Consider the following 72,089-nt stretch of genomic DNA (forward strand, 5'->3'; position numbering starts at 1 on the left):
AATTGTTCCCTTCGTTGTGGTAGCACCGACGAACCGACGTGTCAGCTAGAACAAATAAATTCAAATTTATTGTCCGCGACGCCATGATGAAAAATAGCCAAACACTATCGCCACCTCTACAACGGCTCGCGATGATTTGATAGCTCGACACCGAACCCCCGTGTGTTCATATAGGAAACGGTTCGCGTCTGCGCTGATTTGACAGAAGCGATCGCTCGCTTCGGTGGTCGACCGTTAAATTTGGGGGGGACACTTTTGAATCACCACTGTCACGTCGGTTCGTCGGTGGTGGTAGTACCTAATGTTGCGGTAGTGGCAATTGAGCACTTTTTCGACTGAAATGTTACTAAAATGCATTTTTAATAGATGTATTATGCTTAAATTATGAGATTGTACCATTTGTGTGCTTAAGATTCGCCCAAAAACCTAATTTTAAAAAATATTGGACTTGGTACCGGCGGAATAATCAATCCAATTAAGTGTTTGAAAAGTGCGAAACATTCAGTTTTTGGAAGTGGAAGATCTAAAACAAATCACATGTGATGGTGAAGAATAAACCCCTGTCTAGTGATAAGCGATACGACCAACCGCCACGCTTTTTGGTCGTTACTCCCGGTGACAGGTATCGGTTCCCAGAAAACATGTGCGAAGACATGAAGCAGATATAACACTAACTCAAGCATGTTGACTGTGTGGACAACGCCTGGAATCCGGGAGGCCGAGTTGGTTGTGTGGAGGACCGATGGCATCAAACTGCTGCTATTTCCACTTTGCACCTTCCGACTGGTTGACGGGATGGACGGGATTGTGCTAATTATGTTGATGGAACTGGATACGTCTGAGAAGAGGAGTCTAACCTAGCGTCCAACATTTCCTGACAATTTGGTGAGATCTTTCCTTGGAGCATTGTTTCTGTATTTTTTTTATATTGAAGTTAATTCCTTAATCATACTCAATTACAGACCATTCCCATACCAAAACCCCAACTCCTTTCTATTTACGAGAGCGTCGGTGAGTCGCTGGCATCTCGATAAATAGATATCATCCTATCCCTACTATCCCTTCCAATCCACATAACGTGTTTCTTCTCGTTTCAGAGAGCGAGCAATGGCGCTTAAGCCTAGGCTTGTTAGCCAGGACACAGTGTAAATGCCTGTGCCCCATCCCTGATGCAAAAAGGCCCATGGAGTGACAAAACCTTTTAGCTACGTCACTCCCAACGTTGGTGTTTGAATATACCAAAACACCTACACTCACACCAATACATCTACATGATATACACAAACAAACTCACTCAATCTGAATCTTGTCGCATCACTTGCTTATAGTGAATCCCAAATCAACCCATTCCAAATATCCTATTCCTTGACACCTATGGGGGGTCGGTGAGTCGCTGACCTCTTGTAAAGTAGGTGTTATATCATCACATCCTTTCCTATCCTCGTAACGGAGAAGATGGGCGTGGCCGGCAATGGAAGTTCTCATGTCTTTTTTACTTCAACCTCTGATTGGATAGCTGTTCCTTCCCAAACAGCATTCCATAAGCAATTCGAATAGAAGTATTAAAGTTTCAACATGACAACTTTCAGTATGCAATCTACGAATTACTCCGTTACCACGCAACGCAACGCAACGCAACGCAAAAACCTAATTTTAAAAAATATTTTCCTTAAATTTTTTGCTGCTGTGTTCCTATTGTTGCGGTAGTGTTCCTAATGTTGCGGTATCCCATATGATTTCAATGGGATACCGCAACAATAGGAACCAAAATAAAATTTAACCTCCATAATAGGAACAGTGTGCCTAATGTTGTGGTAAGCGATTTATGATCGAAAACAGAGAGAAACGATAGTTTTTATATTTTTCCAAGCAAGTTTGGATAGAAAACTTCCACCTAACGTTTTGCAACCCTTCATTAGATGGTACGATCATTGTTTTTAAAATGAATATACCTTAATACCACAACGATGGGCACACTTACCCTAGTACTGAATCAACAATTTGCCGCCATAAGGTATGCACACAGCAAAATCTAGCCACCGCATTTTGGATAGAAATTTTACAATTTTCAACGAATCGTGGCAACCTATGGTGCAAATCGAAGCTTATTGTGTAAGGAATCGAAAAATATTTACTTCGGGAGATATTTTGACATTGTGTTAAAAATAGAATCAAGGGAACAAGAAGCCCTCGAAAAGTTTTTGCACAAACGTGCTGAAAACCTGACAATGTACATTAAAACGACCTGCCCCGCAGACTTCATTTAGCTTTCAAGTATTCGATTCTATACATCATTACAACGTGGAAAGGTTGCAGATTAACTTAAGACCAAGATATAATCCAAGTTTGGCAAGAAATACATATTTTGGTCAACATTATGAAATTGTGGATTGAAAAATCAAGCTTTCAAAAATACATGTACAACAAATCATACTTTTCACTACGGGGAATGTCGGGAAAAATGGCTGGCACCCCTTATTCAAAAGCTTAGATATTGTGTATTGATTTGGATTGATTTTTGTGCCTTGCTTATGGCGGAGAATCCTTGCGTTTGTATGCAGAAAACTATGTGAAAATTGTGCCTCATTTTTCCAAAAAACGTAGAATCTCATCCACCTTAAAACTCACAGCAATTGAAAAATATTGAGTAACCGTGAATTTCAACCTTCAAAAAATGTCAAGAAAGGCAGCTTTCATCTAAAAATAAGATTGGTTTTGACACACAGGTGGTAAAAATTTCTTGGAAAGCGATCGAAGGCACTGTGCAAAACTTTACGGTAGGACTCAAACGCAAAGCTCGAGATAACGGATATAATCAATCAAATCAACAATGTCTTGATGTTGATTTAAAGTAAATTAATGTTTTTTTTACGATGAATTGCTTTTGGTTTGGGAATAAATTAGAATGCATTATTACTGCTTGATTTTCTTTGGCTAGATTTTGCTGTGCGCATACCTTAATACTCGATTTGCAGCTGCAGCTCTCCATCCTCGGTCACGCCCAACACTCGCCAGATCACGCTCCACCTGGTCCGCCCATCGTGCTCTCTGCGCTTCACGCCTTCTTGTGTCAACCGGATGGTTAGCAAACACCAGCTTTGCAGGGTTGTTGTCCGGCATTCTTGCAACATGCCCTGCCCACCGTATCCTTCCGGCATTAGCCACTTTCTGGATGCTGGCTTCGCCGTAAAGTGCAGCGAGCTCGTGGTTCATCCTTCTCCGCCACACACCGTTCTCCTGCACACCGCTGAAGATCGTTCTTAGCACGCGTCGCTCGAAAACTCCGAGTGCTTGTAGGTCCTCCTCGAGCATGGTCCATGTCTCGTGCCCGTAGAGGGTTACCGGCAAGGATCGGTATATTCGCCTCACTCCATTCATATTCACTCCTCTTTGCTGAAGCGAAATGAGAAAGATGCAGCAAACGGATCGTCGTGATCAAACACGCAACCCCATCACCAGTGGGAAGCGATGAGCCATCTGCTTGACATGAATATTCGTTGCCATTCGTCGCAGTTTGGAACGCAAGCGAATGAATGAATGGCGAATGGTGAAGAATACTGGTGAGCGATCGAAGCGGCTATTATCATAAGTAGAAGAGAATTTCTGCATGTAATGCATACATTTTTACTGCATTGTCGCTGAAATGCTAGATTAGCAAAGAAAATAATTCGAAAACATCAATAATTCGTATGCACAATATCAATCGCACCACTCACGAATCGCATTCGCTTGCGATGCGAATGTGGACGAATGAATAATTTCCAAGTGTGGCTTCCCACCGTTCGCCGGAGTTTGCTGTCGTCGCTGACAAGCACACACACGAACTCAAGCGACAACCGTTCGCTGCTGACTGTCTTCGAATGGGGAAGAAGATGAAAAGTGGAAATCAGGAACCCTGGTTACCGGTCTTATTAGCGTTTTGTACATGGTGCATTTGGTGCGTGGGTGAATCTTTTTCGACCGCAGTTTCTTCTGGAGCCCGTAGTAGGCCGGCTTCCGCTGATGATGCGCCTCCGAATTTCACGGCTCACGTTGTTGTCAGCCGTCAGTAAGGATCCGAGGTAGACGAATTCTTCTATCACCTCGACAATATCCCCGTCTATCGAAACATTGTTGCCAAGGCTTGTCCTGTCTTGCTCAGTCCCACCTACCAGCATGTACTTTGTCTTAGCCGCATTCACCACCAGTCCGACCTTTGCTGCTTCGCGTTTCAGGCGGGTGTACACTGCCACCGTTCCAAATGTTCTAGCAATAATATCCATGTCATCCGCAAAACAGACAAATTGGCCGGATTTCGTGAAGATCGTACCCCGGCTGTTGAGCCCGGCTCGTCGCATAACACCTTCCAGGGCGATGTTGAATAGTAGGCAGGAAAGTCCATCACCTTGTCATAGTCCTCGTCGAGATTCGAATGAACTGGATAGTTCACCCGAAATCCTTACGCTGTTCTGCACACCGTCCATCGTTGCTCTTATCAGTCTGGTAAGCTTCCTGGGAAAGCTGTTCTCGTCCATAATCTTCCATAGCTCTGTGCGGTCGATACTGTCGTATGCCGCTTTGAAGTCGCATGAACAGGTGGTGCGTTGGGACCTGGTATTCACGGCATTTCTGGAGGATTTGCCGTACGGTGAAGATTTGGTCAGTTGTCGACCGGCCGTCGATGAAACCGGCTTGGTAACTTCCCACAGAACTCATTTACTTTAGGTGAAAGACGACGGAAGATGATCTGGGGAGAGTACTTTGTAGGCGGCATTTAAAATGGTGATCGCTCGAAAGTTCTCACACATTAACTTGTCGCTCTTTCTTGTGGATGGGACAGATTATCCTTTCTTTCCACCCCTCCGGTAGCTGTTCGGTTTCCCAGATTTTGACTACTAACTGGTGCAGACTAGGTGGCCAACTTTCCCGGGCCCATCTTGATGAGTTCTGCTGCGATACCGTCCTTACCAGCCGCTTTGTTGCTTTGAGCTGGTGGAATGTCATCCTTAACTTCCCTCAGCGTGGCAGTTGGTTCGTTCCCGTCCTCTGCTGCACCAACATAGTCATTTCCTCCGCTGCCTTGGTCCTCCGTGCCTACATTCTCTTCGCCATTCAGGTGCTCGTCGAAGTGCTGCTTCCACCTTTCGATCACCTCACGTTTGTCCGTCAGGAGGCTCCCGTCCTTATCCCTGCAGATTTCGGCTTGCGGCACGTAGCCTTTGCGGGATGCGTTGAGCTTCTGGTAGAACTTGCGTGTTTCCTGTGAACGGCACAGCAGTTCCATTTTCTCGCACTCCGCTTCTTCCAGGCGGCGCTTTTTCTCCCGGAAGAGACGGGTCTGCTGCTTCCGCTTCTGTCTGTATCGCTCCACATTCTGCAGAATTACCGCCCGCGCTTGCATCCTTCTCCTCCAGAACCGCTCTGCACTCCTCGTCGAACCAATCGTTTCGTCGACTCCGTTCTACGTACCCGATGGTGCTCTCGGCTGCGTTGTTGATGGCTGCTTTCACTGTACTCCAGCAGTCCTCTAGAGGGGCCACATCGAGCACACCCTCGTCCGGCAACGCTGCCTCGAGATTCTGCGCGTATGCGGTGGCGACATCCGGTTGCTTCAGTCGCTCTAGATCGTACCGGGGCGGCCGCCGGTAATGTACGTTGTTATTAACGGAGAGTTTTGGGCGCAGTTTAACCACACCAGTTTCTATCACAGGTTTAGCGCCACGATAGGTCCTGACGTCGATAATGTCAGAGAAGTGCCGTCCATCAATCAGAACGTGGTCGATTTGCGATTCCGTTTGTTGTGGTGATCTCCAGGTGTAACGATACGGGAGGCTGTGTTGGAAAAAGGTGCTACGAATGGCCATGTTCTTGGAGGCGGCGAAATCGATGAGGCGTAGGCCATTTTCGTTCGTTAGCTGGTGGGCGCTGAACTTTCCAATCGTCGGTCTAAATTCCTCCTCCTGGCCTACCTGAGCGTTTAGATCCCCTATGATGATCTTGACGTCGTGGTTTGGGCAGCGGTCGTACTCGCGTTCGAGCTGCGCGTAAAATGCATCTTTGCCATCATCAGTGCTTCCGGAGTGAGGGCTGTGCACGTTTATTATGCTAATGTTGAAGAATCGGCCCTTGATCCTTAACCTGCACATTCTTTCGTCGATCGGCCACCAACCGATCACGCGCCTCTGCATATCACCCATCACGATGAAAGCTGTTCCCAGCTCGCGTGTGTTGCCGCAGCTCTGATAGATGGTATGATTACCCCTAAACGTTCGCATCATGGATCCTATCCAACACACCTCCTGCAGCGCTACGATGTCGAACCTGCGGTCCTTCAGTAGATCGGCGAGTATGCGGGTGGTTCCGATGAAGTTGAGAGATCGGCAGTTCCACGTACCGAGTTTCCAATAGCAAGTTCTTTTTGTTCACTGGGGTCGTTGCCATTGGTCTTGGTTCGTATTATTCTGTTGCTGATTTTCCGTTACAATGGTTTTTTACGGCTGGCTCGTAGGGCCTGACACCAACCCCCTACTTTTCGAAGGACCTTAGTGCACAGTTGAGCTTAGAGTCCTTCCCTGGCACTCGGACGTAGATCAGCCGCCCCTAAAATGGGGATCAGACGCTGTTGTGAGCCGCTCCTCCTAGAGAACAGACGTTCAGGTTTGCCGAAGCAAACCCCCCCCCCTTTCCTGTCAGCCTACGACCAATGTTACCGGCAACACTGTTGACCGCGAAACGACGGTGAAACCACCGTCCGCTCCCCCGCAACTGAGCGGCTGTCGCTGAGTAGACTGACAGTTCGGACAGCAGCAGACAGAAAGGAGAAGAACTAATTCATTCAGAGTGTATCGTAATAGTGCACAGTCAGCACATTTTGATAGGTATAAGTGAAAATTAGCAGTGGAATATTTCGATTATCTAAAGTATTATACTTCACAAGAAAAATCAGAAAATGGCGATTATTTGCCTCTGGTTTCTGATATAAGCGCGACAGTAACTAATCATAACAGCGTCACCAGATTTAAAAGTATATAATTCCATTATATGGTGTTTGACAGCAACAACACTCATTCCACTGAGCCACTCTTGCCGTTCGTCACAAATACATTCAAAAACATCTGTCACTTCGCGAAACCCACGTGCTTTTGTTTTTGGTGGGAACACTTTTTCTTTTGTTTTGCCTTGCGACTGTCATGCGGCGGTATGCCTTGCGAGCGTACGACCACCGCAGGACTCTAATAAAAGATAAGCGCGACAATAAATTTGTGAACTGTAGTTAGTTGAAATCTATATTAAGTTTATTCTCGTTGAATTTAGTGAACAATTGTAACCGGTATTCGGCAGTAGTCAGCATCGCACAGATAGTGTAAATATCAGTCAGTTGAGGTACGTTTTGTAGTAAATTAAGAATTTGTTTCCATTATTTAGTCCGTGTAAAACAGTGCATAACCTGAAACCAATTGTGTAATTTCTACAGATTGTACGTTCCACGTTTTCTCCTCAATTACCGACCATCTAAAAGCGACAGAAAACTACTGAACTGTAAGACTGTTCTAAATACTGTTTACCGACTACTGACTAAATTAAATCTAATAAATTACAGCTTTCTTCTCGATCTTCCCTATGGTTGCTCATTGTTTCCGGCCGGTACCGCGTGGAGGTAGGGATAGGAGTTGCTGGGCAGAGGTTAGTGGATCACAATGGGATCTGAATTGCGCAGCATACCCAGCCTTTACCGTGCCAAGTAGGAGAGTCTGCATATCCGAATTTGTTCAGACCACCTAAAGCACCCATGGCCTGACAGAAATTGTGTCAACTGAAAATTCACCTAGCCATGGGGCCTGCTCGTCCACATGGACACGCTCGGTATGAGCCTATGTGTCCATCTACCCTTGTTGGAGGATGACCAATCCCTCTGCCATTTCAACATCGGCTATGTTCTGGCAATCCGTCTCGCGCCTCTTGTGCCGCGTCTCGCGATGCACTCCTCGTCCTCTGACACCATAAGTGCATCATATCTGCCAGCACGCATACCGCGTCCTTTGACACCGTACGGTATGCGCTGATGACCCTAAGGCCCATCAATCAGTGCGTGCTTTGGAGCCGCTCTACGTTTCGCTAGCCGGGTAGGTCAATAACTGTCCAGACGTGTCTTTCACGGGCATCGTAGCAGACGGATGACGCCGGTGTCGCCACGCGGCTTCCTCGCCTTTTTCGGCTAGGGAGTCTTCCCACGCTTATTTGTCATGTCTACTTGATCTTCTACGCTACGCTTCCACCTTCTGGAATATTCGCAGCACGGTTCTCTAGCTCCTCGACGAAGGACCTTTTCACCGCAGCGTCTTCTAGTCGGCGTGTGTTGAACCGGCGTCCGATTTCTCCTCCTGTCGCTGGATCCTGGCAATGCGCAGTCGGATCTCGCCGATTAGGAGATGATGGTCGGACGCAATGTCGGCGCTACGTTTGTTCCGCACATCAAGAAGGCTCCGTCTCCATTTTCGGCTGATGCAGATGTGGTCGATTTGGTTTTTCGTGACGCCATCACTTGTGCACTGGTCGATGAGGAAAGAGCGATCCTCCAATCATGTCATTGTTACCACAAAACTCTGCAAACAGCTCTCCGTTTTCGCTCATTTCTCCGAGACCATGGCGTCCCATAACGTGCTCATAATCCGAGTTGTCGGAACCAACCTTCTCGTTGAAGTCTCCCATGAGGATCTTGCTATCCCCTTTCGGAATCTTGTCCACAACAGCATTCAGTTGGCTGTAAAAGTTCTCTTTGTCTTACAATTCGGCAGCATCGGTTCGCGCGTAACATTGGGTCATGGTAAGGTTTCGAACCCGTGTTCTGAATCAGGCTACATTTATCCTCACATTAATAGGTTCCCACTTCATGAGCGCAGCGTGGGCGTGAGCGCTGAGCAGGAAACCAACGCAAGGAGAGTGTTCGCCCCGTAAGCCAGAGTATAGCAGAATTTGACCCGACGACAATCTGTAATCTTCAAAGTTTGGCCAGCGTCTACCCTGCTGGGCTAGGGTTAATACAATTCAAGTTCAAACTCTTGTCCGTTGTTTCGCGCTGAAAGTCGTTGCTGTTGAATCAGTTCGTGTCGTTTTCTGTAACGGTTAGGTGTCGGAAATAGTAGGTTTTTGGCCTAAGGTCCCCTATCCAACGTGATGGGGCTGCCACCTTAGGCTGGATGCCAGAACAGACGCTGTTCGAGCCGCACCTCCTTGGTGAACAGACGCTCGGGTCGTACCTCCTCAATCTAGCTGAAGTCAGAAGAACAACAGTGCCCAGGCTGTACAACTAGCTAAGCACGCAACTCTTAGCTGGCGGTCTTTGTCATCGCTTGACCCGTGGAAGCATGAGGTAGCAACTTGTGAGGACCAGAGCTATGTTGGACGCTCTCCTTTTCAGCCCTGGCAAGCTTTTTCAGCGATGGTGCAATGTTTGATAACTCGAAATTATTTCTTGAAAATTTCTAAACGCGATGAGTACGAATTTTATCATGTTGTGTTCCAGGTGGGTCAAACCCAAGGTCAAACCTATGCTGCATCGGGTGTATTGTAACGACACATGTAGATTGTGACAATGTGACATTGTAAATATTGTTGCGCGATAGTTGGAAGCTGATTCAGAGGTCTGATCAATCATTGAGTTGCAATCATTAATATGCGAAAACAGTCTAAGCTAAGCGTGAGATTAATGTTGCAAACAGTCAGTAACGTCAAACTAAAAAAAATAATAAACAAAACAATTGCAAACTATAGCCCATAATTGAAAAGAAGCTCTTAGTTGAGAATGAAATAATACATGTGGTCGTCAGAGGCTTGTCCGCACTGAAAGCATGAAAATTCTGCTCTTTTGATTTACACCACCAAATCCATCGTGTTTGGTTCTAATGGGTTTCTGAGCGCAGCTTATAAGAGCTGAAATTTTCCACTATCTATAGAATCATTCAAGCAGCAAATAGCATGTGTTACCGTTTGGAGGTATTTTTATATCGCGCTTGTCGGTTCATATCGATTATACTCCGTAATCATAACAAGTTGATCATTCATAATCATCAGCTTCGGTCAATTACCATTTCTCAATTGATCATTTCTCGGAAGTAATATTTATCTTCAACGACAGGCTTAACCCAACCGGTAAATTACCGTCCAGCTCGTCGTCGTCCTACTGCATTTACCATAATTTACCTGTGCACAAGCAGCTTATCAAACTGATTGACACAAATTCAACCCAACCAAACAAACCGTCCATCGATGGAGCCGTCTTTCCCCCCGTTGCTTATCAGAGTGCGATAAGGGCCAAAACAATCCGTCTGTTGAGTACCTACCGAGCGAGGTGCCATGTCAATCGCATCAAAGCTACCTTGCCGTTTGATTGCAAGGCTGGTTAAGGTGTGCGGTTCAAACACCCATTCAAAGTGCCTACCTAGGTATAAGGTTCTACATGCGGTAGCACGCGTACCGAGACCGACGCTATCGACGCCGGTCATGTTTGAATGTGTAATCACCATTAGACGCATGTTTCGGTCAGCCAGCCAGCCAGCAGTGTGCAGTAGATATAAAACTCGTTTCCTCCCCCCACCGACGAAGATCATGCCCATCGACCGCGAGCTTCGCGCCGGTCAGCGTCGTCATCATCGTAGGTGATGCTTTTACCCCACCGCCGCAACCAGCCTCCATCACTCCACCCGCAGATGCCGTGAATCATTCATCCGAAAACGAAACAAAAACCCACCGAAGAGAATTCCGGGGGGTTTTTACGTGTTAGAAGAAAGATCACCTGCCAACCAGTTTCAGATTCTGGTGTGTTGTGCTTCCCTCCCGATCATCGCCGCCGCGGCGCGGTCAGATTGTGTGAGTGTGATTGTGATTGAGCCGGCTCATCGGTTCGGATTGGACGGGTCGGGTGGTGGCGATGGCGATGCGATGATGGTCTGTCCCCACTCAGCTCAACAACACTGCTGTCTGTTCCCTCGGGGCACCTCTTTGGACCCTGCGCGACGCGTTTGAGCGTTAGAACAGTGGTTCTCAATTTTATTTCCAATTTCCTTAGAAGATGAATCCAGTAATACTTCTTATTTTTTATGTAATCCAACAATAGTTTTCTTAGAACGCGAATTTCAGTCATATAAATTTTGTATCAATATCTATAACTGAATACCCAACTAACATTTTCAGCGCTATAAGCTTCAGTTATTTGCTTTCTGTATCAATCGAATTGAAGCAGACAACGCTGAATAAAAGCGAAGCTAGTCAAATGTAAACCATAAGCTAATACACGGCTGCAAAACAAGCACCATACAACCACCAAACTCGGTTTTTTTAAATCAATGACTTGTCACTGGGGCTGCCTTTACTGCACTCTACCGGGAGATTTCCCGGAAGATGTGAAAACTTGAACAAATAGGATTCCCCATAAACAAAACAGTTGCTACTATACAGTACAATTCGTAATACTAACAAATCCACAAACCAGCAGCGCTTTGAAGGCCGTTATGCGATATCATTATAGCTAGAAGCTGCAATAAAGAAACTGTTGATATACCAACACGGCTTGTCGGATGTAAACATTTTTTTGTCAAAACAAACTATAAACAGGATATATAGCTACTACACAAATACTTTACAGCTATCCATCTCTGTGCTGTGAAATTATTTGTGTTGCTTTTATTGCACTTTTATCCAACTCCGGAAGATGTGCACTGCAGAGTCCCAACCATTAAAACAACTACTTTAATACAGTTGGTTTTGTAATGTTGCCAAATACACAACATAGCAGCGCATCGTAGCTGTTTAAAGAACATTCTTCCAGCTAGAAGCTGTGAAGAAGAACCTGTTGGCGCAACGACACAGCTTGTATAATGTAAACATTATTGAGTTTGACGTTTCACAAGCTTTTGCAGAAGATTGTAGTAGGCTGTGCAGAGGGTGACATGAGGTCAACAGAGAATAAACGTCACTTTGATACCAATAGTCAATCTACAAACAGTGTTTAATTGGAACGTTACATTGGCGACGAGAATAAAGGACCCCGGAATCTCGTGATTACTAATATTATTTTGGATTACATGAAAAGGGAAGTATTTTCTGCTTTTGTGTGTACGTTTTGGAGTGCAAACATATTTATTGCAGGTTTACATTCACAAATACTGTGCCATGCGAGGCCATGGAAAGACCATTCACAAAACAAACAAGGAATAAATTCGAGTCTACAAGTGGCGGTAGATGGATACTACCACGTTGCTACCACAAGCTGACGTCCCATCAAAATGAGTAACCCTAGCGCTGTGCCATGGTAGCGCCAGGACAAGGGAGAATATGTAAGTCTACGCGATTATGATCGGAAAACAGGTGAGAAAATGTTAAATTATTCATTGGAATATCCATACAAGTTTGGCAAAAGTCTTTCCTATACATGGAAAAAAGAAAAACATCGATCTGCCGGAAAACGGCGTTTGTCACAATCGGTTATCTAACTTATTGGGCAGATTATATAGCGGAAGTACTACATACTACGCAGAGTGGCTGGCAGTTTTTACAAAACGCTTTCCAAAAGGTAAAGCGCCTCGAGTATACATAATTTGCTTAACCGATATTTGGTTTGCTATTTTCTCAAGAGGTTGTCTATAAACTGAAATTCCAAGCTGTCAGAGAGAAAATGGTTGCTAAGTGATACAGAATAGAAAAAAAAAGCATAGAGTTTACTATGATATGCATAATGCCAAAAGTGGACAGCTCGTGATATGATCAAAGTCAGGTTCGAAGTAGCATAAACGTTTAGAGTACTGAGACCGATCACTACAGTGGTGTTAGTTTTTTTCGCTGTTGTTTAAAATTTACGTTGATAAGCATTGATGTACAATGCATGATTTAATTTTGTATGAATAAATATTTGCTTTCGTATTCTATTGACTCAGCGAAACATTTCATTATTGAATATCTCAATTAGACAAGACATTATTGAAATTTCTAGTATCCTGAGAAAAAAAAAAACTAATTTACTTGAATTATGTTTATGAACAATTGCTTATGAACGCATGTTAGTGACGTTCGACACTAATACTACAAAGCACACTCAGGGTTTGTTCACGATGTTTCATAAGATCGTTTGATTTCATTCAAGAAGCGTTTTTGTTTTTAGTAACCTCATAATGTCCAAGTATCTTTTGTTAAATTACGGAAATGGTTAACTATTCAGCATTTATAGTGATGTTGAAAAATATCTGCAAAGTCGCAATCATTAAAAAAAATGACAAAGATAAACTAGCTGTTAAAGAATATGCTGTTGTTTTGCAGTTTATAGATCTCGAAATGATTTATTACAAACTTCCTGAGTTTTGTTGTGTGTTTATAAATTTTGAATCCTAATTTGGTAAAGTTGCATTGAATTGAAATGATTGAGCGAACTACAAATCGTATGCATGAAATGAAATGAGAGGGGAATTTATTGGGAAAAGAAATTCGCCATACAATTAATATTAGGCAAGACTGAACTAGATACCTAATAACTTAGTGGGTTAAGACTACTAGTAAAATCGAACTAAACTTTATGCTACATATTTGTTTAAAAATTACTGCTAAGCAAAATGTTAATGCATAGTACACATAAATAGATGCAGATTGCATCACAACATAGTAAAAAGTGATTTAGCAATTTATAGTAAGAAACGAGAAATTGAATCCATTTGGCAGTCCAGTCTATCATGAGATGAAGGAAGTGAAACTTCAGTCCATCTATGATAAAGGGATACGCAAAGGAAACTCGATGTTTCAGTCTGCATTACAAAAGACCAGATGAAGGAGATTCGTCTCAGTCCATTTGGCAGTCCAGTCAATCATGAGATGAAGGAAGTGAAACTTCAGTCCATCTATGATAAAGGGATACGCAAAGGAAACTCAATGTTTCAGTCTGCATTACAAAAGACCAAATGAAGGAGATTCGTCTCATTCCATTTGGCAGTCCAATCTATCATGAGATGAAGGAAGTGAAACTTCAGTCCATCTATGATAAAGGGATACGCAAAGGAAACTACACACGTTTCAGTCTGCAATAAAGAAGACCATATGAAGGAGATTCGTCTCAATTCATTTGGCAATCTGGTGTACCACATGATGTGAGAAGATTATTGATCGTTAGATTATCACATTTAGTGGTGAAGGTATTTATGAAGTTTATAGACGGTATACATAAATAACAGTAGTTTAAGTTTCGTTTCAGGATATTGAAAAAAAAAAGAAGAAGTGAATATAGAATACACTACTTGTAGTGTAAATGATGATAAGTGAAGATCTTGTAAACATCGTAGACACGGAAATTTAATGGTATGTTATACTGTTTGTTGAAAAAGAGAAAAGTAAGGAACTTATATACAGCTAAGTATAAAAATAAGTTTATGTTTAATAATAAATAACTTTATATATATATTTCCAACACATTTAGACTGAAGTTAACGATTTCTCAAACATGATAGATGACGCTGTACAATTCCCATTTTGTTGCTGTTAACACCGAGGTCAAATTTCAAGGACTACTACTGGAGGATACATAAATCAAAAATCATGGATTACTATCTATTTGTAACGAACGGGAACGAGAATATCCTCGCACGATGGTTTAGTATTGAACAAAAAAATGAACTTTGCAACTTACTTAAACTTAGATGTGATGGCAAATGTATTCCACAATTATAAACTATTAGGTGTCATTAGAAATTAATGTTTGAATGATTTAGGCTCAGAGTATTGTTCAAATTTTAATAAAGTTGGGGAAAGATGTAGTAGGCTGTGCAGAGGGTGACATGAGGTCAACAGAGAATAAACGTCACTTTGATACCAATAGTCAATCTACAAACAGTGTTTAATTGGAACGCTACAAAGATGAAGTTGGGTAAGGTTTCTTGTGGCACAATTATAAAGCCTTGACTGGCTAAAATAAAACAGGTTATTTTCTGTGCTATCTATGTATAGCAGTGTGGCAGCGAGGACATCATCAGGACTAGTGAATACGGCGATCGGGAGTTCGATTCAAAGTAGCGGCAGGTTCTTTAATTATTCAATTTTAAAAGCGATTGTTCCAGTTCCACCTAATTATATTTAATAGAATTATTTGGGGATGCCGTATAATTATTATTCAACAACTGTAAAAAGGCTGAAAAAGCGCCTTCTCTAGATGTTGTTCAGTTAGTGATTAAATAGAAGTCGAGAAAAGAGCTATGACTTGGTGGCATAGAAGCTGCTCGCACAGCATGTAGATTAAGTTCGCCAGATTCATTGTTATAGGGCTTGCTTAGAAGCTTCCGTCCATATGTGTACAACATTGTAACTCAGCATCAAGACGCTTTGTTGACGTTTACATACACAATAAATGTTAGTTGGGTATTTACAGCAAACCATCACGTGAGCATGTCATTCTGTCTTTATATTCTGTCATTGTTGTACATTGTTTTTACAAATCTTTCTCACTATTTCCGATATTATTACCGCTCACGTATTAGACACTGACAACAAACACATTTGTTGCTGCAGATCATCGCCGCTAGGACATTCCTAATCCATTATCCGTATCTTTTTGTCTCATCCAACCCTAAGACCTATGCGCCGACAATACTTTGCTCGGCAGCGGCGTAAGGCCATTTTAAACAGGCGGCGGCGGCGGCGGCAGCGTGAGTCGGGGTGACCGAAATTTGACCATGAATTCAACATTGGTGAAGCAAAAAAGTTGTCTGTACGCTCTAGAATTTGTGGTCTGAGTATTTTTATGACCATTGATGACATAAATATTACGTTTTTAAATCCCAGTTCGGCTTCGCACTGTTCGGCACTGCGGTCAGATATATGACGTATTGTGCCATTACCCGTATCCTTACTGTAGCGCACGCACGTCACATTTTATTTTGATTTCTTGCGACCTTATGATCAAACTTGAAAATAAAGTCGCACTATCTAGACTAACGAATCCTTTAAGGATTTCCAGGAGGAATCTCCGATGCAATGCCAGGACAATTCCCTGAGGCCATTCCAGGAGGAACCTTGAAGGAACTGCAGCAGTCATGCTTAAGAAAAAATCCTAAAGAAATCTCTCAAAGAGCTCGTGGAAGAATCCCTGAAGAAACTGCTGTATGAAACCCTGGAGCATTCCTGGAGGATCAAGAATCTCTATAGATAAATTCCTGCTGAGACTTCTGCTGAAATTCCTGATTGGAGTATTAGAAGACTTACAGGAAGAATTCCCGAAGATAGTTCAAGATGAATCCTAAATGAATTCCAAAAGGAACTCCAGAAGGAATCCCAAGAGAAATTCCGGCAGAATTCGAAGAATTCCAAAGAAATTCGAAGAAAAATCTCTACAAAAATTCCCGGATTAATCATCGAAGGGTATCCATCCAAAAGGAATTCTAGAAGGAATTGTGAGAGGAATCCCCGAAGAAACTCTAAGGGAAATTCCTGAAAAAATGTCCAGAGGAATCCTACAATGAATTTCAGGAAAAATTTTCGAAGGAATTCCAGGATGAATCCTTGAAAGAATTTCAGTAGGGTTCCCCAAAGGATTTCCAGGTGGAATTTCCAATGGATTTTTAAGAGAAATCTTCGTAGGAATCCCAGAAGAAATCCCTGAAGAAACTCCTGGAGGAATCCCAGAAAGAATTACTGAAGGAATTTCCGAAAGAATTCCAGGAGGGATCCCTGATGTATTTACTAGAAGAATCTCCAAAGGATTTACAGGCGGAATCCTTGAAGGATTTTCAGAAGTACTCCTTGAAGGAATTCCAGGAGAAATCCTCTAGGAAATTCCAGGATGAATTCCCGAAGTATGTTCAGGAGTGTTACGGCGGCGGGCAAATTGGTGGTTCGGACACTGGGTTTCAACATCGGGCTTCGGTTGAGGACAGCTGTAAACTGAAAATTTTATTGCATTAGATTGGAGGTTAGGTTTATAAATAACAAGGACTTACACTATCAGTGTTTTCACCGTACAAATGCCAAAATCTTCTTAAACACTCATAACATACGATAGTGACTGTAATGAGACACATATTTAGTTATTTTAAGATCTCATTGCATGAATCAATCGTAATTACTACTAGAAATGAAGTATTCATAGTTGGCACGGTATTTCAGGTATAAGCTTAGTATCTTTTTACCAAGTAGAGCGCTCAAGTAGAATTCCACCTTTTTCCGCAACTAATTTTGACAACTGATCCAGTATGGGGAGAAACGTTACTTTTCCTTACGGAATAATAGCACGGAATAATAGCACGGACAATTTTTCCGCAAGGAAAAGTGACAACTCCATTTGATTCGCACGGGAGGCGTTACGATTGTTACAATTTTGTCCTTACTTGCCATCTGCGAACTGCACAGGTAATTTTGAAGCGGAATCATTACTTGTCCTATCCTTTTGCACAGTACGTACGAAGTGGAAACTAGCCAATATCCAACATTTTAGTTTAGGTTCTGTAAAATCATCAAATTCACATATTTAACTTTTAGGGATAAATTCAAACTTTCTCACTTAATTCACTTTCTTACCTATCCAGTAATAGTTGCTATTTTTAAGTAGAACGATATCATTTAAACAATTTAGGAATAATTTTAAGTAGATTATCAAGTAACGTGCTGTCTCATTGTTTTCGTTCTCTCCATTCCCTGTACTATTCCTAAATGTCATTCGTTACTGCATTCGCCTGTCATTATCAGAGAGGAAGCAGTGTTGCCAGCGGCAACAAGGAGCAATCCTTGAATAACTTACAATTCCTATCCATATAAAAATGTGTCTTTATACTTATTTGAATCTAAAAAGTCGATATAAACTTTTTCATGGATGACGATTTATAGTTCTAGCCAAAATTCTAGTTATTTTAAGGTTGCAGCCAAAATTCCATAACAATCGAATCGATCTCTAAACATGATTATTTTAGAGACATCTTTGAAGGAACTTCTGGAGAAATCGGTGTAGGAATTCCAGGAAGTATCTCTCAAGAAACACCTACACGAATCTCTGAAACTACTGAAGAAACCTTGGAGCAGAAATGCCAGATATAGAGATTTTTCTGTATTATACAGATTTTTGACCTTCCATACAGACATCCCAAGTAACAATCAGCATGCCTTGAAGGTTTATTCATGTTTTATCCTGGTTTTATACGAGCATGTCAAAAAGCTAGTTGTTCTAAATTAGTTTTATGTGGTAGTTTTTTACTTTGAACCTTTGGCGTTCCATAAAACTATCATATAACTTCTGCTATAAACATCTTCAATTAAAGACTTGCAAGTAGACATGAATTGGTTTTATCACTTATTATATACCATTTCAATAAAACTTGCATTTGCAATTGTTGCCGGAGAGATGTTTTGTTTGTAAACAAATATACAAAACTGTGAGGCAATGCATAAAACCAACAAAAGATTTCGTGGCCGTAACATAAACCAAAAAAATGCTGTGATAAAACCGCTAGTTCTACCATGAGCTCAGTTATGACTACCTCAGGAGGGTTAGCCCTATTGGAGGAATCATCAGGAACACAGAGTTTTATCAAAAAAATATGTCGCCTAGCCGGAATAATTCATGTGAATACCGAAAAATTATTACTCAATTTTATGATTTCACGTACAGCTTAAGATCAAATTAAACCATACAACACGTTTCCGTCATTTTATTTTGTCAGAAAAATTACATAATGTCTTTTGAACTCCGCTGTGTTGAAAAAACCTTTTTTGCACCCAATTCCACCGAGTAAATTAAATGCATTTTACTTCCACATTATGCATAGTTTGTGTGGCGCACTTAGTTTTTGTCATTATCACAGTCACATTCACCACAAAATTTCCGTCGCATGTCTCCTGACACGTATTAAATAGGAAAACAAATCTGAATTCCATATCTGCATCTTTCCAATTGATGGCTGGATAAACAACCAAGCATAATTTATTCTGACGATCGAACATTGAGAGTGAAAAATAATCAAAACAATTATTCGACAAGTCAGAAGATGGTTTTATTTAGGAGATTGATAAAACTATAATACAACCCGAAATCCTAAGCCGGTTTGCATACAAAGTCCTGTAGACCCTAATAAGACTGGGCCAACTAGCCAGAACGTGGGCTTATTGAGGCATACAAGAACTCGAGAGCATTTTCAAGTCGGCATCAATGGTTTTATGTTTAGGATTTTTGAATCGCTAAAAAACTTTGATAAAATTAAAATTGTTACTTGGGATGATACAGAGTACAGAAAAATACAGATTTTTAAAATAAGACACAGATTTCTCCAGAAAGCATTAAATATGTAATTATTTTCAATAAATTTAATGAAAACTTCATAAGCTGCTGCTTAAACTTTGAAGAATTTATGAAAATTTGTGCATTTTCACACATGTTTTAGAAAAGTAAATACCAGCATAAATTAAAAACCGTCAAAAAGTAGTACATTTTTCGCGTTAAGTACTGTTTCTTTGAATTCCACTAAGAATTTGCTTCCTTTGACAGATACGTATTCCGACCTCAACTGTAAGGTCGTCTTCAGTGTCTTGTACTTGACTCGACTTGACTCGAGTCAAGCACAAGACACTGAAGACGACCTTACAGTTGAGGTCGAAATACGTATCTGTCAAAGGATGCAAATTCTTAGTAGAATTCAAAGGAACAGTACTTAACGCAATTTTCTTTTTATTTACAGATATTCCCCTAACAAGCCCAGGTTAATCATTATTAGTACATTTTTATTAGTTTCTATTGAAATCTAGGGCTCTCGGTGTCTGCTATACCCTCAAATACGGCGATACAGAAAAACCTGTATTGATACAGGTTTTTGATAAAAATAAACTGGCATCTCTGCCTTGGAGGGTCTTTGGGGGTCCTGAAGGGTCCTTTAAGAAACTCCTTGACTAATCTTTAAAGGACCTCTTGTAGGAATTCCTGAAGGAACATGTGCAGGAATTCCTGATGGATCTCCTGGAGACATTCCTTAAGCCTCCTAGAACTACTGGGAATATCCCTGACGGATCTCTTGGAGAGATCCCTGAAAGAACTACTGGATCCATCTTTGAAAGAACTACTATGTTGTAGGAACCCTTGAAAGAATTTCTGGAAGAATCCCTGGTGGAACTTCTGTAGGAATATCTGAAGGAACCCATAGAGAAATCCCTTAAAAACTCCTAAAACAATCTCAGAAAAAGCTCCATGAGGCATCCCGAAGGAATTTCAAGAGGAATTCGGAAGGATTTTCAGGAGGGATCCTTATCCAAGCAACAATTTGATGCCTTATTTGCCTTCAAGAGGTTTTGTGAACCGCCACAAAAGCAAGATGATTTTATTTCGTCTTTCTGATGGTGTTTATAACTTCTTGGAATCTAGTGGACTTGAAACTGTAACTTGGGTGAAGAAGCTGGGGCCCGTGGCGTAGTGGCTACACGTTTGCTTCATAAGCAGATGGTCACGCAGTGCCCTAGTGGACAATAGAGCTGTAAATTAGGTTAAGTGATTGAAGAATAAAAAACTTGGTTGAGAAGTTCCAGGAGGGATCTCAGAAAGAAATCCTGTAGGAATTCCTGGACTGATCCCTGAAAGAACAAAAGGAGAAATCTCTGATAGGAATTCTAGAAGAATTACTGAAAAAACTCCTGGAGGAATCTCTGAAGAATCCTGGACTAATTCCTGAAAGAACTCTTATAGGAATTCATGAAAGAACTTAAGAAGGAATCCCTGAAAAAACTCCTAAACTAACGACTAATCTGTGAAGGAACTCCTATGAGAATCCCTGAAGGAACTTGTGGATGAATCACTGATGGATCTCCTGGAGGCCTCCCCGAATGCTCCTGAAAGAGAATATCTGAAGGAGCTTCTGGAGCAATCCCTGATGGAACTGCTGTTGAAATCAGTGCTGTTGTGGTAAAATCAGAGCTGATTACTTTAAGTTTCTAAATTTCAGAACCCCTGTTTTGGTACGCCATAAGGAGATTATTTCACGATTGCGCCTAATTGAGAGTTATTTCGGGAAAACTCCTCCATGCATTATTATTTAACGAAATTGTTCTGAAATTTTCGCGAAAACAACATTTTAAATGGAATAGTTTTTATGAGTTTTGCAAGAACTTTCCTTGAAATATCTAAGAAATTCTCATGGATTATCTCCACGGTCACCGCCAAATTCCCTTGAAGATTTATCTAAAAAATTCTGGAATGTTTACAGAAAGTTCCCTCTTAGTATCCCTTTAAAATGCATTTCTGTTCATGGATTTCTTTGAAAAAATCTCCATAGATTTTTTCACGGATTCCCCTAGGAATTTTCTTCGGCACTTCTTCTGGAGTTTTACAAGAAATTTATCAAAAGATTCATCTTGAAACTGATCCGCGGGTTTCTTCAGAAATTTCTTCTGGAATTCTTCCTGGGATTTTTTAAGGGACTCTGTAGGAAATTCCTTCAAGGATTGCTTCATGGATTATGTATTAGAGTATTTTTCTATTCAAGGAATTCTTTTAGAAATATTGCCAGAATTTTTGCAGGAGTTTTTCTTTAAGATTTCTCGAAATTTCTTTTACAAATTTCTCAAGAAATCCTTCTAGGGATTTCTCAAGAGGTTTTGCCAAGAATTCTTTCCAAACGTTTCTTTAAAAATGCAACTCTAGGAGAAATTTGTACACAAAGATTCGGAGATTCTTCCAGAAATTCCCGTTGGGAGTTTCCCTTAGAAATTCAGAAAATGTTCCAGAAACTTTTTCAGAAATTATTGCTTTAATTTCTCTAGAGGATTTTTTAAAGTTTTACTCTATTTATTAAGGGATTTTCTCGGATTTTTTTCGCAACTTCCTCCACTGGTTTCTTCCATAGTTTCTTCAGAAATTTCTCCAGGCATTGATTTTCATTTATTCAGAACTTCATTATTTTTTGCAGATATTTTTTCTCAACAAGCAGTGATTGAGATTCTCAATTCAGTGATTTTCTAAAGAATTTCTTCCAGATATTTCTCCTGGTAATAGTTTAAAGATGTTCGTGTACGCATTTTCAGGAAATTCTTTCAGAAATTCCTCTACAATGTTTTCCAGGAAGCGCTTTAGAAGTATCACAAGTATTTTATATAAGGTATTAAGGACAAACGTCTTAAAATCCCGCTTCAACCGTGCATCAAAACTTCAGACGCTCAAATCTCAAGGAGCAAGCTTCAAAGAACAGTGCATTTCAATATTCTGTTCTTGCTCACTTGTAATAAGCTTTAAATAAGAAGTTCAGATGCGCTGGTTCTGTTTACGAAGAGATTTGTGCCCTCGAAATCGTGAGTAGGTGCCAAAGCCGGCCATTGTGACGGCCATTTTGAGATTCTAACAAGTCTGTCCTTAATTGCATTGATCTTTCATTAGTCTTTCATGTTTTTTTTTTCGAAAATTTATTGGGTATCTTAAAGTGTTTCTTTAGATATTTTCCTAGAATTCATCCAAGGCATACATCCAAGAATTGCTCAAGAGGTAACTTCAGAAATTGCTTCAGGAATTTTTGTCTAAGAATTCGTAAAAAATAAAGAATTTCTTCAAGGAGTTTTCAAAGGTGTCTCTAAGAGTTTTTCATGGGATTTCTTAGAACTTTCTTTAGAGATTCTTTGAAGAATTTAACGGTATTTTTTGTGCAATTTCTGAAAAGAAAAACTTCTAAATAATCCCTGGTGGAATATCTCAACAAATTCTGGAAGGACCTCTAAAGATATCCCAGGAAACAGTTCTGATGATACCGCAAGTAGTTTTTTTTTTTAATTAAATACTCTACTGTGGGAGTTTGTACAGAAATCATTTAATGAATTTAGACCGGAACAAATCTCATTTTATTTTTTGTTTTGTCATAGTGTTCGTTGACTCGTCTAGGGGGGGATGACAAGTAATAAATGCATTTGATGAAAAAAATACCCAAATAATTTGGGCAAAATCATCAAAGGGACTGTCCATAAACCACGTGGTCATTTTTTGGGACTTTTCAACCCACCCACCTCCACCCCACCCCGCGTGGTCATTTGTCCATACAAAATTTTTAATTTGTCCATACAAAATGGTCATTGGGGGAGGGGATTACGTAAATCAAAATCGAAAATCGAATTATGTATCAGCCTTCTCAAAGAATTCTTTGAGGAACCTTAGGAAGAACTTCCGTAGCAATCCCTGTAGGATTTTTAAAAATTCCATGGCAGAACTTTTGAAGAAATCCCATGCTGAAATTCCATAAGTAATTTCTAAAAATCCCAAGAAGACCCTGGAAATCAAAATATCTCTTCAAAGAAATTTTATAAGGAATTTGTGAGAGAAACTCTGAAGGAATTTGTGCAGAATTTGTCAAAAAAAAAAATCCTGTAGAAATCGTAGGAAGTACTTTGGAATGAATTTTGGGGGAAATATCCGAGGAAATCGCAGGAAAATTCTTGAAGGCATCCCAGGAGCAATTTCTTAAGAAATTCCTGGAGAAATACCTGGAAAAAAATCTCAAGAATCTCTTGGTGGAATTCATAGAAAAAAATATGGGAAATTTTTTGGAGAAATCCTTCAATTCAAATTTCAAAAGATTTTCTAAAAGTATTCTTAGATAAATCTGTGGACAAATTTCTGAGAAAAAAATAACTGGAGGAATATCTGGAGGAAATCCTGAAGGAATCTTTTCATGAACTCCAGCTGGAATCTTTGGAAATTGCGAAGGAATGTCTGGAAAATTTTCAGAAAAAACCACTGGTAGAATTAATTAAGCCATCTTTGAAAACATTTCTATAGAAACCCCTCTAGAAAATTATAAAGGAGCCCCTGAAGAAATTTACGATGAATTTTTAAATGTATCCTTAGAATAATTTCTAAAGTAATTCCTGGTGAAGTTTCAGAAAGAACCCATAGAAATCCACCTAGAAGAATTTTTTTGGAAAATTCATGTGAAACAACTGAAGGAGCCTCTTTAGAAATTCCTTGAAGAATCCCTCGAAGAGTTTCTGAAAAAAAAAAATCGCCGGAGGAGTTAATGTAAGAAATCTTGCTAGATTTTAATATCAAATTGCTGGAATTATTTCGGAAGGAATCTATAAATTTATTTTGGATGGATTTATTTATGATGGGTTTTTGAAAAAATCTACATGGAAATTTCTAAAATATTTCTTGAAAGAGTCTCTCTAGGAATCTGCAAGATTTTCTGTAGTGTTTGTCTAAGATTTTCTACAGAAACCCTTGGAGAAATTTCTGGTGGAACTTTTGATTTTCTCAAGAATTTGCTGTAAGCCAATATGAAGATGGATGGTTTCCTGACAGAATTCTCGTACGGATTCGTGAAAAATCTATGAAGGATTTTTTAATGAATCCCATAGAAGCTTTTCTAAACGAATTTTTTGAAAAAAATCTGAAGGATTCTCTAGCAAAAATTTCAATAGATGTTGTTGAGGAAATTCTGAAGCGAATCAAGAAAGATGTTCTAGATATATGTTGAAGACTTTCTGGAAAAAAATTCAGAAGGATTTTCTAAGGGAATCAATGGAGTAAGAACAGAAAAAATCCAGGGAATTCTTGAGCAAAACTTTTATTAATTAATTAATGACTTAAAAATTCTCTGGAAAATTTCCTGAGGAAATCACTGGAGGAGTTACTAAAGAAATGCTTGGAGGATTTTTGAATGAATTTCTGAAGAACTAAAGAAATTCTTGGAGAAAAATTTTGAAAGAATTTTTGATAGATTTTTATTAAAGAAATCATAGAGGAATCTCAGATGAACTTTGTGGGGTAATTTGTGATTAAGTTTCTGAAGAAAATCCGTGACGATTTTTGAAAGAATCATCGAAATATTTCTAACATTTGTAGGGGTTTTAAAAAGTATTTTTTAAAGGAGTCGTAATATCACAAAGTTTTTATTGTGCACGTGTGAGGGTACACACAATTTGAAAACTCTCAAAGTCACGATTTTTTTCAGCAGATCTACAGACGCAATTTGTAGTTGAAAACACAATAATGTAGTCAATCTACACCCGCTTGGGCACCACTGCGTTAGACAAACGACGGCGGAACCGCGGAACATAAGAGATTCGTCGATACACGTTAGATACGTGTGTTTGGGGCATCGCACCAGACTGTTCGTTGCTTGCTGCTGGTGAAGTCAAAGTTTGAAATCAGTTCGCGGGGAGCCATCTTCGAGGCGTGTGGTTCTTAGAACACACACCGTTCGCGTAGCGTGTGATCGCGATCGTGTATCGGGTACAACAACACACAGAATAGCGTGCGTGAGTGCAACGATGACGAAACGAAGGAAACCGCCCTTGGCTGCGTCGTCGTCGTCGTCGTCTTCGTCGGTGGCAAAGGTGATGAAAGTGTTGCTGGTGGTGGTGTTGATAGTGGCCGTTTTGGCGCGCAATTGTGGGGCAAATTTTGTGTTCTACGATGACGACAGCGATAAGGATAACCACGGTTTGGAGGAGTACGTTAACGATGAAGAGCAGAAGCGGGCGGATTATCACGATGCGATCGATCGGTTGATTTCCCACGCATTGAATGAGACAAGTCACCAGGAAACCCCGCAGCAGGACAAGGCCGCCGATGTCGTCGCTGTGAACTCGACTGCAGCTAGAGAAACTGATCCAGATGAGAATCTGACGTGTGCGGGTGATCGTTCGGTAGGTGTGACAAACGAGATTCGAATCATTGCTGGGGTGGCTTTTGTGCTGCTGTTTGTCGTTGCGTGAATTCCGGGGCGATTGGGTTACATTGTTAGAACTGGTTCTCACTCTGGGGGCGAAGGGTTTTTGGGGCAGTTGTAAAAAATAAATGCAGTATTTAGGAACTTAACAGTTGAACTTGGATACACGTATTGTCCTTTTAGGAGGCAATATTTAATAAGGCGCTGTCCATACACTACGTAGATTAATTTTTGGCTATCTCAGATCCCCCCTCCCCCCTCGTAGACTTTCATCCATACAAAATTATCGAAATTTGTATGGAGCGTAGACTTTGGCCAGACCCCCCCGTCCCCTCTAGAGTCTACGTAGTTTATTCCCCTTAGAGTCTACGTAGTTTATGGACAGGCCCTAATTATGCTCTGGAAGTGAATGTTGCCGCTGTTGAAATTTTAATTGCATGATCTTCATGAACGTTGAAAATTTGTAAATAGTTTGCGATCCATAGTTGACCAGAGTAATAAATACTGCACGAACCAAAACAAAAAAAAATAATCAGGCATAGGCTGGCCTTGTCTTTATGTTCATCGGGGAAGAAGTGTTAGTCTGATCAACGTAGCTCGATCGAGATTCTCAAATAAATTTGTATAGGACTTTCGTGAAGAATACCTTGAGGATGCATTTAATGAATGTAAATTTTGCTTTCTGATGGAAGTTAAGTGAATATTCTAGAAACCTCAAATGAATTTCTGGTGGTATTCCAGTGATTACTAAACTCAAGAAGGTTTAGTAGAAGCTATTTTTTAAGTATGAATAAATAGCTGAAAATCAGTAAACAAAATGTTGATAAATTTTCGACTATTTGACTACGCCTTTTGCTACTCATGCTGTCGAAGTGATTTTCAAAACCCATCAAAGAACTAGAGTCTGGGTCACAATCAGGTAGTAAAGGGAAAGATTTCATCATAAAGCATCCTGCGAGTAAAAAAAATCCTACACATCGAAACATTATGGTCCCGAAAGCTTAGTGTGATTTTACTCGAACCGCGTTGTTCACGAGGAGCTAAAATAAGCTTTTGTAAGAAAGTCTGTCTCATGATGACAGTAAAAACAAGTCACTGAGTGTCCGGATGATCACACCCATACTTTTGTAACCAGTTCCCTAATGGTGAATTGGTGTATCATATGGTCTGACGTTAAAACTTCTACATTGATGTTTGTTGTATAATTGTTGTTCCATCAGAATCTGACCGAAGCACTAGGGTGCGATGACGTCACGTTTTCGATTCCCGCATCTTGTACCAATGTTTAGGGAAGTCAAATGCATTGTCAATGGGGGAACCCAATTGATGTTGGCTGCAAACAATCCTATTGGGTGGGAATAGGGATGTAATATATGTGGACCGAAGAGATGATGAGACATTATTGACGATTCAGGAAATAGATGATTTGATATTTGTAGAAGATGCTGCAGTTTAAGAATATTTATTGCATATGATACGCCCAGCCTGTGTCCCATCCCTGGAGCAAAAAGGCCCATGGAGTGACAAAATCTCTTAACTACGTCACTCCCAACGTTGGTGTTTAAATGTACTATACCAGTGGTGCCCAGGTTGAAACATACCGCGGGCCAAATTGTGATTTTGCGGCTCAGTCGCGGGCCGCAGAATAAAAATCATCATTTGAATAAAAAGAATACCTAAATTAACTCTTACATTTATTGAGAGTGTTAGGGGAATTCAGGTATTTTGGACAGACCGTTACGCGTATATATCAAATGTCTAAAATATATACGCGTAACGGTCTGTCCAAATTACCTGAAACACCCTATTATATAACTTATAATCTTTTCACAAATGCAATTTTAAACGAAAATCATAAATACACATATCTAAAGGTCCAGTGGACATTTTAACAATTTGTGATGTGTAGAACGGAAAAGGATTTCCGCGGCAAGAATTAAATTATTATTTATAAATACAAGCACGTTATAATGGAAAAAGAAGAGACTTAAAGAGAGCCTCTCATCTGCACTTAGGACCTATAGAAATATTTGGCCTGATTTGGAAATTCTACACTCTTGTCACTTAAATACTTTGGCCTCAAAAAACTTAATTTGGTCATTGAAAACATAACAGGCATCGATAATTCCATCTCTTTGTGAATTTTCATGAAGTTTAATTTGATTAATTTGAAATAGAGAAGCAGATGAAACTAATATTTTATGTTTTAGGTGCTAATTTTGTATTACAAACAAAATTGATCAAACTGTTTGTTTGTACTATTTACTTCCCACTAATTATAAGAATTAGCAAAATTGACTTAGCTGTGGACAGTATTAAAAACTCTTCAAAAAAGTATTTGAGCGCCGTTATAATAACACATTCAATCTCATCACAGTAAGACCAAAAGCTTCAATTGTTATATTGAAATAAACTAAGTTATCTACAGTCAATATTTGTAAAAATTTTGCTACTTTTTCAAAACATCTTCATTAAGCATAGAAAATTATTAAAAAAGAATTGATATTGTCATTTTTAATAAATCTTATCAAAAATGAACAACAAATGTTATGAAAGTTTTAGGCATTATAAAAATATTTTCCATTATTTTGAACAATTAGTTACTTTTTTCCAAAGTACTCTGCGGGCCGCATTCAAGAGCTTCGAGGGCCGCAGTTTGAGTACCACTGTACTACACTTATACTTACACCAACACATCTACACGATTTACTATAACGTAAGTGTGTTCAATCTGAATCTTGTCGCATCACTTGCTTATAGTGAATCTCCAACATGATTTACTATAACACGATTTACTATAACACACTTACACAATCTGAATCTTATCGCATCACTTGCTTATAGTGAATCTCCAATCAACCTATTCCAAATATCCAACTCCTTGACACCTATGGGGGCGTCGGTGAGTCGCTGACCTCACCTAAAGTAGGTGTCATATCATCACATCCTTTCCTATCCTCGTAACGGAGAAGATGGGCGTGGCCGACAATAAAAGTTTTCATGTCTTTTTACTTCGACCTCTGATTGGATAGCTGTTCCTTCCCAAATAGCATTCTATAAGCAATTGGCATAGGAGTATTTAAGTTTTAACATGACAACTTTCAGTATGCAATCTACGAATTACTCCGTTACGACGCAACGCAGGGGCCAGGACCAAAAAACCACACTTTCGTATTCAGCGCGAGCGCGGTGCAGTTTCAGCTGCTTCATGGCACGCGTGCTGAAAGGTTGAGAATAAATTTAATGGATATCAACATTTTTTTTAGCTCTGCTTATTGTTCTAGACATCAATTCTCTTACACCGACATTAATACCTATGGGAGTTTTTCGGCTTTCAGTCACGGAAAAAGCGTTGATACTTCTATATTATTGCCAACGTTTCGATCCTTGGGTTGGGATCTTCCTCAGGACTCGATCTTAATCAACTTGTGATAATCGTATTTTGCACACGATCGTTTGTCGGATTCTAAAAGACACTGCACTTTTCTCGTTCATCACCAGCACCCTAGTGGGATGTTGGGTGGGTGGTACGAATAGAAGTATCAACGCTTTTTCCGTGACTGAAAGCCGAAAAACTCCCATAGTTATCAAAAATCCCAGTCGAATCTTTCCGACATTAATACCTTCATTAACAAATTTGTTGATTTTTTCCATGTTATATGGGCAAAATTTAAAAATATATTCTAAAACTTTTTTCTTCAGTTTGGTCTCAGTTGCAGAATGTTCTTCAAGGGGTTCATCATGTAATTCCAAGAATTTTGAATATTGATCACCTTGACGTTGCGCTGATTTTTTTAAATGAAAATCTATATATATATATATTAGCGTGGGTCATCGGAACCGTTTTCTCAGATCAAAGCTTTTTTGGTTCCGTTTCGGGTCCTGAGTATCTGTGCAAAGTTTGAGCACAATCGGTTGCGTCTACACTTTGCGCATTGCAATTGAAATTTGTATGGGATTTTGTATGGGAAAACATACTTTTTTGCATTTTTGTCATAAGTTGAAAAAGTTTGTCTGAAACTTTTCAACCGATACTGTAAAATGATAGCCTGGGGTGTTCTGAAAAACTTTGTTGAAGACCGCGAAGCGATCCGATGCTTGTGAAAATAGTTATAACCAACGAACCGCATGCATGTGTTTATGTTTTAACATGTAAAGGAATAACAATAGCAACAAAATCATGCTGTTTCGCCAAGCAATGCCAACGCCATAACTTTTTTCATAAACATCAGAACACTTCGCGGTCTTCGACAAAGTTTTTCGGGACACCCTAGGCTATGTTTTCACTTAATCGGTTACATGGTTTTAGAAAAAATCGAGCTTGTTATGAGAAAAATGCAAAAAAGTGTGTTTTCCCATGTAAAACCCCATACAAACTTCAAACGCGATGCGCAAAACGTAGACATAACCGATCCTGCCCAAATTTTGCACACTTATTTGGGTCCTGAAATGGGATCAAAAATGCTTTGATCTGATGGGATACTATTGATTTTTTCATTTTTCCATATAAACGATGACCCACTCTAATATATATATATATAAACTTATATAAATATATATATATATATATATATATATATATATATGTAGTGGCATACGTGGGTCGAACGGAGGATCCGATTTGGGTCGTCTTAGATTTGTTCTGTTTTTTTTTATCTGTATTAACGAGATTTTTAGCCCTTGGCTAGTTCATCTCGGGACCCACGCTTTACTTCCCTTCCGAAGGCAGAACTCACATTTTGTGAGTTTGTTGGGAGTGGGATTCGATCCCAGGTCCTCGGCGTGATAGTCAAGTGTTCTAACCATCACACCAGGTCCGCTCCACTTGTTCTGTTAGTTTTCACCCAAGGAAGGTTTATGAGGCATAAACATGTACAAATCGAGCGTTTTTGAAAACCGATTCTTCATACATTTTGAACGGAGACTTGGACTTGGCTAAATTCTTGAAACGTCAAAAAACGCAGTAGGCAAGACAAAGTTTGCCGGGTACAGCTAGTTTAAAATAAATTCAATCATTAATTAGCCTTATTTTCTTCCAAATTTATCCTTAGAAAAAAAAAAACTATGAAATTGATTCATGCGAAGCACTCTGAAATTCTGTAGAAATTGTCTTTTTTTTATTAACGACATTTTACACCAAGCGGTGCATTCATGTCTCTTAAAACTACATACAATTCAATCACTTAGTATTTAAAAGTTCAGCAATGCGCTTCTCTTGCTTTCTAGATCGCTTACTCAATTTCAAAACCCCAATCGTCGATGTCAGCTTCAGCCGGATATGGGCCGGAGTCCGAATCGCTATCGACATGCGATACAATAGCGTCAATCTTACCGTTGGTAGTTCGATGATAAAACTTGTTTAGAAAATGACTTCACTAATTTTAGAGATATGTTTGTCAATGTCACTTGGAATTTCTCCAGCCTTAATACTCTTTAGAAATTCCATGATAGACTCAATTTTGTGCATAAATTAAGTCAGGTCTTCAAATGAGGAATTCAGTTCTTTGAAATAGGCCTTCTCTTGGACATTTGAGATGGAGCCGAGGGTGTTTACATGAAGTTCCCAGAGAGCGCAGAAAAAGGGGGCCTAAAGGGCTTCAGGGGAGTTTCAGGGGGTTGTTTCAGGGGATTTCAGGAGCCTTTTAAGGGATTTCCATCGGGTTTCTTTGGCGTTTTAATGGGCTTACGGGGAGACGTTTAATGTGTTTTCAGGGTGATTCAGGGGGGGGGGGGGATTGTGGCGTTCTCAGGACCCTTTGAAGGCTGCTAAAAAGGGTTTGAAGTGCGTTTCAAGGCATTTCAAAAAGTTATTGAGTATTTCAGGAACGTTTTTAGAGCGTTTGGTAACATTTCAGGGGCGTTTCAAGGGGTTGTCAGCACTGTTGCGTTTTAAAAGGTTTCGGGCCTTTTCAAATGAATATGATGAGGTTTCAGAGGCGTTTTGAGGCATTTCAGGTCAGGGAATCAGGGAAGTTTTATGAACACTCTTAAATCAAATGGGTTTCAGGGGCATTTAAAATTGATCACGGGGACTTTGAGGGCATTTCATTGGGATTATGGAGGTATCAGGGGCGTTTGAAGTGTTTCAGGGGATTTTCAAGGGTTTTTGTGTTTCCTAGGATGCCTCCGATATCCCTCTGAAACCACAACGGGCCCCATGTAATACATCTGAAACATTCAAATTCACCCGAAAACGCCTCCGTAATGCCTTCGTAACGCCCAGCCAACACATGATCGCATATGATGTAGAATAGGATGCTAAAGTGGAGGCGATATGCGTACACTTTACACGCGGTTAAATGGAAGCATCAATGTGATTTGGTCCCACAGTTCCATTCGTGCAGATATTATCTTATTTCAACGGAATATGGGTTCTAATAGGATGACCCATATAGAACATTTTAAGAAAATGGCATTTCTATAGAACTTCGGGATATTTCGGGTTTCCCGCCAAATTATAAGGCCTTTCAGACTATAAAAGCCTACAAGGTGCCCCAGTAGGAGACAATTAGTTCGTAAATTAGCTAGTAACTTGATCGAAATATACTGTTTGTTAATATAAAGTGTTCAGTACATACCGCTTGACAATAAAATATGTGTTTCGTATTAAAGTGACCTCGTTTTCTGTCCGCGTATCCGTGAAGACGTTACCCTGTGTACTTTGACCAACCTGTCCAGCATTCATAGCAAGGAACCACCAGATTCACGGCATCGACCCTACAGACGTTGGAATGTGCGTCAACAGCCTCCAAGTTCATCCCAAAATCCTCTCAGACCCCGTGTAATGCACCTCAGACCCTCCAATATTCCCGAAAGCACTTGCGTAACGCCTCTGAAACCCGCCAAAAATCTGGAACTCTGGAACTTCCTGACATGCCTCTGAGGTCTCCCTTCTGATCCCCTGAGACGCCATTAAGACCTTCTGAAACTCCCTGAAATGCATTGATACATTTCTGAAACCGCCTCTTATAAACTCATTTGAAAACCCTTTGAAACCGCACGTAACCCTGTCCCTTAAAATCTCCTAGCCACTCGCCCTTGCAACTTTGCAATCCATTTAAGTGTAACTTAGATTAAAATACACAGAATTAAAAATTTTAATAAGCTATCCATTTAGGTTCAAGTTCTTCTTTGGCAGTCTCATCTCACTACATAAATTGAGATTCCAGTGTTTCTCAAGTAGAAAATATAACCACACAGGTTTCAAAACAAGACTTCCCAACCAACGATCCTAGAGAATAAAGTTGAGATGCATTCACTGGTGACACCTTCAAAAATTCCTCATGAAATTCCTCCATAAATTTGTCCAACCCAGACAACCAGGAGTCGCATAAGAAACCACGTTGTACATCGTATAAAGTACTTTTTAAGCCACTATTGCATATATGTACGTCTGACTGACAAATTTCATCGCAAATGATGTTATTTCTTGAACTTATTACGATGTATCATGTAAAGTCATATAAGAATACAAATAAACTTTTATAAGGTAGGAGTACATCGCAGTAGATGATATTCTGATGTTTTATTGCGATGAACTTTACTTACTCGTAAAAGCATGCTAGCGAACTCGCAAAGTGTCTAATGAATTCGCATAATTGCGTACTGCGATGATTATACGACTTCGCTTGGTACTTTTCTTGTTGTGTCAGTTTACCTCGCATTGGTGTATGAATGAAATCGCATAAAAGTACAAATAAACTCGTTGAAGTGTGCATACAAACTCGCATAAGCTAGAAGCGTTTATGTTTGCATTACGCGATTTGATATGTGATAACAATTAAAGAGTTTCTGTTGCACTGTGGATGCAGTGCCAAAAAGCTACAAGAAAGTGAACAGCCATAATTATGGTTGCAAAGTCATCATTATTTGATTAGTTGGCTTGATAATTAACCATGGGAGGTGCTAGCCAGAAAAGGGCAGTGAAAACTGTACGGGAAATCGTTTTTAGCCTGCCAAACACGCACAGCGCAAGTGAACCAAGTGCATTCCAACAAACACTGAGGTGAGTTAGAATATCATGATAATTATTCAGGTTGTATCATAAGTAGCGTTTGGTGTTGTGTGTGAAGTGTGGCTCGAGAATCCAGAGGTCATTAGTTCGATATCGAGCTGACAGAATTGTTTTTTTTTTAATTATTAAATCGCATAAGATGCTGAATTGCGTCGCAATAGTGCACGCGGTGCATCGCATAAGATATCGCTTCAAGTCATATAGCGTTATTATTTTTCCGTCAATGCACGTATAGCGCCTCCACTTTTGTACGCATAAGGCACTTTTGCTGCATCTTATGCGATGTAACTTTAACACATAAAAGTACTTATAACATGAACATAAATTTCATTATACGTGCAAATTGGTTGTCTGGGAAGTTTTCCAAGTCTAAGGAAATCTTCTATGGATTTTTCCCATAATTTATTCATGGATTCATTCAGAAATTACTGCAGGAATTTGGCCTTAAAATTTACCAAGGTTTCTTGCAAAAACTCCCCTGCGATTTTTTTTTCGAATTTTTTTTTCAGGGACTATTAACAAAAATTGTAAAGGGGTTCCCATAGATATACCTTCATGAATCATCGGAGTTTTCTACAGAGATTCCAACAGAATTTTCTACAGGAATACCTTTAGCAATTCTTTCAGATTTATCAATAAGCTCTTCCACTGGTTTCTTGAGGAAATTTCCCAGCTATTCGTTCAGATATTCGTTCAGGAATTCTATGTTCTAGGGGTTCCTTTGAGATTAATTCAGAAAATCCTGCAGCAGTTTCTCCAGAGATTATTGCATTATTACTTTCAATGGTTCAGGCATGAATTTCTCCAGAGATTCTAGCAGGAGTTCATACATTAATTCCTCCATGTATTAACCCAGAAATTTATTTGACTTTCCCATTAACGATAATCCCAATAATTTCTCTACGGATTCTTGATCAAATTTATTCCAAAATAGTTCCAAGGAATTTCTACGGGAATTCCTTTAAAAATATCTCAAGAGTTTTTTTTTCTAAGAATCTTTGCAGACGCTTATCTATGCGTGTTTCTAGGTATTCTGAATTTGTATTTTCAGAAATTCGTTCACAGATTTCTCCAAGAACACTTCCTTTACATTCTCTAAGAATTTTAATTGGGAATTTTTCCACGAATTTTCTTAAAAAATCCTCAATATTTCATTCCAGGAACTCTACCATGAGTCTTCCGGGAAGTTTCTCTAGGTATTTCTCCTGAAAGTTCTTAAGAAATTCCTTCGGGGATTCCTTCAAGAATTTTCCTGGGAAATGTTGTTGTTGTTTGTTTATTACCAGGGATTTTAACCTTTTATGGGTCATTCATCCCGTTCCTGGGAAATGAATACCCGAGAAAATCCTTAAATAAATGGAGTTATTCCTAAAGGAACCTCAGGAAAAATTCAAAGAATTCTAAAACAAATCAGTAAAAATTGCTGAATTTCTTAAGCAAAACCATTGAGTGATTTCTGAAAGAATCTTCGAATCTTTGTAAAAAATGCTCCTGGAATTGCATCTTCTGAAGTAACGTTTGATGAAATTCCTGGAAAAACTTCTGGGGAAATTCCTAGAAGAATTTGTTGTTAAATGTCTAGAAGGAGTTCCTACAAGTATGCCCTTTCCACGATAATTAATGAAAAAATCGATAAATAATCATGCATGGAGGGGTTTTCACAGGATAATTCTTAATTAGGCGCAATGATGAAATCATTTCCTTGGGGCGTACCAGTACAGGGGGTGTTGAAGTTTGGAAACCTTGAGTAACCAGCTCTGATTTTACCATTACAGCACTGGTTAAACGAGTATTTTTGAATAATCAACACTGGCTTTTTATTCAAGGTGTTATACAGTATCTTGTATAATAAAATTATTTAAATACTAAATCAAATTATTTTTAAGGTTGTTGTGAACATTTTCAACAACTTTACGATACACTTCTTACTGCGACTGATCACTTGGGGAGTCAAACAAAGTCTCCTAAGATTCCTTCACCTTTAACACGTTTTAAATCGGCCTCGTGGCCGAGTGGTTAGACGTTTAGGTTTCTCGTAAGCCTCGGAGTGTGGGTTCGATACCCGCTCCAGTCGGGGAAAACTTTTAATCGAACGGAAAATTTTCCACTGGGCCACTGGGTGTTACATGTGTTGTCCGGCCTCTAGCCGAAGACGGTGTAATTGTCTTGAAAAAAAGAAACTCCTCGCTACCCTTTTTTCCGTAAACTTCACCTCATCAATATGATAGTCAGAAGCAAGTCCAGTTCATGATTTACCATTCATTTTTGCTAAGGTTTGATTACTGTCGAAAATCTACTAGACATGAAAAAACTGTTAATTATTTTGGTTAGTATAGATGACGCGATAGATAACATTTCACGTATTCTATGGTTGCTATAAACTGTCTACTTTTTTACTAACGGCATGCCGGCGTGGTTCCATACAATCAGAACGCCAAGGTGGGTTAGTCGGTGTGGTATGCCTTTTTTTTCGAGACCGTGAAAACTAATTACTTTCGGGCAGCGAGCGCATTACGAGATAACGAATCATCGCGTGGCGTGTCAACAAGACCCATCTGTTTTCTGATGGTTCACACTGACGACTGGGGGATGGGCAAGGCATCAAGATATGAAAGTGCGAATCCACCGTCTATCTGCCTGGTGTGTATTGGTACGCGTGGGACTCAAGTGGATGTGGAATTGGAGAGAAACATTTGTGTCACAAACAGGCTTCCGCGCGGTGGCATTCGTGCGGGGTATTCTACTTGGAAATGCCCGAAAATGTCAATGTCTCCGCTGTAGGAACTAGTTTTTTCGAATCTCCTCTAGTGGAGAAGATGAACTCATTAGCTATGAATGGTTTTTGCGTTTGTTTTGGGTTTCGCTTCGTATGAATTGGTTTTAGCACTGATTTGATAATGGTTGGCGTGTCTGTTTTTAGACAGAAGTTACTTGCCTTTGCAATTACCACTTCACCGACGTCGCGTCGTTTGCAATCAATTAACTGAATTAGCGGTTTCGCTGACAGAATTGATTGTTGAGTACACATTTCTCCTCCGTGGACCTTCTGTTTCTTACATTGATTCCGAAATGGCTGGATCATTACAGCCCGCAGTCGAAATTCGGGTATGACCTCATCCACATTTATTGTCGTTCGCAAAAACTGGTCCCGCTAATTGCCCCAATTATGTATGTTATTTGTGCTGAAATGCATGTGGATGTCAATTAACAGCAAATTTGTTACACTTTAGCATTTCTTATGCACATTATTGGTGCCCTTCACTGGACATGGGTAAAAGACATTGATGGAAATTACAAAACACATGTAGCTGAAATGGGTACGCATGTTTGTTTCTTCTGGGACCCATCACTCTTAAGCCTTTACTCTAGGGTGATGGTTTGAAAATCGATGAACCATCACGGTGTTTTAATCGGTTCTTTGCAGTTCAAACTGCAAGACATAATTATAAACGCATTCCTCATTCGATAGGACATTGGATGGTCTGCAGCAGCTGCTTTTTGTTTTTAATACTTGGTACATGAAAATAAATGATGCAAAACAAATTTGCAAATCATGGCACGTACAATGCAGGGCTCCCATAGTTGAACCGGTTAACGTGCAGTTACTCAGTTAGACCACGCTGGAGGATAACTGGGTTCGGCCTTCCGGTTCGATCTAAGATGTTTTCGTAATGGAATTTCCTGGGCATCAAGTGATCAAGTCTGTCTGTACCTGGCACTTTGCGAATGCAAGAACCGTCAATTGGCAGAAGATACTCTCGATTAATAATAACTGTACGAGTTCTCGTGAAATCGAAGCTGGAAAGCAGGCTTGGTAAAAAATGGGACGTCGCATTAGGAGGAATAAGAAGCAGCACGAATAATATTTAACTTTATTCCACTACTCCTAACGTGGCTCTCGCTAACAATGCAAATATTGAAGATGATAAAATCGCAGAAAATAATGTTAATTATCTGTTGTCTTGTAGGATTTTGTTGGATGCTCCCTCAAACTCCATTAATAAACTCCATCATAGGTTATCGAATCTACGTGCGTAGCTGGTAATCTTTTCACTGTATGATATTTAAAGTTTATTTGTTCATATGTTTATATTTGATCATGTAATGAGTTTAGCGACTTTTCAAGGGGTCACCGGCCGTTTGGCCGAATGTCGTTTGCCCGAACGTCGTTTGGCCGGATGCCATCTGGCCGAATGGGTCGTTTGGCCAAATGCCGTTTGGCCGAATCATGATCAATAGAATTTTTCGGCCAAACGGCATTTGGCAAAATGGTGTTCGGCCAAATGACCCGGGACCCCAGAAATCCATTGAATACAATTTCATACAATTCAAGGGTACCTTTAAAGAATAAGGAACCTTACTAATGCTTCCAGCAGCCATGGTTCTGTCAATTGGTGATTTTAATGTTTATTCAGGATCTAAAAAACTCCTTTGACTATAGGCTTTTTATTCTACAAGGGTGATTAGTAAGGTGGCCCACACTTATATGAAAAACAAAAAAATTCGAAAAATACCAAGTCTTACCTCCTCAATCAGTTGTTTTGGACTCCCAGAAGCTGCGTGCAAAATTTGAGCAAAATCGGTTGAGCCTAAGAGGGCGCTCAAAATGCTTGAAGTTTGTATGGGAAAACTTGACCAAATGTATGCAGGAATTTTAAGTTTTCGAATTTTGCCGCTAGGTGGCGCTGTAAGCGTTCAATAATCAAACCCTTTGGTATTATTGTAGCTGACTATATGCCAAACAACTTTGTCGAAGACCGCAAAGTGATCCAACGTCTGTGAAAAAAGTTATACCCTAGGAAAAGTGAGGATAAACTTTATTGTTATTTTTCCAATACATGTAAAGGAATAATATCAATAATGAAATCTCAATACTTTGCCTCACTTTGGTTAGGGTATAACTTTTTTCACAGCCGTCGGATCACTTCGCGGTCTTCGACAAAGTTCTCTGGCATATAGTCACCTACAATAATACCAAAGGGTTTGATTATTGAACGCTTTCAGCGCCACCTAGCGGCAAAATTCGAAAACTTAAAATTTCTGCATACATTTGGCCAAGTTTTCCCATACAAACTTCAAGCGTTTTGAGCGCCCCCTTAGGCTCAACCGATTTTGCTCAAATTTTGAACGTAGCTTCTGGGAGTCCAAAACAACTGATTTAGGAGGTAAGACTTGGTATTTTTCGAAATTTTGGTTTTTCATATAAGTGTGGGCCACCCTAGTGATTAGTGATATCTCGCTTTATTATAAATAAAATTTATTCTCACCTTTTTTAACAACTTCCTCCAACACAGTCTCCTTGATCTAATCTAATCTAATCTAATCTAACACATGCGCAGCCAGTACAAGAAAGCATCCTGGAAAATAATCAGGTTAGATTACGTCCGATTATTTTTCTTGTCAATATTGATGATTGCTGCATATCGAAGATATGATACAAGCATCAAAGCGGCCAGGCCTACTGCGCAGCGTTTACCGCAAAGATGATTCTTTGAAATGATTCGATTTCAATGAACATTCATTTTAAATCGGATCACTTCTCGAATCCACAGGGGAGGAAGGATGCGTGGATATACCGTACCAAACGCTCCGAGATTGAGATATATGAAATTAGGTAGTTGTTGTATAAATTGATGTAATAATGAAAAAATGAAGCATGCAACAGTCTCACCATTTTTTTTCATCCATCCGCTTGAGGAAACGTGCGACGTCCCGTGGCCTAATGCTGATAACCGGATTAATCTGGCATCTGGTCGATAGTGATGCACGTAGCTACGGCACTATCAAAATACGCATTGGATCTGGCCAAACCAAAATTCGCGAGCAACAATTGACCCAACACAACTTCAAAAATCTGCGAACCACTTCATACCACAGATAAAGCCCACAACATCCTCCATTCAATGTCGATGTCTGGGTGGCACAACCAAAAGATTCACCAACGGCCCACAAATACCCCTCTATTCTAGCCTTTTTCCACTTTCAACTGGCAGCCTTCAAACACGATATAGGAACTAACCGAACCGATCCCGGCACCAAAAGCACTATTGATCTCGAAACTTGTAGCACCTAGTCCAGCGGGCTACGCAAATCCCTCCTCATGATGAAAAGTTGTGAAAAGTATCCTTCCTCCAACACAGTCTCCTTGACCGTAATATCTCGAGATCGCCCCAGCAAATGGAATCGTAAATCGAAAACTTTATGTTTGATGGACGACATTTCTCCGACTTTATCGACGTCAGGAGGACCTATCGTAGCGCTCTATCTTGGGTCCTCACTGATAGCTTATTACAGTGTGAACCGTGGAATTCGAAGGCACATTACAGGTCGGACTCGATTATCCGGAGTCGGGTTCTGATGCTTCTCAAACATATATCTGGGCAACGGAATGCTCTATAAAGCTGAAATTTTGACATTTTGTCAAGTCAACTTTGATTATTGATCAGTCAAAATTTCAGCTTCTTGTAGCATTCCGTTTCCGAGATATAATTTCGGGAAGCGCCAGAACCTGACTCCGGATAATCGAGTCCGACCTGTATTAGGGAAGTCGTGCCTACTACGGGCTCCAGAAGAAACTATGATCAACAAAGATTCACCCCTCACCAAATGGATCATGTACAAACGTTCATATGAACACGAGATATGGCCCATGCTCGAGGAGGACCTGAAGCTTTAAAAAATATGTAAATACACTCTGAAAGACATTAAAAACAATTTTATGATAATTGTCAACCAGAAATAAAAGTAAAACAATTGTTCGACTAGAAGAAATTGAATACAAAAAAAAAACAGATTAATCCATCCTTTCTCATCGAAAATGTACTCATGATCTTTCCGTCAACGCAAATCGAAATGTTCCTGAATGCTTTATTTAGAAAAGCAAGAATTCTATCAAAATCATCATCGAATTAGGAAACTTATTGATGGCACTTAAATTCAACGTTGGGCAGAGCTGAAAATTTCAGCCTTTAGTAATTTTGGCGAAGCACCCAACGCTACTTCTGCAACACCACCACCAACACCTAATGTAGCCTGAGCCTATTTTCTTGCTTACCATTCATCAGGTTATCAAAAAAGTCACGGTTGGATGTGTCCCATGGTCACTTAATTCCATTTAGACTCTTTCGGCGGGACACACGGGCCCGATCCCGGAACACTACCGGTAGTTTTAAATGTGGCCTGAGCATATTTTCATGCTAACCGTTCATAGGTTATCGAAAAAGTCGGTATTTATGTGCCGTATGCATAGGTTTGATTCATTGTTACATTTGGTCACTTCTAGCGGGACACCCGGAACCGATTTCATGACATTATCGGTTGTCCCAAATGAGGGGCCCAGATGCAAAAGGGTGTAGGTGAATATTTGGTCGATTTTGAATTGAGCTTATCAAAAAATTCTTCAGATTTCAAGCTTTCAGGAACATCTTAAGGTGTCATGATGCATCACTGAGTCTTCGAACGAATCATTAACATTTTGCTTTTCAATGATTGTTTTCCTCGCATTTTTGAAGTGATAAAAACGGGCAATTCTGCAGCAACGCAGCAGAAAAAGTATCATCGGAATCACTGCGAGTGAGCATATAGGATGATACGTTTTCAAACGAATATTCGCTTTGGTGGCAGAAGATTATCAATTTGAAATTTCGAGCCACATATCCAACATGGCTGCCGATGCCGATGATGCCGTAAAAAGCCTTAAGTTATTCTACTGCTGAAATAATAAAAAAAATCGTGCTGAATGATTCACGAATCAATTAAAGTGTTGGAATACGAGCAGTTGAAAAAATGGGCCTGAGGATCACTGACTATTTCATTGCTCACTGTTCATCAAGTAACTTAAAAAGCAGTGATTTGATGTATCGCATGTATGGGATTGGTTCACTTTTACATTTGTCTACTTCTGGCGGGACACCCGGATTTTATGTGAACTGTGTCTATTTTCTTATTATCTGTTCATCAGGTTACTGAAAAAAGCGATTTTATGTACGGCAAGCATGGGTTTTGGTCATTTTTACATTTAACCAATTCCGGCGGGGCACCTATAACCAGTTGTGGAATAGTCTCTAATGAGATTTGAGTTTATTTTTTTTCGAAAACCGTTCATCAGAGCCGGGAATTGTTGTGTCGCATGCATGGGTTTGGATCCATTCTACAATTGGCCACTTCCGGAGGGACACCCGGAACCGATTCCGGGACACTACTAGTTTTCCCAAATATGGTCTAAGATGTTTAACCGTTATCCGTTCATAAGGATTAAGAGAGTTCGACTGTTGCGATCTGTAGAGATACTAATTCGGCACTGCAGACTTGGGGAATCAAACCGAAAGTTTTAGATTTTTTCCAACGTTTCGACTCGTGTTAGAGTGAAGAAGACTCTAACACGAGTCGAAACGTTGGGAAAAATCTAAAACTTTCGTTTTGATTCCCCAAGACTGCAGTACCGAATTAGTGGCTCTATCCGTTCACAAGGTTATCGAAAAAGCCATTGGATGTGTCGCGAATATTGGCTTGGTTCTCTTTTACATTAGACCACTTTTGGCGAGACACCCTGAACCGGTTCCGGAACACTACCGGTTGTCCCAAATATGATCGGAATCAATTTATTGCTAGTCTTTATGGAGTTATGTATAGGGGCTGTCCATAAACCACGTGGTCATTTTTTTGGAACTTCTCAACCCCCCCCCCCCCCCCCCGCGTGGTCATTAGTCCATACAAAAAATTTTATTCGTCCATACAAAATGGTCATTGGCCGAACCCCCCCCCCCCTCATGACCACGTGGTTTATGGACAGCCCCATAGAGTCGTGATTCAATGTGTCGCATGCATGAGTTTGGTTCACTTTTATATTTGGCCAATACTGGCGGGACACTCGGAACCGGTTCTGGAACATTACTAGTTCAGATATGGTCCGAGACTATTTCCTTGCTCACCGTGCATCAGGTTTTCGAAAATGCTGTGATTTGATGTGTCGCATGCATGTATTTGTTTAACTTTTATATTTGGCCACTTCAAGCGGGACACCCGGAACCGGTTGTGAAATAATACCGATAGTCGCATGCATGGGTTTGGTTTCCTTCTACATTTGACCACTTCCGGCGGGACACCCGGAACCAGCTCCGGAACACTATAGATATAGTCTGACCCTATTTTCTTGCTTACCGTTCGAAAATGCCGCGGTTTGATGGGTCGAACGAATTGGTTTGTTTCATTCTCAAATTTGACCTTTCTCTGGGGTACCGGTCCGGAACACCTAAACGGCCGTAACTCCGAAACCGCTGGTCCGATATGAACCAGTTTCAACGGGAAACAATGAGACAAAATTTCCCCTCGAGTGAACCATCGCTCATTGAAATCGGTTGATATTTACTATCTAAAAATGAGGTGACCTTTTTGTACACATAACGCACACACATACAAACACACGCATACATTCACACAGACATCATCTCAAATCTTCGAACTGAGTCGATTGGCATTTAAGGTGAAACGGGACGCCGTGTTATTTTTCCTATCTTGCCTCTCTTTCTAACAATTTGCCTCGCGATTTTGAAGATGGTAATCTCGAGTTCTATCGCACTGAAGATGCTGAAAAACAATCAGCATATGCACTGCAAGTGAGCATACACAGTGATAGGTTTTTGTTGCAAAATATGAAGTAGAATCTGAGATTACCATCTTAGTAGCAACAGAGCAATGGCGGATATTTCCCCGACCGTCCCGTCCGCCCTTAAGACTTGACCCCTCCGGGGGCTTTATCAGATTTTCTATAGCTTTTCGGTACTCATTGGTGTATGAGAAAAGCAAAAATCAAACTATACCTTGCCTTAAGTCGGAATTAGGATTTCAAAGGCGTTCATAGTCACTATGGTCGTCGTATCAGGGATCATATTTAGGAAATACGAACAGTATTAGTATTTTATAGATTTAAAGATTTCAGGGACGTTCAAAATGTGGGCGTTTTATAGGATTTAAAGGGGTTTCAGGTTCTTAAAGGGCCTTAGAGAAATTTTAAGGGTTTCCAGGGGATTTTCGGCGAGTTTTAGAAGTTCTCAACTGCGTTTCAACGAAGCTCAGATTCCTTTCGGGGTTTTAAGAGACGTTTAAGTATTCCTTTCTGGGTATTTCCGTAGGGTTTCGTAGGCATTCTATAGAACTTTAAGAGGTTTCAGGGCTGTTTCATGGGGTTTTCAGTGGCGTTTCAGGGCTTTTCGGGGAGACTCAAAAGGATCTTATATGCTTTCCATAGAGTTTTAGAGGCGTTTCAGAGTGTCTCATAGAGAATGGAGTAATTTCGGGGGATCTCGGGGGATTCCAATGCGTCGCAGGGGGTTTCAGGATAAATCTGATGAATTTAAAAGGGCGTGTCAGGGGTTTCAGGAAATTTTTAGGGGCGCTGGAGCTCCCTGAAGCCTTTTTAAGTACTTTTCGAACTCCCTTGAAGGGCTTTAAACCTTCAATAAACAATCTTCAACCTACCTGGAAACCCCTAAAGTTCCCTGAAATACCTTGTTACTAAAACATCCTAAAGTTCCCTGAAAGCCTCCTGACTGCTGTAGAATCTGTAGAATTTCTGAAACCCTTTGAAATCTCGTAAGGCACCCCACAAACTCCCTAGAGAGCCCGTGAAAATTCCTCAATATCTCCCTGGAATCACTGAAATTCGCTAAACCGCCAGTAATCCTTTGAGACCCCCTGGAAACCCTCTGAAAAACTTCTAAAACTTCGGAAAGCTCCCATGAACCCACGAATCCCTACTGAAACTCCATGAAGCTTATCTAAAGCCCTCTGTAATTCTTCGGAAACATCCATGATACCCTTGAAATCCGCTGAAACTTCGCATCAACCCTTTAAACAAAACCGTGATCCATTCATGCAAGCTTACGGAATAAGATATTTGTGGATGTCCCTAAATTGACATATATAGTGCAAAACTTCTATCTAACTTGTCTGTCTTTCTCTCCTGGGATTAGATCGACCTTTTTACATTTTTGTTATGCATTTCTGACTTCAAAAGAAATTATTTCTGCTTCCATGGGCGTACATCAAAACCTTTATTTAGGTACACTGGAATCTCTTTTTATGCCATTGGCTGAGGGTGCATAAATGAAAAAAGGCAAAAAAGGGGGAATTTTGTGCATAAATGGCGTCAGGACTTTATTAGAAAATCTAATTTGCGAATACAGGTCTTGCTCCTGAGAATTGGAGATGGGACCAAGAGGATTTCCAGGAAGTTCCCAGATATCCCAAAAAAGGGGGTTCCAAGTGGCTTCAGGGGCTTCAGGGGCGTTTCAGCAGCGTTCCGTCAGGGTAAGTGGGTGTTTTAATGGGATTTCAGGGGTTTATCCAAGAATTAAAAGAGTTTCAGGCACGTTTCAAGAGGCTTTAAGGGCGAAACAGGGAAGTCTCAGGAGCCTTTGAAGGACGTTGAAGAGGTTTCTGGGGCGTTTTAAGGGCGTTCCTAGGTGTTTCAAGGGCGTTTGATAGATATTTTCAAGGTGCGTTTCTGGAGTCTTTTAAAATCGATCTTAGGGGTTTCAGGGGCATTATTCTGATGATTTCAGGGGCGTTTCAGTGGGGTTACGGAAGTGTTAGAGGCGTTTTGAGGCACTCTAGGTCAGGAATTATGGATTATGGAAGCTTAAAGTGACTTGACCCGATAATTATAAACTGGTTTACGTTCGATCAATAAATACAATTACAATTACAATTAAAGGATTTTTCAAGGGGTTTCCAGGATTTTGTGAAAAGACCTCTGAAAATTTTATAAAACTTCCTGAAATAAATATCTCTGAAACCCATCTATAACGGACCCCATGCAACGCAACCTGTGATCCCTGGGAACCACCGAAAACACCTCCGTAAACCCTCTGAAATTCGTCGATACTGAAACATCCTCAAATGCTTACGAAATCCATCTAAAATCCCTTCGGACCTCATGGAACGCACCTGAGACCCTCCGAAATGGTCTGAAACTGAAACCTGAAACCCACCAAAACACCCCTAAGATCCCCTAAAGCACCTCAAAGAACCCCTGGAGAACCCTGGAACCGCTTGGAACCCCGTCCCTGAACGACTTTAAAACGTGCCTGAGACTCGCTTTAACTCCCCAGGAACTACGAGGGACCCCTTGAGGCGCTCGTGAGGCCTCTAGAACCCCCCCTTCGCGAGACCCTCCCCCAAGATCCACTGAACTCTCAATCCTTCTTAAACGTCCCTGAAACCTCACTTTGCTCTCCCATAGAGGTGGTAGTGTTATGGGTCAGGGGTGCTCAAATTGGAGTTTTTACCTAAATGGTATCAATAATACTTATCTGCTAATCTATTAAATAGCAGTGCAGTTTTAAGAGGGTAAATGGTTAAGGAAATTCAACTTGATGCCAAGCGGGATTTCAGTGGAGTTCAAAGGAGCTTTCAGGAGGAGTTTCAGATAGATTTTATGGAATTTTGAGGTGTTTCTGGATGTTTCAGGAAAGCTCCAGAAGGATACAGAGGGTTTTCATGGCATTTCAAGGTATTTCTGGAGATTTCAGGTCCTTTCATGATATTTCAGGAATTTTCTTAAGAGCTTTCATGAAGGTTTCATAAGGGTTTCAAGGCGATTTTAGATATATGAGAGGGGTTTGTTGAGTGTTTTTTGGGTGTGCTAGGGTGGCCCACACTTATATGAAAAGCAAAAATTTCGAAAAATGCCAAGTCTTACCCCCTCAATCAGTTGTTTTGGACTCCCAGAAGCTACGTTCAAAATTTGAGCAAAATCGGTTGAGCCTAAAGGGGCGCTCAAAACGCTTGAAGTTTGTATGGGAATACTTGACCAAATGTATGCAAAAATTTTAAGTTTTCGAATTTTGCCGCTAGGTGGCGCTGTAAGCGTTCAATAATCAAGCCCTTTGGTATTATTGTAGGTGACTATATACCAGCGAAATTTGTCGAAGACCGCGAAGTGATCCGACGGCTGTGAAAAAAGTTATACCCTAGGCAAAGTGAGGCAAAGTATTGAGATTTCATTATTGATACTATTCCTTTACATGTATTGGAAAAATAACAATAATGTTTATCCTCACTTTTCCTAGGGTATAACTTTTTTCACAGACGTTGGATCACTTTGCGGTCTTCGACAAAGTTGTTTGGCATATAGTCACCTACAATAATACCAAAGGGTTTGATTATTGAACGCTTACAGCGCCACCTAGCGGCAAAATTCGAAAACTTAAAATTTCTGCATACATTTGGCCAAGTTTTCCCATACAAACTTCAAGCGTTTTGAGCGCCCCCTTAGGCTCAACCGATTTTGCTCAAATTTTGAGCGTAGCTTCTGGGAGTCCAAAACAACTGATTGAGGAGGTAAGACTTGACATTTTTCGAAATTTTTGTTTTTCATATAAGTGTGGGCCACCTTAGTGTGCAGCTGATGCCCCGGTGCTTTTATTAGGAGTTAAAGGCAGTTTTAGGGCCAGGGTTTCATAGGGCTTCAGTGGAGTGTAAGGGTCTCTGGGGAGTTTTCCAAGTGATTTCAATGTGTTTCTGTGGATTCAAGGGAGTTTCAGGAGACTTGAATAGAATTTAAGAAAGTCTATTAGGGCCAATCCCATCCCAAGGGTTTTCAATGCGTTTTCATGCGTTTTAACAGGGAAGGTTTTCAAATAAAGTTTCCGTAACGAAATATCGAGTGCATCTTCAACGTCGAAGAGTGAGTTCTGTTCAATGGTGTGGATCAGTCGAAATAATTAACAATCGTTAGGGTATCGTCAAGACACTCATGATCATGTAAATCGTTTAGGAGTTAAGGTTTTAAATCTTCACTAGTAACGAAATGTTGGATACATTTCGAACGTATTGGAATGCACTCTATGCGGTCAGAATGATAATGTTCCATGAGATAGTGACCTATGAATTAGATTTAAAATGTGGTTCATCTCTGTAAATTAGAGGTTTACACACATAACGGGCTGTTCTTCTAACTCTTGTTTTTTTTATTTTTATTTCTAGCCACAACCCATTAAATCGCTCCCGGGACTTACCGTGAACAAATGCTGTCCCATGGGTCAGTCATTCCTGCACGAAAGCATCAGCAAATGTCGCATCCCTCTGCGGCGACCACGTTTTCCGGTTGTAACTCGCGAGGTACATCTGTACGACAGGTCTTGCTACGGATTTGGGACCTACCTGAAGCACAATGTCACGGTGGATGGCCACTGCATCGGAAAGCAGTAAGATTGTTCTTAAATTCATTGGTGCTCACCCAACTTACTTTCCATTTACCCAGCTTGGTGTTCAACGACGGAGCCATGTTCACAGTGATCCAGAACGGGTCCCTCATGGTGTCCACCTCGGATCAGATTATGATCTACAAGGATTACTGCCTGGAGGAAACCGGCAGCTCGGTATTGATAGCACACGTATGCGATGCCATTTCTATTCCGGATCCATTCGATTGGGTCGATAAGTTGATCATCGGCATGGCACTGTTGGTCCTGTTCATAACGGTGCTGCTGTATGCTTTCGAACCGAGCTTCCAGACCGTGTTCGGACGGTTGGTTCTGGTCCATGCGGGGCTGCTGTTTACTGCACTGTTGTTGGAAGCTGCACTGACGGAGTTCAATGAAGGTTAGTCTCGGAAATCATAGATCATTTATAAGTTTTTCTAAATTTTATTTTCTTTCAGCATTTTACTCCACGATCGTATACGTCCTCATTGGAGCCGCGTACGTCCTGTTTGCGGCAGCAAATCTGTACTCCTTGTTTACAAGTCTGAGCAACTACCAAAAGATAGATAACCGAAACGTGGTCTACGTAGCTTTCGGGTGCGCCGTCTTCTGGGTGGCGTCCGTTCTGTTGACGATGTATTTCAATGGTAAGTTTCCTGCTTGATTCTAGTAATTCACCCCTTAACGAAGGATTATCTTCTTTTAGACAAAATGGTCGCCCTGTGTACCATCTTTAGCGGGTTGGTGTTAAGTGTACTAGTCAATTTGATTATCCTCCGGGGGATCTTTAACCGAAGGCACCAGCTACTCACGGCAATGGACAGTTGCTACGAGATCTCGGATAGCTCGGAATATTCGACCTATGTTTACCACAGGAAAGAGCTGTAAGTATGCATAGAGGGTATCAGAGGATTCAGATTAAAAACATGTTACATATGTCTCGCTAAGGAGCTTTTGGTCAAACTAGCTTATTTTTCAAAGTAACTCGTATTGTGAAAGTGTGCACTGAATATGACACATGGATAGTTGTGTAATAATACCTTATACTCGAATTTCCCTTGAACAACCGAAATCTCAACCGATGAGCGTTCGGTCATAATTTTTACCGAAAAAATCAGTAAAGCAATCAAATATCACTAAACCTATATGAAAGTTACCGTTTATCTGTCAAACTACATGAAGCTCGGTGAAAATTACTAACTTTACCGAACGCTCAGTGGTTGAGATTTCGGTAAACCATTACCAAAGTAGGTATTTTTGTCTAGCTGTGTTGATATCACTACCAGTGTGCAGGAGTCAACGAATCCGTCGCTGTTCGAAGCTAGGTATGTGGGAATTGTTCGATTCTGCCACCAGTCGACCCGCCGGGACAAACGAGTACTCCGGTGAGTAGTATAGCAAGTGGGCCGATCCCGTCCTCCATTAGCCAATCCGCGAGCAGTGTGCCATCCAACGTTTCTTTGCCAACAACCATGATTCCCGTCCCAGCGGATGAACAACCGAGCAGGCTAGGGCGAGCCTCCGGTGGATCCAGGAGCAGCGAGAGATAGGTATTAAAGCGAGAAATGGAGGAGAATTACAGGCAAGAAAAGGAGCGAAAACGCCTTGAGTTAAAGAAGTTGGCAAATAAAGCAATGATGGGGATAATCTATACTACGAAGGACGGATTAGCTAACAGTTTGGATGGCCAGCTGGGGACAGCAGCGGCAGGTGTCAGCAAAGTGCAGAACTGTATGCAACAAATGGTCGGTGAGATGAAGAACCTCTCGGTAGCCCAATCATTTAGAAGTTCAGAGGTGCCTGCGACGAGTGTGTCTATGTTTGGCATCAGTTCTATTCCGACAACCGCAGGAATCAATTTGAGTGCGTTTGATCCTGCTTCATCGTCAACCCTCCACAGGGCTCCGGATAGGTCGGCGGTTGCTCCTACAACAACAGCTCCTTCAGTTCAACTAAGTTCGGCAACATTCATCCAGTCGCATTTGAGTAAATCCCTCTCCCCTCTCAACCTCCTCAGCTTCTCTAGCTACGATGGTTCCCCCGCAATTGGCCATTAGTACACAGTCTGAGTTCGATTTCTTTGGCAGACTGGCAACACACACAGGATTGGGAAGCCGAGTGCCTAATTTGTCCGCGTTGGGTGTCAACAACCCAACGAATGTCGTGACAGCTTGTTGCGTAATGCCAGCAGTGGGATCTAAGTATCCAGGGCATCCAGCTATCCCTGTTGATTCGGGGATAGGTAACACGTTCTTGCTTTCAGCAAGTCAGTCTCAACAAAATATCGAATCGTTGCCCAATGAGAGAGTTCTAGAGGTGCAGCCAGTAGCTTTCCTAGCATCCAGACCAGGGGTGGCATTGGATGGGAGGATGACAAACAGCAGACAATATTCCCAACAACAACCTCTACCGGGGTTCGCATCGAATATCGGAGCATCCGGCGGATTTCCGAATAGACAGAATAATGCTCCAGTACAGGCAAGACAGGTCATGCTCAGGGATCTCCCTTCCTTCAGGGGTGACCCCGAGGATTGGCCGCTTTTTTATAGCGCCTATGTTAACTCGGCAACGGCATGCGGCTATTCGGATGTTGAAAACTTATCCAAACTGCAAAGAGCGCTACAAGGAAGGGCGTTAGGAGCAGTCAAAAGTCGTCTGCCTTCCAGCGTGTGTACCACAAGTCATGAACACACTCTATATGCTGTTCGGGCGTCCTGAACTTATAATCCAGACGCTGTTGAATAAAATTCGCAAAGTCCCTCCTCCAAGAGCAGATCGATTGGATACTCTGATATCATTTGGAATGGCCGTTCAGAATTTATGCGACCACTTAGAGGCGGCGGGGCAATTGGCACACTTATGCAACCCGACTTTGCTACAGGAACTTGTGGAGAAGCTTCCAGCTCAACAGCGCTTGGATTGGGCATTGTATAAACGACAGTTTGTTGCAGTTGACCTGCGCACGTTTGCTTCCTATATGTCCACATTGGTAGCAGCGGCATCGGACGTCACAGTGCTTGCGGACACTAAACCATTACGAACAGGCAAGGCAGATCGAGCGAAGGAGAAAAACTTACTTAACGCACATTCAGTATCCGTGCCAGCGAAGAAGGAAGTTAAGGAAGAATACACCCCGATGGTTTTGTACCTAGCGTGTAATGGCGTTGGCCATAAGGTCAAGGACTGTGCCGTCTTCAAGAAGTGGGGGCCTGATAGCCGATGGAAGACAGTTCCAGATAATCATCTGTGTCGGACGTGCGTGGGGAAACATGGACGTCGTCCGTGCAAATCGCAAGCGTACTGTGGCTTCGAAGGCTGTCAGCAGCGGCATCACCAGCTGCTGCACACACAGTTTCAGAAAATGCAACAACTAGCCGAATCAAAACCAAGGAATTTAGACAAAGGCCCGGTGGAAGGTGTGTACGCTCACCGTACTGAGGAGAAATTGACGCTGTTTCGAATCCTTCCAGAAAGACTGTTTTGGAAAGGTAAATTGGTGGAGACGTTCGTTTTCCTAGATGATGGATCAACGATGGAGAACTTTGTGTTTAACGTAGACCAGTGACGTGAATCGACATGTACCGAACTCCCAACGAGTTTCACTGAAAATTTAGGGTGCAGAGAAAGACAAACAATATGCTTTAACCGATACCAGAACTGTTGGTAATTTGAAGCTCCCAATGCAATCGTTGAAATATGAGGACTTGGCACGGCAATATGCCCACTTACGGGGATTGCCAATCAAAAGCTACGGCTCCGTTTTACCAGGTATTCTGATCGGGTCAAACAAAGCCAACCTTATTGTATCATCGAAACTGCGTGAGGGTCTATTAGGCGACCCAGTAGGAGCTAAGACGCGTCTAGGCTGGACCATCTATGGATACGCAGTCGACCGCGAAATGGCACCAAACTTCAGCTTCCATATCTGTGAAAGCCATGAAGAACACAAGATGGAGAGCTTCACGACCAGGTCAAACATCATTTTTCTCTCGAAAATGTTAGAGTGTCAGCAAGCCAAACTCCTGAGTCCGATGACGACAGGCGTGCTCCTCGCATTTTGGAGGAAACGACAAAGTGAACATCAGAAGGCTTCGAAACGTGTTTACTGTGGCGAACTGATTCGGTGAGCCTCCCGAACAGTTACCCCATGGCGATGCGCCGTCTGGAATGCTTTGAGCGGAGAATGAGCAGATACCCGGATTTGCGAGTCAGTATGCAGCGTCAGATCGTAGAGTACTTAGAAAATGGCTACATCCATGAAGCAACTCCACATGAACTAGAGTCGGCAGACCCAAAGAAGGTTTGGTATCTGCCATTAGAAGTCGTGAAAACCCCGAAGAAGCCGAATAAAATCTGACTTGTCTGGGATGCAGTGGCGAAGGTTGGAGGTATTTCCCTGAATACCATGCTTCCAAAAGGTACAGACATGCTAATCCCTCTTGCTTCTCTACTTTGTGGGTTTCGACAGTATTCTCAGCGGTCTCAGGCGATCTTAAACAGATGTTTCAGCAGTTTAGGATCCGATCTCAGAACGTTCATAGCCAGCGGTTCCTTTACCGTGACCAACATCCATCCAAGCCAGTGACAACATTTGTAATGGATGTAGGAAGCTTCGGCGTTACGTTCTCTCCCAGTCAAGCACAATACATTACAAACATCAATGCAAAGGAGCATGAAGCGGAGCTCCCGGAAACTGCATACGCCATCGTCAAGAAGCACTATGTAAGATGACTACCTTGATAGCTTCGACACAGAGGAAAAGGCAATCAAGATGGCATTAGAAGTGAAGACTGTACACGGTCGTGGCGGATTTGAGATACGTGCTTACTTGATACTTGATGGGCTACAACTCGTAGCGGTGAGTCGACGCCGAATGAAGTATCCGCCTCCACTGGCCTCGGTCCTGGGCCAATCGCTTCCAGTCGTCCTGAACGTTTAGCGCCCCTAGGTTTTCCTCAACTCCAAAAAGCCAACGTGTGCACGGCCCTCCACAAGGCCGGCGACCCCTTCCTGGTTCTCTGCTGAATATAACTTTAGCTTGTCGTTCCTTCGGCATACGAGCTACGTGTCCAGCCCACCGCAGCCTGCCGTGCTGCATTCGCTTCACTATATCCATCTCTTTATATACCTGGTACAATTCGTAGTTCATGCGACGCCGCCAGATGCCGTCCTCCAGTTTACCGCCAAGTATTGTTCGCAGTACTTTATGTTCGAAGTCTCCAAAAACTCTCCGATCAACTTCTTTCAACGTCCACGTTTCATGACCGTATAAAGCGACCGGAAGAATCAGAGACTTGGAGACTTCGTGACAATGGTTTCGCTCCTGTGCACACCACCTCTCCTTATCGCTCCTTCCAGTGCTATGTTGAACAGTGAGTTCGAAAGAGCATCGCCCTGCTTCAGTCCGTCCAAGGTTACGAAAGTAGATGTATGAGAAATTAGATCGCTAATGGCGCTGTAGCTAATAAAATAAATTATTTTAATTCATACCTCAGATGTATTTATCCATTATTTTTAAGTACACATGCTGTCGGGGATGTTTTGTTTTGGCTATGAAAATTCGTTTGACACTTGTAGGACCGGTAATGACGCTGTAAGGGCGTGGCAAACTAGATGTTGGTCACACGAACACTCGCGACATTGTTATTCTACTGTTACGAACGATGACGAAATTTCATCCGCAACCCGTACACGTGATTTCGATGCGTCAAGCGTCGCACGAATCAGTTTAATCAACTTCGCCGGAAAACCATGGTTATCGAACATGTTCAATCATAATCTGCCGTAACTCGTTTCTCTTCACTGAATCGTACGCCGCCTTGAAATCAATAAACAGATGATTGGTCTGCAAGTTGTTCTCCCGAAATTTATCGAGAATCTGTCGCAGGGTGAACATCTGATCCGTCGTTGATCGGTCCTCACGAAATCCTGCCTGATATTCGCCGACGAAAAACTCCTCAATCGGCCTCAGCCCATGGAACAGAACTCCGGACAAAATTTTGTATGCTGAATTGAGGAGTGTTATTCCTCTGTAATTCGCGCACTCCAGCCGATGCCGTTTCATGAAAAGAGGGCAAATGAGACCGTCCAACCAACTAGCAAAGATACGTAATTGGCACTCAAATTCTGCGTCGCTCCTACATCGGGTCGGGAATACCAAGCACCAAGAATCGAAGGCGATTAATGTTGAAACTGAAAACCAGACCGAGTGGGTTCTGGGCTTGATGTGGATGCCGAATTCAGATCTTTAAGCATTCGCTGCTGATCTAAAGATGGATGACGAAACGAAGCATTCTACGGTGCGTTATGAGCTTGTTCGACTCTCAAGGTATTCTATCACATGTTACTGTTCAACGGCGGATGATTATTCAAGAACACCTGGCGTTTCTCTGGAGAGGTCATCCGGAAGGAAAGACCCAACACCGATGTCGAAATATATGGGAAATGGTTGTGTGGTTCAAGATTCACGATGGTGCGAGGATGCCAGCTTTTTCACGGTTCTTTCACCTTGTTTCTGGTTCAAGGGATGGACAGTAAGGTGGCCCACACTTATATGAAAAACAAAAATTTCGAAAAATGCCAAGTCTTACCTCCTCAATCAGTTGTTTTGGACTCCCAGAAGCTACGTTCAAAATTTGAGCAAAATCGGTTGAGCCTAAGGGGGCGCTCAAAACGCTTGAAGTTTGTATGGGAAAACTTGGCCAAATGTATGCAGAAATTATAAGTTTTCGAATTTTGCCACTAGGTGGCGCTGTAAGCGTTCAATAATCAAACCCTTTGGTATTATTGTAGGTGACTATATGCCAAACAACTTTGTCGAAGACCGCAAAGTGATCCAACGTCTGTGAAAAAAGTTATACCCTAGGAAAAGTGAGGATAAACATTATTGTTATTTTTCCAATACATGTAAAGGAATAATATCAATAATGAAATCTCAATACTTTGCCTCACTTTGCCTAGGGTATAACTTTTTTCACAGCCGTCGGATCACTTCGCAGTCTTCGACAAAGTTCTCTGGCATATAGTCACCTACAATAATACCAAAGGGTTTGATCATTGAACGCTTACAGCGCCACCTAGCGGCAAAATTCGAAAACTTAAAATTTCTGCATACATTTGGCCAAGTTTTCCCATACAAACTTCAAGCGTTTTGAGCGCCCCCTTAGGCTCAACCGATTTTGCTCAAATTTTAAACGTAGCTTCTGGGAGTCCAAAACAACTGATTTAGGAGGTAAGACTTGGTATTTTTCGAAATTTTTGTTTTTCATATAAGTGTGGGCCACCCTAATGGACAGGTATGAACATGTGAGTTTAAAATTGGGTGAAAGTTCCTATCAATTTGATACAAAGTCAGAGGAATGGAATGGACCAGAGATTGCACCAAGGACCTTCTGCGGTTAAATCAGAAGCGGTAACCACCAAACCACCAACTGCGTTGTAAGGGTGCCGAAACTGAAGACTGAAAGAGAATAAAATAATTTCTAGAGTAATGTATCAGGCAATGCAAGGTGAAAACTGTGGAAAGAATGTTACTGTTTAGATAACGAAAAATATATCGTTGGAATTATTGAATAGCAATAAAAGAAAACTTCGGTTAAAACATTATTTGATTCTCAAACAAGTTGCTCCTGAAATATCTGCAGGCATTCCTTGCGGAATCTTTAAATAACATTTTGATTGATTTTTGAGAGATTGAATCACTCGATGTCTTTTTCTTCGTTTCTTTTTCCTCAAAAAATGGGCTGGAACTGCTCCAGGAGTTTCTTCTAAAATTATTCAGACCGACCCCTGTTTTGAATCCTACAGAAATCTCTCCTGAGATACCTCATATATTTATTGCAAGGCCTCCTCCAGGAATTTCTACAAGGATTACTCCAAAAGTTCCTCCTGTAATTCTTTCTGGAATTTCTAGGAATTTATCTAAGGCTTTTTCCACGAATTCCTTCAAAAAATCCTACCGTTTTTTTTTTTCAGCGAATCCTTCTGGTTTTCTTCTCATTTTTTTAGGGTTCTCCAGGATTTTGTCCAAGTGCTCCCTCTAGAAATTTCTCCAGTAATTCCTTTTGCCATTCTTTTAAGGGTATCTCCGAGAATTCCTTCAAGAATTCCTGCTGCTATTTTGTACAAGGATTTCTCCAGGAGTTCCTCAAGAGAATCCATCCGTCGGAAAAACTCATATTTTTTTCGAAATTCCTTAAGCAATTCCAGAAAATCCTCCAGCGTTTCGTACAGAAATTTGTCTAGGGATGTTTTAGGAATTTCCCTAGAAGTTTTCATAGACCCCTCGGAAGATTCTTTCAGGAGTTTCTCCAGGATATTATCTAGAAATTGAAATTATTCTGTTGATCTATTTTCAGTCCTGGGCGCCCACGGTGGTGCAGAGGGCCGAATTGAAAGATTTCCATCCTGGGCGATAGCCAGCCATCGCCTTGACCTGTGACCAGGTCAAATTTCTGTCGACTTGCTTGATTTCGTTATTGAGGCTGCCCGCCATGAGCCTCTGGGTCTGCCTCTGCTGCGATGTCCTGTGGGGTCCAGTCTAACGCTTGTTTACAGATTTCGTTTCCGCCCCTGCGTAGAGTGTGGTCGATCTAACTCCACTTTCGCTGCCGAATATCTGTCGCTATCGGCTTTTCATGACACGAAATATACCGCAGGCATTTATTGATGAAGACCGTTTTGCAGCCCATGCTGTTGATACTTTTAGCCATTTCTTCTAGAATTCCTGTAGGGATTTATCTTGAAATTGCGTTAGAGATTTCCTTGCAGATTAAAAAAAGCGGAGGTTCTATTGGGATTCCTCCCACATGTAGTACACATCTCCCAAAAGAGTCTTGGCAGCGCAAGTTTTTGGTTGCGCCCTAGTCATTTCCAAGTATTTCTGCCATTGGGTTAGAAAAGTTGTTGTTGCGATTTTATTATTATTCCAAGAGTAGTGTAAGATGAAGTAGAAGATGTAACAGTTCAACTGTCAAGAGCTATGGAATATATATTGTACTAAATCGTTCTACTATACAGCTTCCTCCAATAAAATTAAGAAACTTGCCAGAACCACCATTACAGTTAACCAATCAATCACTTGCAACTTTCTCATTTCCCTTCTCTCTCCCCCTACACAGTGCCATCCTCTCGTCCTTCGCCACCGTCCTGCAGCTACTGCACTGGATCCTGTTCGTGGCCAGCCGGTACAACTTGCTGTACGCGCTCAGTTGGTGCGGTTTGACCATATTTGCCGTATTCGTGTGCTTCCGGTATCGATCGATAACGTTGCTTTCCAGCTCCGGTGGCGGTGGTGGCGGCGATGGTAGCCGCATCTCAAAAGTACTACGTCATCGTCATCAACGGAACCACCCGTACCCCCCTACCACCACCTCTAACCATCATCGGGGGGAGCAGTTGCCAGCGTCTGAGGAACTGGTGCCTTCGCCACCCTGGGAGAATGGGTATAATCAACTGCACGCGGCGTCATCCGGCTCCACCCACGACGGCAGCAGTAGTCAGTGGCAGCAGCAGCAGCACCAGAGTCAAAAACACTCGCCTCTTAGCCCGGTGGCCGAGGAATGGGACCAGGATGATGCTGCCACCGGCGGCAACACCCACGTAGTGTGATCACACACAGGCAGAGGGCAAGGGTTAAATGGGGCGGAAAAACGAAGAACTTAATGCCTTAATGGCACAAAAGGTTGTGTGTTGTGATTAATCGCGTAATGCGTCCTCCGGGTGTGATTTGACGCTTTTTTTCGTGCGTATCCGGAAGGTCCTAGAATTAAGTTTTAATAGTTGTATAAGCTTATGAAGTGTGAATACAGTTGCATTTAAGAACGAAGCATAATTGGATTTGGTGTTTTGTATAAATATTACAGCTTCCAAAGGCCGTCGCGACAAACGCACAGTATTTTAGTATGACTTTACTAAGGGTTCGAGTCCTGATGCGGTCAGGGATCTTTTCATAGTGGAAATTTTCTTGGTTTCCATCGGAAATTGATACCTCGGTAATGTTAACTGGGGATTTCAGAGGACCATTCATAAACCACGTAGACTTTTTGGGGGGAGGGGGGGGGGGGGGTGGTCTGGCCAAATTCTACGCTACATACAAATTTCAAAATTTTTGTATGGGCGAAAGTCTACGAGGGGGGAGGGGGGATGTCTGAGATGGCCAAAATTTGGTCTACGTGGTTTATGAACAGCCCCCAAGAGGGTTTTAGATGATGATTTGAGGATTTTAAAAAAGCATTCTCTCAAACCCTCGTTATTATTCTAACCTCTCCTGAAACTCTTATTCTTCTTCTTTTCCTTTCTGGATCTATTTTCTCACTGGAGCTTGGCCTACCACTTTTCAACTTAGTGTTATTTGAGCACTTCCACTGTTGGTCACAAGTCTGCGTCTATAGCAGACAGTGACGTCATCGAGGTTACTCCAAGTTGCTCACAGAGTAGGTCTAGAGATATGGAAAAGTTTCAACTCCCACTAGGAGCGCCCTTGCAAATGTAAGAAAAATAAATACCTATGTAAGTATTTTTAGTTTGTGCGCTGCCATTCATTTTCTTACATGCTTCTCAGTAAAGTTAGTCATTGTTTTAGCTCCACTAGATAAATATGAGAATACCGCCTATGCGATTTCTTCGATACTTTTGTGCCCCTATGAATATAGGAAAAAATAGCTTTCTGATTGTTTTTGCTCTGTCATACTTGGATGAAGATTTTTTTGTGATAATGTACATTTTTCTTTAGCACTGTCAAATATAGTAAAATCGCCTATAACATTTTTATTTTTTTTTTCAAATTTCAGATAAATAATCATGATAGTGCATATTCTAACTTTAAGCGCCTATAGACATGTAAGAAAAGTATCATCTATGGCATTGGCAATTAGTCCTTTTTGGATGGGCAGAAGAGCCTCTTTTGCGTCCCCCTGTGCCATTTCTTAAAATCCTGTACTGGGAAATTTTTATTCCGCCATTCTGCATATAATAAAATGGCGTATAAAATTTTTCTTATTCTTCTACCCCCTCACAAACATAGAATAATAATTCATGTGAATATTAAATGTTTTGTGCTTCCATATCTAACGGAAATTTTCTAAGTATGAAAAAACCACCATCGAATTTTTGCGCTCTCATATGTATAGCAAATGTTACCTTTGTGAGGTTTCCAATAATTTTTTTGTACCATCACTCATAAAAACTAAATTATGTGGTATTGAGACTTATATAAATATATCTTCAAAAATTCCTTCAAATAAAAGAAATGTTTCAGAGATTCTTTCAAAAAATGGTCTTGGAATCACCCCTTAAATTTCCCCGGGCTCTTAGAATCCTTAAATTTGGTGGGCCTTTGGAAATATATATTAAAGACTTATTAGGAAATATTCTGAAGGGATTTTTTCAGTTTCAGGAATTAATTTTGATTTTTCACTAGCTGTTTGTCAGAAACTTCTCAAAATAATGTTTGAAAATATTAACCATGGATTTCTTCAGAAATCAAGGTTGCGACCATTCATTTGCAAAGATTTACATTCATTTGCTATTATCTCACTTTAGAAGCATGCTATCGAAAAACAATGTATGGATGAATTTAACCTTGTAGTTTTATCTAAAAGTTTGCCGAATAACATTGGGGTCGCAAACGTATACCAAAGTCGTGAGCGAGCTGTGAAGGCAACTCTCCACGCGGTGAATGTAAATTTCATTCACGCTGTGGAAAGTTGCCTTCACAGCTCGCTCACGACTTTGGAATGCGTGTGTGACCCCAATACTATTCGGCAAACTTTCAGATAAAACTACAAGGTTAAATTCATCCATACATTGTTTTTCGATAGCATGCTTCTAAACTGAGATAATAGCAAATGAATGTGAATCTTAGCAAATGAATGGTTTCAACCTTGTCAGAAATTCTTGAGAGATTCCTCTGATTTTTTTCGAAGGATTTATTTATAAATCCATCCATGGATATTTTCCAGAAATTCCTTCTGGGTATATTTAACCCTCTAATGGATACCTGGGGTCCATTGGACCCCAGGGCCACTTTGAAGTGGTCGCAAAAAAGTTTCGATTGACACATCGGTCCCGTTTTTACAGTACCTTTAAACTACACCACGATGAGTTATTTGCTAGGTTATTTGTGCAAAAATAACAAATATTTCATGGCGTACTATAGATTATTTTTGTGTCAAAGTTGAACCGGGCGATTTTGGTCCCCTGGGGTCCATTGGACCCCACGACACGAATGATTATATCTTGTGATCGTCACTTCCTAGAATAATGCTGTCTTCGACAAAATTGTTCAATAGACCAAGGGCAGTCTTGTGACGAACAAACTGAATTGGAATTAGCCCAGTAGGTGGCGCTATTGTTTATTCAAATTATGGATTGAAGTTAAATTTAGCTTGGATAACTTGAGATTCGGAATGTATAGAAAGTTTGTGTCTTCGGCAAAAGTGTTCAATACATCAAGGATTATTTGGTAATGAAAATTATTTTAAAGTTTTTCTGCAAAATGGCGCTAATTAGTTCGTATATGCCCAGCATCCTAGATTACCGAGTGGCAAGCGTCCTCAAAATAAGTACGCTTCTTTGGAAGTGTATATCTTGAGAATAACACAATATAATTACATTCTGTTCACAATACCAATACTTCCAATTTGGTGGATAATTTACTTCAGAATTGACTCACCCGGATACCTCCAGGAATTCCTCCCAAAATTTCTGAAGGAACTCCTACCAGGATTCTTCCAGAAATTAATACAGGGATTCTTTCAGTAATTCCTCCCGAGGTTCCTCTACGATTTCATCTGGGAAATTCGCTTAAAAGCCCTCTGGAAATGGCTCCCAAAACTACTTCAGGAATTCCACCAGGGATTCAACTAGGAATTCGTAAAAGGATTCTTCCACAAATGCTTTCCGAGATTCCTCCACGAATTTCTCCCAGATTTTCTTCAGGAATTTGTCTCCGAATTGCTCCCGGGTTTTCTCCAGAATTTCCTCCCGGGTTTCCTGCATGAGTTTTTCTACGAAATCCACTTGAAATTCCTCCTGGGATTTCTTCAGCAACTCCTCCTGGGATTTCTCCAGGAATTCTTACCGGTATTTCTCAACGAATTTCTCCCGGGATTCCTCCAAGAATTCTTCCTGGCATTTCTCCAGGAATTCCTCTCGGGATTCTTTCAGGAATTTCTCCCGGGATTCTCCAGAAATTTCTCCCGGGATTCCTCTAGGAGTTGCTCTCGAGACTCCCCTAGAAATTTCTTCCAGGATTCCTTCAGGAACTCCTCACGGGATTCGTCCAGGAATTTCTCTCCAGGAGTTTCTCCCGGTTACGGGAAGGAAACGTTGAAATTTACATTCCATTTTATTCGATTTTCCATGAAAATATATTTTGTATCACAGAGAACAGACATCCAAGCCTATAGAAAATTGTCTCGAAAGCTGTGCAAGGATTCAATTTTTTAGCGTTGACAACACTAGCGTCACCTATGCGGCAAGTTCCTACAATTAGTGGTGAGTACGCATATCTACATAAGTTTTATATTCACCACCGACAACAGCGTGGGAACATTGGGATAGCAGCGCCACCACGATGTTGCCACTTGTGTTGTCATTTCAAATGAACGTTTAATTCCTTACACAGTTTTGAAACTGAGCTTGGATGTCTGATCTCTGTGCTGTGGAAAATTGTGTAGATTATGATCAAAGCACAGACAAACAGACGTAACACTTCAAACATTTTTCGATTCAAAGCATATTCACGGAAACATATTCGCCCAATGCTAAAACGACTAAGTTTGGCCGACCATCAACTAGGTGGCGGTAGTGAGCAAACGTCAAACCCGAACAAAAACGATGCGAGCGACACGGTTGGGCAGTTGGCCAACTATTAAATTTTGAAAAAGATCGTTAAAACGGTGTACGATGAGAATTATCAGAGTGTTACGTCTGTTTGTCTGTGATCAAAGTATAATTTTAAATATCCCATAATCTGTAATATAGACACTATAGATTCCATATGCTTTGGGAAGAGTCTCTGATTATGCTACGAGCCATGTATTAGGTATGGGAAAATAGGGGGAGAAGGGGGGTGTCAAAAATCGTCAAAAAATGCTACGCCATTCATGGATGGCCCCTAACCAAGCGATCTATCAATTCGTTTAGCCAAACGAGATTTACAGAACGATAACGACTGTGGGTTGTGTAACGTCATTTTCTATTAGTACACACTAAATTCACTATAAAACACTCTAAAATTGCGTAATTCAACTATTTCTCCCCAAGTCTGTAGATTCTATAGTGTCCATATTCGGTAGGTCCCTGTCCTGCCAAATAACAGCTGTAGACACCATCTCTATAAATAATAAGCATCCCGCACCAGCGTCTCCCAATAGGAGAGCTCATCAACTGAACATTTTTGACCTACCCAACAACTAAGACACCATTTTTCTAAGAAATCAGGATCCTGAGATATTATGAGATAAAAAATTTGCATGCCATCTAGCACTGCCTAGTGGTGGAATATCGAATCAAACGGTCCATAATCTATAAGTTCTTGACCAACCAAACAACTTTGCCGATGACATCAACTATATAAGTAATCAGGATCCTAAGATATATGAGATTTAAATTTTAATAGTGTTACGGCTGTTTGTCTCTGATTCCTCTTGGGTGTTTTCAAATATTACGAAACGCAAAATTTGACAACTTAAGGGCTCCTCCCTTCTCCGTGCAACAACTTTTGTATGGAAAATTTTGAATGAAACGTAACACAGCGCTAGACCACCTCCCACTCCTTTGCGTTACGTAATATTTGAATGACCCCTTTTGACCCGCTGGACATATACGTCTACTCGTCTACAGCAGTGCGATTTACCCTATTGTTTCGGTACGTCTTGTCCTTTTCCGCTAGTTTAGGTACGTTATATCCTGTAGATCGGGGGCATATTTCAATGCTCACTAGCACCACCTAGCAGAAACTTCCCGAACTAAATTGTTCATCACTAGATAGGCCTTGACTTTCCTAACATCTTTGCTGACAACATCACCCTTTCAAAAAGTAAGGATCACGAGATACGCGAGAATATATGTTGGGGTCCAATGGACCCCAGGGTCCCAAAACGGACCTTCATTTAGGGTATCCTCTTGAAGGTTAAGTCATTTTTCCAGGAATTGGTAAATTTATGGTTTCCTTAAGAATTTACTAGATAATGGTTTCTAAAAAAATTTCCAAAAAATAATTGAAAAATTCCATTATTAAATCTTACTTGGATTCCTTCCAAAATTGCTCCATGGATTTTTTTATGAAATTCCGCAAAAAATACCTTTCAGAAAATTTTACACGGATTCCTTCCCAGAGTTGTTATAAATATCTATCATGGACTGCTTTTCAGGAATTTCCTCTAGACGATACTCCTAAAATTTCTCCAGAAATTCCACTCAATAAGCATCTATGGGTTTTCTCAGAAGATCCCACAAAAATTCTTTCAGAAATCCGTACTAGATTTCACTAAGAAAATCATCCATGGATTTCTTAAGAAATTTATACGGGGATTCATGAAAAAAATCTTCAAAATTCCTTCGCATTGTTTTGTAATTCTTCGATACACTAATCAGGGACTCCTTTAAGATATCTTCTATGTTTCTTCCAGAATTGCTCCATGGATTTCTTCAGAAGTGACACCAGGAATTCAGCCTGATTATTATCTTTCAGAATTTCTTCAAAAATACTTCCAAGGATTTTTTGAGAAACTTCTCCAGTGCTTTCTTTAAATCATCCTTAACGAATTATCAAAAAATTTCCCTTAAGAATTCTTTTGGGAAGATTTCCATGTGTTTCTTAAAAAATTCCATCTGGGACTACTTTAAGACTTTTAGGATTCTTTGGAATTTATTTTTAAAAAATTTTCGCATAAATTATTGCAAAGAAAATCTTTCAGGATACTAATGAAAATTAGCGCAGGAATGTGTGCTGAAATTTCTCCAGGAAATAATCCATAATAATGTAGGCATTCCTCCATAGATTCTGGCATTACGACTCTCAATGATTTAGGCAGGCATTCGTTTATATATTTCTCCAGAAATTTCGTAGACACTACTTCTGAGGATCGCTCTATGAGTTTCTTTATGAATTTGTCAAGGAATTCATTCAGGAACATTGACTATGGATCTCCTCTGGAATTCTTTTAAGCCATCTTAACAATAGTTTATCTAGGCGTTTCTCCAGGCATTGTAGCAGAAACTCTTTAAAAAACGTTCACAGATTGCTTCAGGATTACTTTCAGGAAATTCTTCAAGAATTTCATTAAACGATTTCTTTAGGTATTTTCCTCAAACATTTTCAATGATCTTTTTTAGAAATTCCTCCAACGGCTTCTGGTGAAGTTTAGCCAGAAAGTTCTAAAAAAATCCTCCTGGGATTCCTCCACGAAATTCTATGGGATTTCATTAGATATTTCTCTAGAGATTCATTCAAGAGTAAATACTTCCTTGCATATCTACGGATATTCTACTGGAGATTTTTTTCCGAAATTCCTTCAATGATTTTGTTTTCAGAAATTTTTGCTCAGATTCCTCCAGTTATATCCAGAGACTTTTTTCAAAATTTTAGGAATTTCTTCGAAATACACCTCTTGTTATTTTTTTAAATCCTGCAGAGATTCCTCTGTAAATTATTCCGAAGGGTTTCTCCAAAAATTAAATAAAAAAAATCTTTAGAGATTCTTACAGAAACTCCTACAAGGATGTTTGTTTTACAAATTGAGATTCCCCCAGGGATTCCTGCAAGAATTGTTTCTGATATTTATGGAGGATTTTTTGTCAAAAGTGTTTCCAAAACTTGCTCAAAAGTTGTTGGAATAATACTTGAAAAAATATCTGAAAATACTTGGTGATACCTTTAGAGATTCCCATAAACAATTCTTGAAAATTTTCCTATCACATGTTTTGAAGTTATCTCTGAAGAAATTTAGAGATGAATGTCTGTAGAGGTTTTTTAAAATATCTCTTTGATTTCTAGAAATAAAAAATGAGAAACTTTTTAAGGAGCCCTAAAAATTATTCCTATGAAAACTGGATTGAGAAATTTCTGAAGAATCCTGAAGCTTGATGAATTTCTGTAGATATCAGTTTAAAAAAGTTTACAGAAATGGCAGACACAGGTACTGGAGAATTTCATGACAATTTCTTAAGGGATTTGTATACAAAAATTTCTGGAAACAAAAAACTTTTGCACGTTAAAAGATTACTAGGAAAAACTGGAGAATCCTCCACTAGAAGACTTTTTTGACTAATTCCTTGGAAAATGCTGAGGAATGCATTCTAACTTCTGCAGGATTGGAATGTTTGGAAAATTTCCTTAAACTTCACAGGAAAAACATCTGAAATAATCTGAATGTATCAATCCTAAGCAATCCCTGCATGATGAATACTTGGAGGAATTTCTGGAGAAGCCCTTGTTGGACTTCCAAAAGAATTTCTTGAGAATTTTCTTGATAAATTGCCAAATAAATGCCTGAGAGAATCCCTGAAAATATAAAGTAAGACCCGAAGGAACCTCTTGAAAAATTCCAACAATAATTTCTGAAAGAGTTCCTTTAAAAAAGTCTGAATTTTTAACGGAAAACCCTAGAATAATTTTCAAAACTGTCGTGACCGGAGCAGCACACGAGGGAACACTCATGTCGAGTACCCAAACTGGAGAACGAACTCCGTATCCAAATGCAGTGGCCACAGTGAGGAAACTCTTCAAAACCTCACTGCTTACCGACTGCGGTGTGCACCTACTGTTGCTGCTGTTCGAGTGCTCGATAGATCAGCAGCTATCCGAATGTTCCCGACGGTCCGACAGGCAGAGAGAAATTCATCCGATTTCTCACTGTCGGAACAGATGCTGCTCTCGCTGCTGCTTCTGGGCTCTCGTTCGTTTCTGCATCGGTCAATCAACTGAACTCAGCGCACGATGTGCGCTTCTTTTATAGATTTCGTTGTCGTCAATTTCCCCTCCAATTCTGCCTTTCGCGTCGTTCGTTCGGAAACTAGTAATGGGCGATCTCGTCCCAAACTAATCAGACTCATTTTTAATATCGATTTTTTTTTCTTTCTGTTACCAATACCTAATCCTACAAAAACAATCTCTGAATCTCTGTACAAATATTCTCCTGCAGTTATATATTTTCCTGAAATGTTTAGAGAAACTCCTAGAGAAACTTCTTTAGAAACTTTTGGAAAACATCCGGGAGTAATCCCAAAAAAAACTCGTAAAGGAAATTCTAAAAAAAGAAATACCGGGAAGCATATCCTCAGAAATATTTGAAGAAATACTTGCAAGAAACTTCTGTAGCAATCCTTGAAGTAATTTTCTAAACAATCACTTAAACAAGTCTTAAGATAAATCTTTTGAGAATTTTTTTTCAGAAACTCCTGAAGAAGACCCAAAGAATATTTCTGACTAATCAAATTGATTAATTATCGATTTTTGCGGCTTACCAGCCTAGTGGGATTTTTACCTAATTCCAAAAGCTAGGCTCTACAAATACTGGAGTGAGTGAGAAATGGACAAATTGGAGTGGAATTTGCGAAAATGTTACTCGTCCTCTCAGTGAGACTCGAACTCACGGCTCCTACTCACTAGACAGGCGTGTTAGCAACTACACCACGAGAAGACCCGAAGATGTAGAGACTAACCTGAATTCAAGTACAGCTTGGAATTCTGAGGTTATCTTTTTCACAAACTGCACTTATTTCGGATGAATTAGATGTCCATCCACACAATGCATCTACTGTATATGTAAAGCCTAGGCGAGAGCTTGTCTACCGTTGCGTGCGCTGCGTTGCGGCTCCCCTTGTCTACCGTTGCGTAAATTTGTATACATATTATGAGACAAGTACAGAAAGTACAGTGATACCCTATGCCCAGGAAGACTAGACAATATCCCGACCTGAAGGTGAAACAAAACTTCTGCCTCTAGATTTTCGATCATTTTTTTTATTCTTTCATTTTATTTGTGTATTTAAACTATTATTCAAGCCTTATATTCCTAAACATACCCTAAATACCTTTAAGACCTCATGAAAACTCCGTGAAGACCCTTAAAATATTCATTAGGGTTGAAGAATTCGTCAGTGATACAACTGTCATCATCGAAAGCAGTTTTATCTTTTAAAACATAAATGTTTATTATAAAAATGTATTCACTGTATTCCATGACAGTGACATTAATATATAAAATACACATTAATAAAAACAAAATAAAAAAATATATCAATAATGAATTTTTCAACCTTGAGTTCCCTGAAGCAAGGATGGGAACACTCACTTGCAAAGAGTTACACTCATTGGTGTATTTTCAACTCATAAGCGTGCTACCAAGGAATGGTATACGACTTTGCAATTGTGATGTTGTCTGAAGGTCTGAATAGAGTAGGAGTCGCACACGCATGCCGAAGTCATGAGTCAGCTGTGAAAGCGACTCTCCAGGAGGAGGTGAATGTAAATTACACTTACCTTGTAAAGAGTTGTTTCCATAGCTCTGTCACGACTTTGGTATGCGTGTGTGACCACTACTCTAGTCGGCAAACTTTGAGACTTCAGAATCAGAATGCAAAACTCATCCATATACCGTTGCTTGCTAGCACGTTTCTGATCTGGGAAACAAGCAAGTGAGTATAACTCTGTGCAAGTGAATGTTCCCATCCCTGTCCTGAAGTATCTGAAATCTATATGAAACCCTCTAGAACACCCCTTGTGAGAACTTGTGATATCTCAGACCATCTTCCGTCGTCTTTCTTCTAAAGTAATTGAGTTTGTGGAAAGTTGTCTAGCCAGCTTCGTTGATGGTTCCTCGACAACGGACCAGATCTTCACCGTGCGCCAAATCATCCAAAATTGACGCGCTTAGCGAGTTCATTGCGGCGTTCAACAGTATCGACTGCAGAAAGCTATGTAAAATCATGAACAAGAACGGCTTCTCCGGGAAGCTCACTAGATAAACCAAAGCGACGAAAAACTGTGTGAAAGCTGCGTAAGGGTTCCGGGCGATCCGTCTAGTTCATTCGAATCTCACCCAGGGCTACGACAAGTTGATGGACTCTCATGCCTCCTGCTCAGCATAGCCCTGGAAGGTGTTACACGACGAGCCCGGTTTAACATCCGAACCACGATTTTTATGAAATCCGGCCAATTTGTCTGTTTTTCGGAGGCCATGGTTATTATTGTTAGAACATTTAAAGCGGTGCCAGAACTGTACACCCGCCTGAAACATGAAACAGCAAAGGTTTGATTGATAGTGGACGCATCGAAAACGAAGTACATGCGGGCTGGCAGTACCACGAACGACAGGGCAAGTCTAGCCAGAAATGTTACGATAGACGGGGACACTTCCGAAGCGATGGAGGACTTTGTCTACCCCGGGTCCTTATTAACGACTCTCTCTCTCTTCTTGGCGTAACGTCCTGATTGGGACAAAGCCTGCTTCTCAGCTTAGTGTTCTATGAGCACTTCCATAGTTATTAACTGAGAGCTTCCTCTGCCAATGACCATTTAGCATGCGTATATCGTGTGGCAGGCACGAAGATACTCTATGCCCAAGGAAGTCAGGGAAATTTCCTTTACGAAAAGATCCTGGACCGACCGGGAATCGAACCCGTCACCCTCAGCATGGTCATGCTGAATACGCGTGCGTTTACCGCCTCGGCTATATGGACAGATAACGACGTTAGGGGCTGTCCATAAACCACGTGGTCATTTTTTTGGGACTTTTAAACCCCCCCCCCCCCCCCCCCCCGCGTGGTCATTAGTCCATACAAATTTTTTTATTTGTCCATACAAAATGGTCATTGGTCGAACCCCCCCCCCCCCTAATGACCACGTGATGCTGGGTCATTAGGCCGAATGGTCATTAGGCCGAATGGTCATTAGGCCGAATGGTCATCAGGACGAATTGAAAGTTAGCCGTTGTTTTTACCTTTTCCAATAATTTTTGCCAAAAACTAGTTTAACAATGAAACCAGAAAGAATAGTCTTAGGAAGTGTTGGCTAGTTCCAACCAGTATTCGTCGTCCCTCCGCCGCGAGTCGTCGTCTCTCAGTGTTAGTGTGGGGTTAAGGGCGGACGGGACGGTCGGGGAAATATCCGCCATTGTTCTGTTGCTACTAAGATGGTAATCTCAGATTCTACTACATATTTTGCAACAAAAACCTATCACTGTGTATGCTCACTTGCAGTGCATATGCTGATTGTTTTTCAGCATCTTCAGTGCGATAGAACTCGAGATTACCATCTTCAAAATCGCGAGGCAAATTGTTAGAAAGAGAGGCAAGATAGGAAAAATAACACGGCGTCCCGTTTCACCTTAAGAGTGATTTTCTGCGGGCATCCGAAGTGTTAGCTAGTGAGTGAGCATTTCGACGGCGGCGGACCCAGCGTGCATCAGTATGTAAATGGGATTTCGTCCGGGTTCCGGTGTCGCGTGCTTTTGCTTCGGTCGTTAGATTTTTCTTTTTCCCTATTCGGAAATGAGCATTTCGTTGTGTCGCGTTTTTTGTAGCAACACTGAATGATCACCTGACGTGGGTGATCAGTTGTTTGCTTCTCATATGAAGTGAACAATAGTGCGTCAGCTTGCATGTTCGGTCGTGTCATTTGCAGTTAAATATTTGGCGACTAGCTTCCGCGGTTCGATTCGAAATATTAAGTGACCACCTGACGTGGGTGATCGATTGTTTGCTTTCCGTGTGAAGCGAATAATAGTGTGTTAGATTGCATATTTTGTCGCGTCGTTTGCAGTAAATATTAAGCGACTACCTGACGCGGGTGGTCGATTGTTTGCTTTCCGCGTAAAGCAAACAATAGCGCGGCAACCAGCATGACACGAAGGTCATATTACTTATCAAAGTGAATCCAGACCCAACGATACCTTTCCCACTAACAAACACTCCTTCCTGCAGCCTTTGGTGAAGTCGCAGCGGTAAACGCGGGCCTTCACTTAACAAAGGTTGTTACTAATATTCCTTCCCTCTTCCAACCTGACTGCAAGGACGTGGACGGCGCCGTTATTGTACCGTTAAAGAGAGTCTCTGAAGCGTGCACAGTGAGAATATTGACCACTCCCAGTCAATTATTCAGTTGATTCATTGTGCAACTGTCATTGGTTCGGGTCAATCACGGAATAGCAACCATAGATGTGTGCAGTCAGTCTAAGCTAAGCTAAGCTAAGCTAAGAAACCAGAAAGAATAGTCTTAGTTTTAAAGAAGGAAAAATTTATGAATTGAATATCAGCAGTTTCAGCGCCAAAACCTATTTTAGCAATGATACTAGAAATAACAGCCTATATTTAAAAGAAGGAAAAATTCATGGGTAAAATATCAGTAGATTCAGCATCAATAAAGTATCTTCGTGCCTGTCACACGATACACACATGTAAATGGTCATTTGCAGAGGAAGCTCTCAGTTAATAACTGTGGAAGTGTTCATAGAACACTAAGCTGAGAAGCAGGCTTTGTCTCAGTGGGGACGTAACGGCAAGAAGAAGACCCAATGACCACTCGGCCTGATGACCATTCGGCCTAATGACCATTCGGCCTAATGACCATTCGGCCTAATGACCATTCGGCCTAATGACCATTCGGCCTAATGACCATTCGACCTAATGTCCATTCGGCCTGATGACCTTCGGCCGAATGGCCTGACACCAGGAACAAGTTGAGGTGGCAAAAGTTAGAAAGATACGGTGGGCAGGGCAAGTTGTGAGAATGCCGAACAACAATCCTGCAAAACTAACATTCGCAAGAGATCCGGACGGTACAAAAAGACCTGGAGGGCAGCGTGAAGGGTTGACGGAGTAGGTGCAGAACACTTGCAAATTTGGTACACGGCCGAAGATGGAGGACTACAGCCACAAACCAAACTTTGTGGCAACAAATTGATTCAGCTTTATTACAATATAATAATGAAATTCTAAATAAATTGAATGAATTATTCGTAAAGCTACACAAGAATCACTTTTTAACTGCCCGGATTTGTACAACTTTTTAAAGTTGTGAGATCATGATATTTAGTTCTGAGGAAACAACACAATTGCTGGTCTACTGCCGAAGAATATCTACAATCATCGATGGCAATCATCATTTTATCAGGTGTACTATCAGCAAACCGCACAACACTACGATACCCATCTATTTCAGCAATGCTCGCCAACCCACCAACACCTTCATTCTGACTGTAACGCATGTGTTTGCCATTACCATCCAACCTAGTAGGTATACCTGCAATTCAGTCACCGCAGTAGAACACAACCTTGAGGGCGCGATAAAAACTCTCCCGATCGCGACGACGGGCGTCGTCGTCTTGGCGGTGTGCTAGAATCAGAAGTGGCATTTTTTTTTTGTGTGGGATCCACGCAAATTTAAGCTGAATGAATATTCAAATTTGCTGTTCGCGGACAGAACTGTTCTTGCATTGGAATGATTGCATAAATTCGGAAGTGCATTTGCGCTAGCTAGAGAATTGCGTTACGTAAGGAAGAAACACTGACTTAGCCGGCAGTGAAAACAATGTGACTACCGTTCGCGTGTTATCCGTACGTAGCTAAGTGTGGAGAGCCAGAGAGGAACGCCGAAAACGGCGTTGCGCAAAGTGAAGTGTGTCTGGGACAAGTGGATGTTATCGTGGCTTATCGGTGGGGAATGGTATAGAATTTGGTTGACTGTATTCTGAGGCGTGAAGGTGCTTTGGGACTGTGTTGGGAGCAAGATGAGCGATACAGTCGAAAATGTTTGGTCGTTGAAGAAGCGCGTATCTACACACTTTGATTGGGCATCGGTGAGCATAGTGCACCGTGAAAGGTCAATTGATTCGATTAGAATTGGTTAGATATGGGGTAGATATGCTGCTAGATGAAGTTGACATAGGTGTGAATGAATCTTTTTAAAATAGAGTGACTAAGGGTATCGACAGGTTTGTTCTCTTCGTCATGGGGGGTTTTTGCCGGCCAAATTGCTTGAAATTTGGGCATATAACTCAGTTTCGTTGAGATGGATTTGAGTCCAACTCTGAGATCAACTGGTTTCAGTTTACGAAGAGAACAAAACCGCCGGAAATACGTAAGTTCCCATACTTTAAATTTGTCATAGCTGTAAATTTGTAATACACTTGGTTAATGTTTTGGCGAAAATCATGCAACCCAAGCAAAAACATGCGCAGCATACCCATCCTTTACCGTGCCGTGGTTAGCGCAGCTTAAATCATCTTTATCTGTCAACGA

General features: G+C 41.0%; 1 protein-coding gene across 1 annotated transcript; it reads left to right on the top strand.

The window, feature by feature from the left end:
• The first annotated feature begins 25,051 nt into the window (after nt 1–25,051).
• LOC109426513 (uncharacterized) lies at nt 25,052–57,669 on the top strand. Its single transcript, XM_029854253.2, has 6 exons — nt 25,052–25,602; nt 47,626–47,846; nt 47,903–48,243; nt 48,302–48,490; nt 48,550–48,727; nt 56,963–57,669. Exons 1-6 carry the CDS (start codon nt 25,225–25,227, stop codon nt 57,450–57,452), a joined length of 1,797 nt encoding a protein of 598 aa, XP_029710113.1. The 5' UTR covers nt 25,052–25,224; the 3' UTR covers nt 57,453–57,669.
• Nucleotides 57,670–72,089: the final 14,420 nt, after the last annotated feature.

This window comes from Aedes albopictus, chromosome 3 (assembly GCF_035046485.1).
Source record: "Aedes albopictus strain Foshan chromosome 3, AalbF5, whole genome shotgun sequence".
NCBI classification, from domain to species: Eukaryota; Metazoa; Arthropoda; class Insecta; order Diptera; family Culicidae; genus Aedes; species Aedes albopictus.

Coding starts and splice junctions, on each gene's coding strand:
- LOC109426513 (XM_029854253.2), top strand. CDS start 25,225: ATGACGAAACGAAGGAAACCGCCCTTGGCTGCGTCGTCGTCGTCGTCG. Junction 48,244..48,301: donor ACTGACGGAGTTCAATGAAG/GTTAGTCTCGGA, acceptor ATTTTCTTTCAG/CATTTTACTCCACGATCGTA. Junction 48,491..48,549: donor GTTGACGATGTATTTCAATG/GTAAGTTTCCTG, acceptor ATCTTCTTTTAG/ACAAAATGGTCGCCCTGTGT.